Here is a 70,742-nt window from a genome sequence, read left to right on the forward strand (position 1 = left end):
GGCAGCGAGGTTCCCGCCCATAATGTGGAACATGTTCAATGCGAAACTGCAGGGGGGATTTCGCACGAACAATCATGTGGAGGGCTGGCACCGAAGGTTCCAGATCGGCGTCGGTGCCGACCACCCTTCGTTCTGGCAGTTCCTGACCTGCCTAAAACGGGAACATGCCATGAATGAAGTGACGATCGGGCAAGCGCAAGCTGGAATGGCGCCTCCCGCACGTAGGAGAGTGTATTAAGATACCAATCTCCGGCTCATCAGGCTCGTTACTAATTACCATGGGAGATCTTTTGAGGGGCGTGTCCCATAATCTTCATTAACGATCAGTCACCTATGCTATTGTACAGTTTTTGATCAGTCCAGGTGAATTGTTTTAAGATGCAGGACCTCCCATTTACTTACATTATATGGGGTTTTTTGTTTTACATTAAGAGATGTGTTACGTATATACATTGTTGAATACAGAAATATATCATTTGATATCTTCTTTTGTTATACATTTGATTGTTTTCAGGATAAAAGTTTCTAGTTTTTTTTAATTCTCTTTTTTACTGTTTCATGTTTATATGATAAGCATGATTGTGATGATCTTTGCCTCTGATTTTTACCTTGGGATGTCAGAACTCTGTTTTTAGTACATGACTTTGATAAGTCTCCTCCTTTGGTTTCCTTCAAGACAGCAGGAAGGTGTTTTATTTTTAATATTTATTATGTTTATCCTCTTCAAATATGGTTTTGGGCAATACGCGCCAAAATTTGCTGGACAGAGTTTTATTGTTGCAGAAAAAGCTCTTCGTATTAATCGAAACTCTCAGTCGCGTTCCCATACAAATCCTATATTCTTTGAAAATAGCATGTTAATAATTAATGACCTCTATCTGTTCCAGTTAGGCCAGTTTTTGTAAACTAACAGTAATGACATGCTCTCAATTTTATTCATGATGTGTTCCTCCCCCACCCCCCCCCCCCCCGCTACAAAAAAAATTACATTGTGGTGACTTTCATTTACTTCTTCTAAAAACCCTTCTCGCTAAAAAAATAAATTTATCTATGCCGGTCCCAAATTTTGGAACTCTTCACGTAATTGTACTAAACTTGCCCCATCACTCCATTCTTTTAAGCGAAAAGCGAACTCGTTTCTTTTACAATCTTATAAAACATATTAAATCTTCGCGTAGTCAACTCGTGTTTTACTCCCCCCCCCCCCTCACAGCTTTTTTTATGACCTTTCATATAATGTCAGTCTTCGTCCTATGTCTCTGTTGGCTCATGTTTACCCAGACGTAGGAAAAGTATGTTGTTATACATTTTTAAATTATGAATTTATAATTCATAAGTTCTCATTCCACAATTTCAGATTAACCTGTATTTTTTTATGCATTTCATTGTTTTCAGGATAAAAGTTTGTAGTTGTTTTTGTAATTCTCTTTTTTTACTGTTTCGTGTTTATATGATAAGCATGATTGTGATGATATTTGCCTCTGATTTTTACCTTGGGATGTCAGAACTCTGTTTTTAGTACATGACTTTGATAAGTCTCCTCCTTTGGTTTCCTTCAAGACAGCAGGAAGGTGTTTTATTTTTAATATTTATCATGTTTATCCTCTTCAAATATGGTTTTGGGCAATACGCGCCAAAATTAGCTGGACAGAAGTTTTATTGTTGCTGAAAAAGCTCTTCGTATTAATCGCAACTCTCAGTCGCGTTCCCTTACAAATCCTATATTCTTTGAAAATAGCATGTTAATAATTAATGACCTCTATCTGTTCCAGTTAGGCCAGTTTTTGTAAACTAACAGTAATGACATGCTCTCAATGTTATTCATGATGTGTTTCTCCCCCTACCCCCCTACAAAAAATTACATTGTGGTGACTTTCATTTACCTCTTCTAAGAAGCCTTTTCGCTAAACAAAAAATACATTTACAAAATCTAAATTTTGGAACTGTTCACGTAATTGTACTTAACTTGCCCCATCACTCCATTCTTTTAAGCGAAAAGCGAACTCGTTTCTTTTACAATCTTATAAAACATATTAAATCTTCGCGTAGTCAACTCGTGTTTTACTCCCCCCCCCCCCCCTCACAGCTTTTTTTTTATGACCTTTCATATAATGTCAGTCTTCGTCCTATGTCTCTGTTGGCTCATGTTTACCCAGACGTAGGAAAAGTATGTTGTTATACATTTTTAAATTATGAATTTATAATTCATAAGTTCTCATTCCACAATTTCAGATTAACCTGTATTTTTTTATGCATTTCATTGTTTTCAGGATAAAAGTTTGTAGTTGTTTTTGTAATTCTCTTTTTTTTTACTGTTTCATGTTTATATGATAAGCATGATTGTGATGATCTTTGCCTCTGATTTTTACCTTGGGATGTCAGAACTCTGTTTTTAGTACATGACTTTGATAAGTCTCCTCCTTTGGTTTCCTTCAAGACAGCAGGAAGGTGTTTTATTTTTTAATATTTATCATGTTTATCCTCTTCAAATATGGTTTTGGGCAATACGCGCCAAAATTTGCTGGACAGAAGTTTTATTGTTGCTGAAAAAGCTCTTCGTATTAATCGCAACTCTCAGTCGCGTTCCCTTACAAATCCTATATTCTTTGAAAATAGCATGTTAATAATTAATGACCTCTATCTGTTCCAGTTAGGCCAGTTTTTGTAAACTAACAGTAATGACATGCTCTCAATGTTATTCATGATGTGTTTCTCCCCCTACCCCCCTACAAAAAATTACATTGTGGTGACTTTCATTTACCTCTTCTAAGAAGCCTTTTCGCTAAACAAAAAATACATTTACAAAATCTAAATTTTGGAACTGTTCACGTAATTGTACTTAACTTGCCCCATCACTCCATTCTTTTAAGCGAAAAGCGAACTCGTTTCTTTTACAATCTTATAAAACATATTAAATCTTCGCGTAGTCAACTCGTGTTTTACTCCCCCCCCCCCTCACAGCTTTTTTTTTATGACCTTTCATATAATGTCAGTCTTCGTCCTATGTCTCTGTTGGCTCATGTTTACCCAGACGTAGGAAAAGTATGTTGTTATACATTTTTAAATTATGAATTTATAATTCATAAGTTCTCATTCCACAATTTCAGATTAACCTGTATTTTTTTATGCATTTCATTGTTTTCAGGATAAAAGTTTGTAGTTGTTTTTGTAATTCTCTTTTTTTACTGTTTCATGTTTATATGATAAGCATGATTGTGATGATCTTTGCCTCTGATTTTTACCTTGGGATGTCAGAACTCTGTTTTTAGTACATGACTTTGATAAGTCTCCTCCTTTGGTTTCCTTCAAGACAGCAGGAAGGTGTTTTATTTTTAATATTTATCATGTTTATCCTCTTCAAATATGGTTTTGGGCAATACGCGCCAAAATTTGCTGGACAGAAGTTTTATTGTTGCTGAAAAAGCTCTTCGTATTAATCGCAACTCTCAGTCGCGTTCCCTTACAAATCCTATATTCTTTGAAAATAGCATGTTAATAATTAATGACCTCTATCTGTTCCAGTTAGGCCAGTTTTTGTAAACTAACAGTAATGACATGCTCTCAATGTTATTCATGATGTGTTTCTCCCCCTATCCCCCTACAAAAAATTACATTGTGGTGACTTTCATTTACCTCTTCTAAGAAGCCTTTTCGCTAAACAAAAAATACATTTACAAAATCTAAATTTTGGAACTGTTCACGTAATTGTACTTAACTTGCCCCATCACTCCATTCTTTTAAGCGAAAAGCGAACTCGTTTCTTTTACAATCTTATAAAACATATTAAATCTTCGCGTAGTCAACTCGTGTTTTACTCCCCCCCCCCCCCTCACAGCTTTTTTTTTATGACCTTTCATATAATGTCAGTCTTCGTCCTATGTCTCTGTTGGCTCATGTTTACCCAGACGTAGGAAAAGTATGTTGTTATACATTTTTAAATTATGAATTTATAATTCATAAGTTCTCATTCCACAATTTCAGATTAACCTGTATTTTTTTATGCATTTCATTGTTTTCAGGATAAAAGTTTGTAGTTGTTTTTGTAATTCTCTTTTTTTACTGTTTCATGTTTATATGATAAGCATGATTGTGATGATCTTTGCCTCTGATTTTTACCTTGGGATGTCAGAACTCTGTTTTTAGTACATGACTTTGATAAGTCTCCTCCTTCGGTTTCCTTCAAGACAGCAGGAAGGTGTTTTATTTTTAATATTTATCATGTTTATCCTCTTCAAATATGGTTTTGGGCAATACGCGCCAAAATTTGCTGGACAGAAGTTTTATTGTTGCTGAAAAAGCTCTTCGTATTAATCGCAACTCTCAGTCGCGTTCCCTTACAAATCCTATATTCTTTGAAAATAGCATGTTAATAATTAATGACCTCTATCTGTTCCAGTTAGGCCAGTTTTTGTAAACTAACAGTAATGACATGCTCTCAATGTTATTCATGATGTGTTTCTCCCCCTACCCCCCTACAAAAAATTACATTGTGGTGACTTTCATTTACCTCTTCTAAGAAGCCTTTTCGCTAAACAAAAAATACATTTACAAAATCTAAATTTTGGAACTGTTCACGTAATTGTACTTAACTTGCCCCATCACTCCATTCTTTTAAGCGAAAAGCGAACTCGTTTCTTTTACAATCTTATAAAACATATTAAATCTTCGCGTAGTCAACTCGTGTTTTACTCCCCCCCCCCCCTCACAGCTTTTTTTTTATGACCTTTCATATAATGTCAGTCTTCGTCCTATGTCTCTGTTGGCTCATGTTCACCCAGACGTAGGCAAAGCATGTTGTTATACATTTTTAAATTATGAATTTATAATTCATAAGTTCTCATTTCACAATTTCAGATTAATCTGTTTTTTCTCCAAATGTATATGTATTTATTCCATAGGTTTATTACTACCGTCTTTTGAGGGATCCACATTCTACAAATCCCGCTTCTCAGTAGATCCCTCCATTTTCACCTTTTTTTTTACTTTTAAACAAACGAAACATCACTTACAGCACATGTATAATTTGTAATTTAATTAATGATTTTCAAAATTGATTTCTTGTCATAATTGTTTATATTGATAGTTCTGTTGGAAGTGAAAATAAAACTGAAAATTGAAGCACTGTTTGAAATGCTATTAAAGTTATTCACTTGTGATAGAAAATGTAAATAGTTAAAATATTGCATCTTGTATGTCGATTTACCTCCGCAACATTTTAAGTTCAATACCTTTTCCTTTTATATAACGAATGGTGACAAAACAAGAATAGGATTTTCACCACATTAACTCGTACACTAGAGAACCATAAACAACTATACAAAAAATACATTTTAAGCACAGTCTAAGTAGACATATTCCTTTGCTTCCAGAATTCATGAAAAGTCAAAGTTTTAGGAGACTTGGAGGCCACACTGAATAACGTCAAACAAAGCTGGCGAGAAGCGAACATCGTCACTAATGCTTAAGCGTCCCTTCGATTTTTAATCTCTGTTAAACTCGTTAAGAACTACAGCTTGTCAATTTCATACGGTTCATATAATTACCATGACCACGTTTCAGGGGGAAAATAAAGTAAAAATGCCTGCTTTAACCTTTTCTGAGATGGAGGTAGTGGATGTTTCTAGCTTTCATATGGCCTAGAGTTTGAAAAAGTTCCACCAATTAAAAATTAGAAAACTATGATTTGTTGAAGGTGCAAACACAAATATTCAACTCCGTGACGTGTCTTGTGAGCTCCCCGCCTATTTGCCCTGTGCTAGAAAACTTTTTAAAAATCTTTATTCTTCCTTAACAAATTGTCTCACATACATTCACCATAAATATAATTAAATATAATTATTGCAAATATGTTTATACACAACCCCTGTACGAAACAAATCTATGCCGTCATAAATAACTAAGAAAATGAAAGTTCATGACATTTTCTCTAAATAGCAATTTGAAGCGGAGCTCGCATTATACGTCACAGTGTTGCAAATTCCCTGGGTGTAATTGTCCTCGGAGGTAACGGTGTTTCGAGGGAGGGGGGTAATTTTCCAGGGGGTAATTGTCCTTGGGGGGGGTAATTGTCCTCGGGGGGGGGGGGGTAATTCTCCGGGGGGGGTAATTTTCCGGGGGGTAATTTTCCGGGGGGTGATTGTCCATGGGGGGGTAATTGTCCTCGGGGGGTAATTCTCCGGGGGGTAATTTTCCAGGGGGTAATTGTCCTTGGGGGGTAGTTTTCCGGGGGTTAATTTTCCGGGGGTGATTGCCCAGGGGGTAATTGTCCTGATATGGTTTGAAATATGGAGAATCAAAAGCACAGCTTTTAATACACAGCCAGGCTAGCAATGCAGCTAGGCCTACAGTTTGTAATTGTATGTGTGTGTGTACTTACCGAAGTATCAAGAACTCTTTTAAATTGTCATCTCGACGATCTGTGGACCAAAGACGAACACATTCGTCTACTATCCGCTTGCAATTACTTAAAAATGCCACAGACATTATTCAAAGAAGTTTTGAAACTATAGTCTACAACTAAAACAAAATCTAGTAAGTTAAAAAAACTATTGCCGAGCGGGAGATTAGAAAAGACGAACATGTGGTGGATACGGACGTAATGATGCAGCAGTTATATCACACCGATATCTCAGCTCTAGCTTGTAGCCTAGCCTGCATGCTACAGAAATAAAGATCGGTGCGCGCGCGCTGCATGTAATTTCTATGACATGCGACGAGGGGTATAATTGGTCAACATTAAACTAACGGTAATGTGTTTTACTTACGCTACTAAATTACTTAGACAGTTGGGTTAATGAAAACTAAAGAGCTTACGTAGGTAAAATAATCTCTAAAATGAGTATACGTTAGCTTTTCATCATTTGACTACCGTAACTGTTTAGTAACGAAGGCGCTACTCTGTCAAATTATTGGATACTAAGTGTACGTTAGTGTTTCCTTATTGGTTACGTTACTAGTTAAGTTTATGGCGGGGATGGCCTTCCATATGTAACTGGCCACCAGTACCAGTCAGCGACCAATAAAGAGGAGGCTAGCCACCAATAATTTCTTCTTCTTCGTTTTATAGTCAAATTTGACTATTGTTGCCATTTTTTTTCCAATCTCATTTTAATATAATATTAGTCCTAGTCTACCCAGTGTTATATAACAAAAAGGGAATAATATTTCAAATTAAACCACGATCCGCAAACAGTTCCAACTCACGCTGGCATGCTTTGTTACCAGCCCAGCGAGTTACGTTACGCCGTACGCTTCTCGGTTGATAAACTCAACTTAGGTCACTCTGAGTCTGGCATAGACAAGGGGCGTCGTGTACCTTTATGTTTAGAGGGTTTATTTATTTATTTGTTAACGTATAATAGGTGAAAAGCAACAGCAAAATCAGGCAAAAGCAAAACACTTGTGGGCTTTATTAGTGTATATGAATTAGTTCCGGTACATGAGATTATTTATATAGTGCATGACTTTTAATTTCTATTGTTTTTTTATATTTGTTTTATTTTTATTATTTTTTTTTAATTAAAAAAGAAGATAAATTAAAGAAGGCATAAATAATAAGAGATAGGCCTATACAATCCAACCTTCAAATAATCAATATGCTAATAGGCCTATAGAAAGTTATACACGAAATACCTAATTTTCTCTGACTTCGGTTTCTGTTTCTGTTTTCTTTTTTAACTTTTTTTTTTTTTTTTTTTAACTCTTTATATAATCGTTTCGTTCTAGAAACGAAACGAGCAATTGCCATTGTACACGAGAGTCACTTTTTCGTAAACATATCATAATGTCCTCTTCCTTGGATATAATAACTTCTGACATAATCAGGGGCGTCGGTAAAATTGCGCTGCCGTCGGGAAAAAAGAAAAAATAGGGAGGGAAAAAAAGAGAGGGAAAGGGAAAGAAAAGAAGAAAAAAACAGGAAAAGAAAAGAAAGAAATGAAAAGAAAGGAAAGAAAGGAGAAGAAAGGAAAGAAAAGAGAAGAAAGGAAGAGAAAAAAGAAAAAGAGGGAGGAGAGGAAAGAAAAGAAAAAGAAAGAAAAGGAAAAAAAGAAGAAAAAAGAGAAAAGGGAAACAAAAGAAACGGGGGATAAAAGAGAGGAGAGAGAGGGGATGTAAGAACCTGAGAAAGGAGGAGTGGGATTAAAAGAGAGAGAGGGGGGGGGGGGTTGTTGGGTGGAGTCGTCTCGTCGAGGAAGCAAGAAAGACACGGGTAAATATGTTGGTGTGTCGGGTCAGCTGTGTCGGTATTCTTGCTCGATCCTCGTGTACTATATCAATGCAGAAGTTTGAAGTCGGTGAGATGTATATTGACGGTCGGCCGACAAGTTTTTTCCCCTGAGAACTGTGACTTTTTTCCCGCTGTGACGACTTCGAAGTTTCACTTTCCTATAATATCAGCTAAAGAAATCAGAGGTTTAACATTTTCGGGGAAACTAAATTCAAACAAGGATTAAGAGTCAACAACGGTACGACGAAAAGGGGCGAATCGTCTTCCTTTCTCTATATTTTGATGAAACGCCAAAAATTCCGCGCTTCGCGCGGGAGGGGAAAACTTCATTGAAACAAGTCGAGAACGGTACAACGAATCGTCTTATTTCTCTAATAAAAAATAAATTTAAGGAAACGTCTAAGCTTCCGCGATTCGCGCGGGAGGGAGGAAAACTGAATTCAGACAAATTAGGATTAAGAGTCGAGAACAGTACAACAAATCGTCTTCTTTCTCTAATAATTCAAGGAAACGTAAAAGCTTCCGCGCTTCGCGCGGGAGGAGAGAAACTGAATTCAGACAAATTAGGGTTAAGAGTCGCGAACTGTACAACGAATCGTCTGCTTTCTCTAATAATTTAAGGAAACTTCAAAGCTTCCGCGCTTCACGCGATAGGGGGAAACTGAATTCAGACAAGTATTAAGAGTCGAAAACGGTACAACGAATCGTCTGCTTTCTCTAATAATTTAAGGAAACGTCAAAGTTTCCGCGCTTCGCGCTAAAGGGAGAAACTGAATTCAGATAAATAGGGATTAATAAGAGTCGAAAACGGTACAACGAATAGTCTTCTTTCTCTAATAATTTAAGGAAACTTCAAAGCTTCCGCGCTACGCGCGAGAGGGGGAAACTGAATTCAGACAAATATGGCTTATTAAGAGTCGAAAACGGTACAACGATCGTCTGCTTTCTATAATAATTAAATCAAACGTCTAAGCTTTTCGCGCGGGAAGGGGGTAACTGAATTCAGACAAGGATTAAGAGTCGAAAACGGTACAATTACGAATCGTCTGCTTTCTCTAATAATTTAAAGAAACGTCAAAGTTTCCGCGCTTCGCGCTAAAGGAGGAAACTGAATTCAGACAATTGGGGTTAAGAGTCGCAAACGGTACAACGAACCGTATACTTTCTCTGATAATTTAAGAAAACTTCAAAGCTTCCGCGCTTCGCGCTAAAGGGGGAAACTGACTTCAGATAATTAGGGCTTATTAAGAGTCGAAAACGGTACAACTAATCGTCTGCTTTCTCTAATAATTTAATGAAACGTCAAAACTTCCGCGCTTTGAGTGGGAGGGGGAGAACTGAATCCAGATAAGGATTAAGAGTCCAGAACAGTTCAACGAATCGTCTACTCTCTCTAATAATTTAATGAAACGCCAAAACTTCCGCGCTTTGCGCAGGAGGGGGAGAACTGAATTCAGATAAGGATTAAGAGTCGAGAACAGTATACCGAATCGTCTGTTTTTCTCATGATTTAATGAAACGTCAAAGCTTCCGCGCTTTGGGCGGGAGGGGGAGAAACTGAATTCAGACAAGCATTAACAGTCGAGAACGGTACAGCAAATCGTCTTTTTTTTAATAATAATTTAAAGAAACGTCTGAGCTTCCGCGCTTTGCGCGGGAGGCCTATCATATTGCTCCGATTGACTCATTTTCGCTCGCTCGATCACTGCAGCACAAACATAGCTCGTTCGACGTCACTACCAAACTAGCCAATCAGCTGTCAATGACGTCATATTGAATGCGGCTGCAAATATATTTTGTGAAATTATCGAGAAATTGACTATTTTTAATTGCAAACTAGTTTTATTTTTGGATGGAAAAGCAGCCATTGTTATCTTGACATTCATTGAAGTAATCAGAATAGGGTAAGTTACTTCTCAGATGATTCAAGAGGTCCATTTTGTAGATAATTTTTTAATTTCTTTGAATGTTCCACTGTGTTGCAGGGTACCGGGTGTATGCCATTTGGTGTGATGTGTTCGCGCGCTATAAGTACAGGCCACCGCGCCGTCGGGTGTAATCTCGTACTGATGTAGCTGCAAAGCTAGAATGGCTACCACGCCCACTTCCCTCTCTATGCCTTTCTGAACATTCCTTTCCTTCTCAATACAATAACTTCCATTACGTAATCATTAAAAGGATCCGCATATACAACTAAGATGACGAAATAATTCGTATAATTTATGTCGTCGAGGAAAATGACTCTTTGCGCATACGCAAGTACTATAGATAGTCCATAGGGAAAAAAAATTAGCCTTCGACCCCGGGTTTATAGGGTTAAATTTGTAGATATTGGGACATTTAATTTTGTCGGTAATTGGTGGCTAGTTTTGTCGGTAATCGTTGGCCTCTACACCCCCCCACTGAAATACCTTTCCTAACCAAATCGTACAATTGAAAAGGATGAGAAAAGTGTGCACGTATCGGCTGACGGTAACGGCCACAACAGTAAGAGAATAGATCTGGATGTTTAAACAAACAAAAAATCTTATTTAATTATTATAATGGCCTACAACAATGTAAAGCTGAGATCTTACTCTCATATAGGTCACATGCCAAAACTTTTTGACTGGGTCTTATTGTTTCAGATTGAATTTAGAACTCGAATCGGCATATCGGTAAGACTCAGGCGCGTACGCAGGGGGGGGGGGGGGGTGATCCCCCCTCATTTTTAGTGTGTGTGTATGTTTCTAATTTCGGGACAAAAAAAATAAATTAAAAAATGTGCTCTTACCCCTGTTTTTTTCCGGTTTATATATTTTTTTCTTCATCAAACGCTATTCTTTATAATCAATTCAATTCAAAGTTTAATTCAAAGTTTATTCAATACTCTTCATAAAAACATTTAAAACATACGCATAAAGAATGGAGTTATAAAAAAGAAAAAAGAAAGTGATAACAAATACAATGGCAATTTATAAGAGCATTTGGGATAGGCAGAAAGGAGGGAAGTTCCTTATATTAAAAGCCTACCCCTAAAAACACACATACAGGAAAACGAGAACAAAAGAACAGAACAAAACACAAAGAACATATTAAACCTTACTATCATGCAAGATCAGAGTAAAAAAAAAAAATGTCAAAAATTTGCCCATGCTATTGATACTGATTATTATACTTGTTTAACAGAAATTGTTTATATTTAATTTTAAAAAGATTAAGAGTTTTGAATTTTTTAATTTCCTGAGGTATACTATTCCATATTAATGGTCCTTTAAAAAATAGTGAATTTTTCATACAAGTCGTTCTAATCTTGGGGAGGTGATAATTTAGGGCATTTCTAGTATTAAAATTATGCACATCACAATTCAGGTTAAAACATGTTGATAAAAAGGTAGGCAAGTTGCCATTAAAACATGAAAACATGCTAACTGCAATATAAAAATTATGCATATCGATTACATTCAAAATTCCAAGTTTACAAAATAAAGGATTACAGTGAGCATAATATTGGAAATGAGTTATAATGCGTATTGCTTTCTTTTGAAGCTTAAGTAACCTTAACATTTCATTTTTATTAAAATTTGCCCATGCAACTATACAGTTATTAAAATATGGTGTTATTAAGTATGATACAACATTTTCAGAATATGTAAGTGATAAAAATGAACTTTATATAAAATACCAATATTTTTTGCTATTTTATTGCACACCACATTTATATGCTCATGCCACTTCAATTTATGACTAATTACAATACCTAAAAACTTAAGATTATCTACACGTTCAAAATTATGATCAATTACTCGTAAATGAATGTTGTTAAAATCAATATTTCTTTTTGTAAAAACTTAGTTTTATCATAATTTACAACCAAGTTATTATATAAAAACCAATTAGAAAGTTTCAACATTTCTTGCTTAAAAACATTTTGTAAAACCTGGACATCAGATTGAGACATAAAAACACTTGTTTCATCAGCAAATAAAATAAACTTCAGCTTATCAGAAATATTGCACATGTCATTAACATAAATAATAAATAAAAGAGGTTTGATAACATTTTGCATCTCTTAAAACTCGGCCAAAATTCAACTGCATGGAAAATAGGCTCAATGTCCATTTTCGTCTGTTAGTGATGTTACCTTTTTTTATTTTTTTTTTATTAAAAGTCATTTATTTACATAATGATCTTATTCTATAGCTCTAGTTTTGTTTTGCATTTCGCCTTCTATTAGCGTAGAATCACTTGATTTACTGAATGGATCGTGTTCCTTTTGACCAGATTCAACACTGCTGTCCTGTAAGATTTGTTCAAAAAGAAATATATGATTGCATTAATCCAGTGGTTGGAAAACGCCATCCAGACCATCGTGAAATATGCTGCTTCTGGGATAGAACATCCTGTTGCTGCTACTACAAAAGTACCCAGAGTATGAGGGGTCCAAACAAGGTAGAAAGTGCCTACCAGAAAAGCAACCGTAACCGCACCGCGGTAATTTGTCTTTGGAACCTGCGCAACCGATGTGGTGGTAGTGCCCGCGTTGTTGAAATGAGCAGCATGCTCTGCAATGCGGATGCGGTGTCGGCGTGCGATCCTTAGCAGTTGCACATTGAGTGAGGCTGATATGGTTCCAAAGATAAATACGATGGTGGAGTAAAGAGTGATTAGGCGAACGTTTGCATAATGTTGGGCTCCACGATCGAAGTCACAAGAGCCATAGACAGCTATGTGTGTGGTTCTCGTAATGGCGAGGACAAACCCAACTGCCATTGCAACCGTAAGGACAATCTTCATTCTCCTAAAGGTCAAAAGGGTCGTATAATACATCGGCCTTGTCACAGCGATGTATCGGTCAAGGCTGATGGCGAATAAAATCCAAGTCGACTGGCTGACAAAAACCGTGCACGACGCACCTATGACACTACACACAACAATATTTGAAAGAAGAAGAGTTTGCTTAATTTCGAAAACGATGCGACTGCCGAAACACGCCAGGCCACCTAAAATGTCGACAACAGCCAAAGACTGGAGACATAATCTTCCGTTTTCACCGAAATGATTTGGTATTTTTGGAAGAATGATGATATTGAGAATGTTTAGAGTTGTGGCCAGGAAGACTCCAATGCCGCTCGCCACTGCAGCCGCCAAACGATTGTGTATCTCAGAGTTATCATAGTTATCAAAAAAGCAGCTGTCGTTTGCCGCCATTTTCAACTGATTTTATATCTTCCTCAGATGTCACAAAATAAAGGAATCATCTTGACTTAACCAACTAGGATTCCATTAAGATATGAAGGTGTTTTTTCCATACCTGTATCATTTGAAACATTATACTCACTGATAATCAACTTCCCTCTGTAATGTAGATGAAGAAAGATATGGGATTCTATATCAGCTAATTTGGCGTTCACATTGTCTAAAGCGATGCAGTCCTACAAGAAGGCTCAAGGAGGCATCTGTAATGATGAGATGGGGAATAAAAGTATCAAAGGAATAAATAATTCGAAACTTGCCAGAGAAAGTAAAAACTTTTACTCTTTTACTTGAAAGCAAATTTGCACATGGGGCAAACCGCAATATTGGTGTTTTTGAGACATTTCATTTCATTTCATTTCATTTATTTTCATATTTCTCATGTTACATATACATTTCAAAATAAAGTACATGTTTATTTGTTTTTTCAATAATACATAATGAATAACATAAAAATAAGTGGTCAATAAAGAGTACTGATTTAACTGAGAGAAATATAATGGGACATGAAAGCAAGCTTGTAAAGCTGTAGGCCCAGGTGAAATAATTTGTGGACTACCTTGAAAATCATGCTCTGAAAAAAAAAAATTGTGGAGATTTTTGTGGAGATTTTTTCTTTGAAAAGAAAGACATTATTGATACTTGATGATATCACCCTCTCCTGCTACCTGGTCTACACTGTCTCTACCACCTTCAATTATTGTGGTACATGTATTTGGTCATTTAGCGGCTTGATGTTGGCAGCTGTGAAAGTAATCTCAATTAAAATGCTCTCACTTATGTCCCTCTTCCACTTTTCACACTGTGCTTGATGCTTGCCAGTAGCATAGGGTGCGATCAGTTACTGAGGGGGGGGGGGGGTCAGCCTTTAGTCTACTAGATCAACTTTTTCAGCTCTCTTTTTTAGTCACATGACCCTTTTAAAAGTTAAACCGTTTCTCGTCACCCACATCCAACATTCGTCAAAGAGGATTTGTTTTCAATCCCATAGACGTACGGGTTTTCGTGAGGGCCTCTTGTCCAAATATATGCTATTCTGATCTTTTTATTACATAAATAAATATTATTTAGTCATCAATATACACTACATAATATTAACATTCATATATTCGATCATCTCGTTGCCAGAAATCATCCTGATTTATCAATGTGGCTTATCAAGGTAGAAATGAGACACTTTATTTTAGTATGAATTTAAGTTAGATATAACAATACAATAACACTAAGTAATATTTGGGAACGAGGCGCCCGAGTATTGTCATAAAATCCTATGGGAATATTCCTTTTCTAAAGTTAGCGAGCGAGGAAAAAGAGACACTTTTCCCATCAAATCACCCCAAGTGATATAAATGTGGGCATCTTGCGGTGTCTAATACTTTGTTTTCATGAAATTGACGTTATTCCAATGATAGTATCTACGAATCAAGTATGGCATTGGTCAAAAACATTTATACTTTGTTCAAAACCAATTCTTGCAGCTATTGGATTAGGCCAAAATTTTGAAATCGAACAGTGTGGGGGGGGGCGTGGCGACAAGAAGTATAAACCACTGAAAGCTAGTCTCATTATAGTCTACCATGAGATTATGAATGCCGTGTGAAGATGCTTTAATATTTTTTTTTCGTCTGCAATTTACTTTATGATTATTGCTTTGCACTATAGTGCTTTAGTTTCTAAGGAGGAGGAATTCGAAGAAGGGGGGGGGGGGCAAATTCTGAACCCTACTATCCATTATCTTAAAGATTCAGACTGAAAATCATGACTATCACCTGAATCCAGATCTTATCTTATGTATAACTCGACCGATAGCCTCTATCATTTATGAACACATAAACATTTTGAATTTCACTTCAACTAGGCCTATGTATTGAGATTCACGTTAAATAGTTACAATGTTCTTGACTTTAAGTTAATTGATATCTGACATCAGTTGGAAACATCACTACAAGCGAACCAACTTTAATTTTGAACCAAATTAATCGTGACTTGATTAGATTCAACAACAAAAAAACGATACATCGAAACATTAGGTCCCGAAGGGTACAAATTAACTTACCTCGTTTCCTCCGAGCTGATTAACAGATGCTTAGGATCAGTGGATATCGCTCTGAAATTAAATATACCTTGCAACGATTTCTCTCTCTTTGAAACTTCTCTAAGGTGTCGACGCTATATAAGTGGAGAATGAAAACTAATGCATGACCAAACCCGCATCACTTCTGTTACAGTAATAGTCAATCTGATCGATGCGGATGTTCGTTACTAGGCACCGACCAATTGTCTTCGGCATCTCGATTGCACAGCTTTGCTGTGATCAATAGTATGATACGTAATGCACGCTCTGCATCGCCCCGAGAAAGTTAATTCCAAAATCAATTTGGTTAGATTGATAAATGATTTCGTGGGGCGAGCATGGTTTTTCACTGCCAAATACTCGAGATTTGCAGTATGCGTTTTTCATACAAACTTCAAATTTGAATATGATAATACCATACGCCTTGAAATTGTTTTTCTGAATATCTGCGGTTTATTATCCATAGCTTTGCATTTAAGTTACCTGGGATCTGTATTATACATACTGTACATGCTATAGATCTGAATCGTCCAATTAATCGCATATTTATAATTACATGCTGTATTAGGAGCTAAAGTTGAGTTTCTAACAATTCGGATAAATCGCAACATCCTATAATACAGGGAAAGAGAGTAAATTGAGAAAACTAAGAATATTATTTATATTTTACAGAGGCATAAGTATTACTAAGATATCTGCAAAGGTTTTTTTTTTTTTTTTTTTTTTTTTTTTTAATGCAGATTGTCTCCTGTGCCCCATTTATCCGCCACTTGTGTCATATGAATACCAGCACAAAGTTTGTCAGCCTGTAAGAGGAAACATTATACAAGTTAAATCCGCTTGCTAGTCGAAGATATCGCAATTAATATTTTCTCAATTCTTCTTCCTTTCCTGTTCTTTTCAAAGGTTTACGAGGTGTGAAAGCAGCACCCCCTCCCTCGAATGTCAAAATTACCCTTATTCGAAAACCGTCACCTCATATTCGGGTAGCGAGGTGGTGGGTTTTCTAGTTTCAATTCATGTTAAATATGACGGGGTAATTGTAACTACATTAAAGTGTCAATGTTTTAGAAACTGGAAAAACGTTGAAATTACATGCATTAAAGGTACAATGTCCCTTTTGCAGGCCAAAAAAATTAAAAGGGCAAATTCCAACGGCATTTGAAAGACAATTCTAATTTAGAACTTCCCTTAAAAAAAGGGGGGGGGGCTTGAAAATGTCTTTAAGTGGGAAAATAATGACTATCAGTTGTCGATTCGACTTAGGAGCTATAGAGCCAGTAAGTAACAGTCTGATTTTTCAGACCATTGTACCAAATGGCTGTACGTTTTATGCTGCGCAAAGATTCAATCAATTTAATTTTGGCTATTACAAGATGTGGGTTATTGATGTAGACAAATGCTCATGTACCCTTTACACCTCATTTTATGCATACATTACCAAAGATGAAAAAACCCAGTCAGTCACTCAATAGTGTCTGACAGTGAAGTCTAGCAAGTAAACGGGTTTCCTTGCATAATTTGAATATTAGGACATTGCTAACGTTGAACTTTCACAGATAGGACATACATGACATATTCATAATTCCTGCAAAGTTCTACAGAATATGATGTTAGCCGCAGAAGGGACATAGTATCTTTAACTTTGAAAGTACGTGTAAGAATTTTTTTTTTTTTTTTTTTTTGGGGGGGGGGGGATTATAGGAGAGTCTGGAATGTATGTATATGACTCATGAAAACAAGCCACAGCAGCATAACCATCCGAGAACAAAAACAACAACAAACCACTCCCCCCTCCAAACAAAATTTATATATATATATATATATATATATTAGAAAAGTGTAAGCACACAACACCCACGCGCGCCCTCCAACCCACACAATCACAACACAATTCCGAATATCCTAATCCAATGAAGGGTCTATTTTTATCGGTTTATTTTTTAATCAGAGTATACGTTCTGATAACAGTCTACACTTACCAGGAGCGTACGCAGGGGGTGGTTTTTGGGTTAACCCCCCCCCCCCTCGAGTTTTTTTTATGTGTATGTTTTATGTATGTTTTTTTAAACCCCCCCCCCCCTTTTGATTTTAACCCCCCCCCCCCCTTGAAAAAAATCATGCGTACGCCACTGACACTGACGCATAATTATGCATGGAGAGGCTAATTGTTAATTGTATTTACTTTACGACCCCGGGGCCTGCATTTGCCCGCTGTCAAATATTGACTGTTCAAAAGCAACAAGAGCCAACGATGTTATTGTTTAAAAAAAGAATAAATGATGGTGGTGGTTATTTTACCTGACTGCTAAGAAAGCATAAATGCTTGTAAGTAAGCAACCAGACGGCCGACGGATTTAGGTTCTCTCCGCCTTACCAAAGAGCACTAGCGCATCGATTTGGTTTCGAACCCGGGTCACCGGATTACGAGACCACTGCTCTACCGACTTAGCTATCACGCCTCCTCGATTGGCAGGTAGTTCATATAGAATAAAAATCTGTAATACAATAAATGTCATGGTAAAGTATGTTATATTTATGTCAAGTTCGGGGGGGGGGAGCAGTACCAAATTTAGAAAAGATGAATTAGAACAGGATTTTTCATTATAGGATTTGGAAAAGAAAATAGCCATTAGAATGGGAAAGCTGGGATTACATTTTCTAAAGTGGGAGCAATTTAGTATTTATTAAGATTCGTTTTCCTCTCCACCGTGAGCTTGTTAAAGTGTAACTCTATTTTGCGGCCTGGTTAACTTACTTATTTAGTGTGTGTTGGTGTGTTTGAGTGATGGAGGGGGCAGGGAGAAACAGGCATTGTACCGGTAAAATAACCTCCAGATTTGTTTAAGTTCTTTTTGTTTATAAGTGAATAACATTTACAATTGACAAATGAATTACGTTTAGGTACTTATAAGTTTACTTTGTTGCTAAGTTATATATACTGCAAATGAGTTTTTGTTTAATATGTTTAACGTTTATAATAATAATAATAATAATAATAATAATAATAATAGCCTAATAGTATGTTTTTGTTTGTATTACACATTTGGAGAAGAAAAGAATTACTATAAAAAAAGAAGTGCGCTTGTGTGAAGATGTGTGAGAGTGAGTGTATGGATTATGTCCCTGTAAGGGCGGGTAGCGTGTGGCGTTGGTATATTTATTATCGGCAACCGTGTAGTATTGATAATGATAATAATAATAATGATGACGATGATGATTATGATGGTGAATATGGTAATAATAATAATAATAATAACAATATTAACGATAATAACAACAACAACAACAATAATAATACTTTTACTACTGCTACTACTAACAATTTAATGATAATTAAGATAACAATAATGATGGTTATACTAATGAAGACGATCGTGAAAATTGATATCTGACACATGTATCTTTCTTTACATGGAGAACAATGAGAGACTATGTTTAACATGTTTCGTTTCGTTTTTTGCGATCAAAACTGTATCTGAACCTTAATAATCATTTTACCTATTTAATTTGCATAAAGTTGAGTCACGTGCAGCAACATTGGACCATTAAACGTCAAACAAGTTCAACTTATTTTAGATGAATTCAGCTATTTATTATTTAATGCTCAAACGTTTATAGAACAACACTCAAGAAATAGAAACAGCTTACATATTTTGCTATTTCCGGCACATGATTTTTTTTCCATTTTCGATATCGGATTGATGACTTAAATAATCCCAGCATATACATAGTGCCCCAGAAGTTCTAAATTGTTTTAAGGCGCGTCACACTGCAGTTGATACAACAAAGAATGAGCATGATTATAATCACAATTCTAGAAAATTTAAAGCTTAAAAATCTTCATGAAAGACAAATTTACCAATGCTGCTTGAAAGTATCGGCTTGCATGGTGATGTAGATGTACAGTAGGCTTGCGGGAGCACCATGTGTGTGAGAGAGAGAAGGAGGATTGAGGAGTCCTGAAAAGGACTTTCGGTAATCTTTCTTGAGGGCGTGTAGTCCTGAAAAGGACTGTTGGTGTAGTCTTGAGAAAGACTGTTGGTTATCTTTCTTAGCTTACATTTCTAAGGAGAACTATAGCGCTTGGAGAGGATAGGTGGCGGAAGTGGCTCGACGTTTCAAACACGTTGACTATCCGTACTTTTCAGTTCAGGACTACACACCCTCAAGAAAGATTACCGAGAGTCCTTTTCAGGACTCCTCAATCATCCATATCTCTCTCTCACATGGTGCATCCGCAAGTCTACTGTATAAATTTACCAATGTTACAGGTTTCCCTCTACGTATGCATAGTGTATAAGTACATATTAGACATGTAATCATTATGAATATAAAGAGGCAGAAGCGAAACGTTATGCTAAATACAGAAAAGAAAGACTAGATTTGTAAAATCAAGACAAGCTTATTTGACGTTCCCTTTGTACAACGAGTGTCTACGAAGTGTCTATTGCCATTATTTTTTTTCTCTTTCATTCTAAATTTTCTAAAAATCCCTCATTTTGATATAAATACGTGTAAGGTATAGGAATGATGAACTTTAAACTTTATTAAAATAGATAACATGGTTTGAAATGAAAGAGTCCATTATAAACAAAATTTAATACAAGCAAGGTGTAGATACTTATTTTAATTGAGAAGGTATTTCATCTATCAAATCATTAATGACTATGCAACGATAAATTGTCTTTTATATTTGGATCGTAACATGCAGGTCCAGCCATGCAATTAAATCTAAGTATATATATAAAGAAACTTAAAAAACAAGTGCTCAGGGTTACTACATTCTTAAATCTATTGAGTCTGGCCTCACGACGAAAGAGTGTCTACAATTTAGCTCTCTGCTCACTCTGTAAACAAGTGCAAAATAAAAGAAAGACAGATTTAAAGTGGATGAAGATGAAGAAAGAGAGAGAGAGAGAGAGGACAGATTGAAATGACGTAGTGACATTTAAAACCAATCAATTTCCAGTTTATTCTTCATGGACGCTTAATGTTTCAAGGAAATATTGCAAAGTGTAGCAAACGTACACAATAAATCATCAATGTAAATAAATAGTATAAATCAAGAACATATAAATAATTTATGAACAGAAAGTAATCTCAACCATTTTTTGCTTTAATAAGTTAGTAGAACTTTTGCAGTAAAATGTATTTTTGGGAAATTTTTATGGGGTTTTTCCTTTAAAGCAAATGCTATATTACACTTATAATAACTGAAGTAACGATGCCTCACATTTATAGCAAAGTTTTAATTTGCCATGAGCACTATTATTGCATCCTTTACTCTGATTCTGCTAATCAATGTACAATATCTTGTTTTTTTTATTTTTGAGGGCCTGTTTCATGTCCATTATTTGTTTTTTCTTTATTCTGTTCTTTCTTCGTCATGTAATTGTTTACAGTCATTACGTGTTTTAATAAATGTTGTCTCTGTTGGCCACTTATTCTTCTTTGAATGATTATGTATTCCATATTCTCGTCACACTCATTATTATCTGAGGGGTCCACAATTTACAAACCCTGCTTTTCAGTGGACCTCTCCATTTCCTCAAAATATAAATGCAGTTAAATTTAAAATATTCAATTTTTGTCTTCCTCAAATGTAACTATGTTTTGTACACATTTTACATTGTATTCGTTATTATGTATTGTATATTGTTGGAAATTAAAAAAATAAAAAATGAAATGAATTGAATATTATCCTATTCCTTCCTGATTTCATCTGAGCTTGCAAAATACCTTATGACCACATGTTTATTTAACAAGGGGGGGGGGGGCTAATGCTTTTTCCCGAATATGAACATGCAAGCTTTTTACCAATATGTTTTGGTAAGTTCTAATTTCGTCAACAAAATAAACTAGATAAGACAGCTTTTTCGAGCACTCAAAACCAGAATATGGGGTGATGGCTAGCCAAATATTGGTATTTTTCTTCTTGAGGAGCAGCCCCGCGCCTATGCCTATGCTGATGACTGCGAACAATTACTACCCCGAACAGCTTTGATCAGACCCAACGTTAAGATGATACTAGATGTTATTTCATTTAATTTATTCATTTTGTTTGGAAGTGAATTGGAAAATAAAATGACAACCTTAGAAGTGCCATTTATCATGACAATTTTACATACCAATTCTCCTCTACACAACCTGGTAACGTTCTTCCTCATACTGGACCTTTTCAGGGATTGAATCGTTAAGGTTTTTCTGAAAGAAAGTGGGGAAAAGGGACAACTAAATATATATATAATATATATATTATTTGAATAATCACATAGTGATTAAAAAATGAACAAGTCCTACATTTTCTTCAGTTAGGTGAAACCAGAAGTTATAACTTAGGCCGAACCGCGAGGAATCTGATGAAGTGAAATCGAATATCGCTAAGTTCAAGTTCAAGTTCAAGTTCAATTTTATTGATCATGCACAATTACATGGCATAAATAAAAGTAAATGAATAAGCACTAAATTCAGCTTGAAATTAAGAGATACATTTATCAACATGTAGTCACATGATATTGGTAGCAAGTAACAAAATGATATACTGTTTATATTTGTTAATTAAACTAAAATCCTTTGATGGAGAGTATGGGATTTTTTAATTTTGGTTAAAAAATAAATTGAGCCTTCCTTATGAGATTGTTATTATGAGACTAAACCGTAATCCTAAGCTGAAATTTATAATTAAATAAATAAATTCAATGTCAAAGTCCATTCAAGTTTACCACATGTGTCTTTTTTCAAGTTATTTAAAGTCGATATTACCTATAAATACATTACATGGCCTTCTTTACAATGGAAATATATCCATTACAACTAATACAATTGATCAGGAAATTGAGGGAACATGATTGTAATTTACAAAATAAAGCGATTTGAATTGAATAGACAGACCGTTAAGGGTTATTATGAAAGCTTTTTCATTTGCTTAAAGCAGAATGATCTAAATGTAGTTTAAAGAGAGACAACAGATCAGAATGGCGCCCTTATACGACATGGGTGCACTAGTTTACCACCATGTATTACCAGGGGCGGCCGAGCGACTTCCAAAGTGGGGGGGCACCAACAAAAAAGGGCACTTTCTGGAAAAAAAAAGGGCACCTACAGTGGGAAATCTCAAAGCGAAAATATACAATTTTCTAGACATTGGTATATACCCCTACATTGTGATTACATTATCAGGGATGATTTCAATATTTGTTTCTCTTCATACATCATACAAGATATCGCTTAAGCATCATACTTTACAGTTGGGTGTGATGTCTGAATATGCATTTACGAGCGAGCGAAGCGAGCGAGAAAAAATTTAAAGATCTGTGAGGTCGCAGTGCGAAAAATTACATCTTATAAAGAGGAAAAAAGCCAATCGTGATGGGGTTATAAGCACATTCTCATAACGGAAGACTGAAAAGACCTTTGATAAGTAACATAATTATATCATCTTTAAATGCGAGCGAGCGCAGCGAGCGAACTTTGGGGGAAATTGCTCTTAGTCGCTTTAAATAAGGGGCACGTTTAATGATTACATGAAAAGGGGACAATTATCGAAAGGGATAAGACACTTATTAGAAAAAAAAAGGAGCACGTGTCAAAGTACAAAGGATAATTATAAGAGGTGAAAATGAGGCATTTTTTCACCTGAAAAGAGGCACTCACCAGTCATGAAAAAGAGGCGTTTACGAAAATGGGAAATAGGCATTTGTTGACGGAAAAGGGGCACCCATCAGATTTTGATAGGGGCATTTATAAGAGGTGAAAAGGGGATAGGTCCCTTATTAGAAAGGAAAAGGGGTACGTATCATTATTAAAAGGGGAATTATCAGAGTTGAAAAGGGGCACTGACCAGATATGAAAAGGGGCACTTATGAAAATGTAAAAGGGACACTTATAATAAAGGAAAATGTGCATTTGTTGAATAAAAAGGGGGCACCGTTTAGATTTTTAAAAGAGGCAGTTATGAGAAGGGGAAGGAGCCCTTTCTTTTCAATGGGGGCACTTATCATAAGGAAAAGGGGCACTTATTAGAAAGGGAAAGGGGTAGTTATGAGAAAGGGAAGGAGCTCTCTCTTTTTAATGGGGGCACTTATCATAAGGAAAAGGGGCACTTATTAGAAAATAAGAGGGGCACATGTTAAAATGAAAGGTGTGCTCATCCGAGTTTAAAAAAAGGAGTAGTTATTAAAAGGAGAAGGGCCACTTCTTACAAAGGAAAAAAGGGGAAGTTGTCAAAGTAAAAGGAGCACCTCTCAGTTTTGAATAGGGCAATTATCAGAGGTGAAGGGGGCACTTATTAAAAGTGAAAAGGGGCACTTCTCGTACCTGAAAAGAGGCACTTACTAGAGATTAAAAAGGGCACTTATTCAAGATAATTTTAAGATTTATGAGAATGGAAAATGGACACTTATTGCAAAGGAAAATGGGAACATGTCGAAGGAAAAGGAGCACGTGTCAAAAATAAAAAGGGCACTCGTCAGAGGTAAAAAGGGGGAAGGGGCACTTTTACTTAGTAATAGGGCACTTGTCAAAGTAAAAGGGGCACCTTTCCTATGTAAAAGGGGCACTTCTTACAAAATAAAAGGGGCACTTTTCCTATGTAAAAAGGGGCACTTTTGGGGTATCTGAAAAAGTGGGGGGGGGGCACTGTGCCCCCCCTGCCCCCCCGGGAGAACCGCCTCTGTGTATTACCAACTAGACTTAATCCTTGAACATACCTTGCTCTCGGAAGCCGCCGCCGATTTCAAGATATTACCGGTCGAGGTCCTACGACTGAAGACAACGAGGACGAGAACGATCACCAGCATGATAATGACGACGATTACGCCAGAGCTCCCTCCGATCACGATCTTTGCTGTGCTTGACAGAGCGTTGTTGGGTCGACCACCCACTGTAAAATCGATTTTGAAATCAATAGCATTTTTGTTTATTAGGATACACTTCTGCCCCAAAAGCTGGAAAGAACCTTTTCCTACCTCTTTTCATGAAATGATTATGACGATGTGATTTCATTCTTTTTAAATAAATGTATCTTCTAAGAACTTGAGTGATCAATTCATAAGACTCTTTAGATTGATTAATATAGTTTTGAGAAGATGTAACCTTTAACCTTGTTTTTGCAAGATGTTAATCTACATTCGCCACACTCCACCCAGGTGAGGAAAATGGGTATCAGGTAGGGAGAAATTCGTTGAATGCTTGAGCGCCTTTCATGTTAAAACGGCAAAGGCCGAGGTAATAATATGATTGCAGGGTCCTCAGGGAGAACAGTATTAAAACTGACGAGGCCCTGGATAAACAAGACATTATTATTATCATTATTATGATTAAACCACAGTTTTCACAATCACCTCATAGCCCCCCCCCCCCCAAGAGAATAGTTTCTTCATTCAAGAGTTGTAAGGACACCTACCCCCTGGACATCCACCCCATGCAGTCAACTACCCCCTAGGGCAACCGCCCCTAGGACAACTACCCCCAGTCAACTACCCCCTCGAGAAGTACCCCAAACAAGTACCCCCTACTGCAACCATCCTATAGGTCACCTACCCCCGGACAACTATTCTAGGGAATAGTTTTCCGGGGTTAGTTGTCCGGTTGGTAGTTGTCGGGGGTAGTTGTCCTAGGGAATAGTTGTCTGGGGGTAATTATCCGGGGGTAGTTGTCTTAGGGGGTAGTTGTCCTTGGAGAAATTGTTTGGGGTAGTTGTCCGGAGGGGGGGGGGGTAGTTGTCTTGGGGGTAGTTGACTTGGGATGGTTATCCGGGGGTGGATGTCCAGGGGGCAGTGTCCGGATACGGTTGTAAGGAGTGACACATTCTTGTCTTAAAGTGATGTCATTTTCTTACTTTTTCAAATTGTTCATCACAGTATGTGTTTCTAATTTAAGGGAGACACACACATCGAAGAAGGGGGGGGGGGGGGCATATAAGGCCTAACATATGCCTATAATATATAATATATAATATATAATATATAATATATAATATATTATTACCCGTATCAGACATCTGAGCTGGTCATTTACAAAACCGTATTGCCCTAGTTTTCACTAGCAGTGGGAACGGAGGGGTATATTCTTTGTATTTTCCTTGGTCTCCCTGCGCGTATTGACTTTGCGTGTAGAGACGAGTGAAAATATTTAAACGTCTTTGGAAAATATACCTTGGTATTTTCCACGGTCTCGCATTTTCATTGCGCATCTATTAATATTATGCGTACGAGAACCTGCGCACTTTGCGCGCACTGTATTGTGACGTAATAATCAAACCAAATACACACTGTTTGTAGTGTATCGAAAATTTTGTCAAGCACTGGATGCAAAGTGTTGGTTTGACAAAGTTTGTTCAGTTCTTGAGATTGTCATGGTGGATGTCTGTATTTGCTCTAGATGTCTGATTTGGATAACAATAAAAATATTGACTGGCTTTACTTTCGGGGGATATCAGAAATATTGACCGCGATAAGACCATATTGCCCTCGTCTTTCGACTCGGGGCAATATGATCTGAGCTTGGTCAATATTTCTGATATACCCCTCAAGGCCAGTCAATATTATATAAATATAATATATAATATAATATAATATAATATAATATATAATATATAATATATAATATATAATATAATATAAGGCCTAACATATGCCCTCATATTTAAGGAAAACTGAGAACGTTTTCTTGTCACTTTGTTTTGCCCCTCAGAAATTTGCATGTATCATAATTTTTCAAGATTCCCCCCTTGAAATGGGATAATTTTTCTTCTAATTTAATTTCTTACTTCTTTTTGTTGGTTGCTGTTGCACGTCAGCAGTTTTCAAAACAGTATGGCTACCTAACGAAAAAAAAAGTATGGCACAGCTGGTGCAAACCGCTATATCTGATTTGTTAAATCCACTCAAAGAGGAGGGGTATCGGGCAACACAATCATAGGCACCCCTCGTGTGCGCGCGCGCACACACACACACACACACACACTATAAAAAACAATTACACTAACAATAATTACAACAAAACCTTTGAATGAGCTGTGGATTTTAGTTCGAGACATACCTGGCTTGCAGAAATCATTTTCGCATAAACAGATGTAATCTGCAGGGTCGTCAGTTTCAGGTACACCCCTGCAAGTCTCATCTAACCCGCATGGATTAGGAAAGCAAGGAACAGTATCTAATAGAAGCATTAGGTAGAAAGAGTAAAAAAAGAGAAAGAATGAAAAAGAGAGATTTAGAGAGAATGAACGAGAAAACAAAGTAAACGAATAGCGTTAGAGTAAAGAGAGAGAGAGAGAGAGAGGGGGGAATAGAGAAAGATACAAGAAAGAAGAGAGAAAGAAAAAATATAGAGAAGAGATATACGAAAGGATTGAGAAAAAACAGAGAGGGAGAAGAAGAAAAAAATGCTGAATATTTAAAGGTACTATGTCCCTTTTGCAGCCAACTTTAAATGCTGTAGAACTTTGCAGGAATTATGAATATGTCATGTATGTCCTATCTGTGAAATTCAAACGTTAGCAGTGTCCTCATATTCAAATTATGCAAGGAAACCTGTTTACTTGCTAGACTTCACTGTCAGACACTATTGAGTGACTGACTGGCTTTTTTTCTTCTTTGGTAATAACATACATGAAAAGAGTTGTAGAGGGTACATGAGCATTTGTCTACATCAATAACCCACTTCTTGTGATGGCCAAGATTAAACTGGTTGAATCTTTGCGCAGCATAAAACGTATGACCATTCGGTACAATTGTCTGAAAATCAAGACTATTACTTTTAGGCTCTATAGCCCTAAAGTCAATTTGACAACTAATAGTCGTTATTTTCCCACTTGAAGACATTTTCAAGCCCCACCATTTTTAGGGAAGTTCTAAATTAGTATTACCTTTCAAATGCAGTTGGAATTTAACTTTTTCATTTTTTGGCCTGCAAATGGGACATAGTACCTTTAAAGCCTGCACTTATGACTTGTTATTAAAAGCAGCTTTTTTGCTTATTTATTAGTAGGCCTTATTTTGGGCTAGAAGTTATAGAAATATTCATTGATACAATTAATATAACTGGTTGTCAAAGGAAAATGAACGCACCAAAGAATTGTTCGTCTTGTCTAGTTGTACTACTCGTTCTTTTACTGTTAATGAGATGTCGGACTTGTTGTTTTTATCTTAACAAATAGCAGCGTTTGTATGTACGTTTACTTTATTCTTGTTACTGGATTATGCTAAAGCAGGTGCCACGTTTTGAGTAAAATTTTCTAACTAATATACTAAAGAGTGAGCTTACCGATTTCGCATCGAGAGCCTGAGAAACCAGTGGGACAGAAGCATTGATATGTATATGGGTCCGAATCTCTGCACAAACCTCCGTTCATACACGGGCTAGAGGTACAGGCACCATCAGCTTGAAGAAAAAAAACAGAATGAAATGAGAGATTTTAAATTGTGTCGGATACGCTGCAGAAATAATTCATCCTACATGTATAAACTTATGCTACATTACCGCAGGCAAAATGTTGCCACACCTTTAAAGTGAAAGTATACGTTGTCATCGAGATACAAGAATTTACCAAGCTATAGAACACCTCACTGCCTGAATAAGATATGCCCGTAATTCTCAGGTGTATGTTGGGGAGGGGGGAGGGGCTTACTCCGATCACTGGACTTAATACGCTTTTTTTTTCGGGAGCGCCCATGCTAATCCAACCACAATCACGTTCCCATCCTACCGGGTACCCATTTAGAATCTGAGCCGAGAGAAGAAATGTATATAATAATCCTTGCTCAAGGACACAACTGCTTTGCCGAGGCTCGAATTGATGACTTTGCAGTTAAAACCACTTGACTACGCTACCTCTACTACTATTACGCCACCTCTGCTAAATGAACCTTTCATCATATGTTCTTTACCTTCTTGGCAGAGATCACCGGAGTAACCCTCTTTGCAAATACACATCTGAGAGTCATCTACGGCAATACAAGATCCACCATTCAAGCAGTTCCAGCCAGAGCAGGGGTCAAATGTATCTGCTAGGGAATTCAATTAATTCAACTCACTGATTTAAAGGAAAGAATTTTGAAAATGTTAAAGTGTGATTTGGTCTATCTTAGTATCTTTTCTCCAGCTTGGAGGAGGATCAAACATATTTCCACACATCTCATCTCTTGTAGTGTCAATCTACTCCAGGTTTCTATGTTTTCCTCCCAGTTGGTTCTCCGCTTCCCTATCGGTCTAGTACATTCTTCTGGCAAGTAATAATGGCACTCATTCATATAATTTGGCTCATTAAAGTTATCATCCATATTCGTGGTGAAAGACATGTGAGTTCCCTCGGTGCACTACCGGGTGCAATACTGGACACTGGTACAATGTGCTAGCAAAGATAACGATTCTGTCTGATAACAAATTTATCTTGTTTAGTTGATACTATACAGAATGCAAGAAAGAAGAGAAATATTGGAAAGAACGATGTCCATTGTCATACGAGTATCAGTAATATGAATAATATCTTATGGTCACTGGATGCAGACCAATCAAGCACTGCATTAATTGAACTCAGTATTATATGAAATGTCTAATTAAAATGGAATTTCGAAATACACATGATTGTCGAAAAAGAAAAAAACTCCGTAATTTCCGTGTGCTAACAATTGTAAAATTTCAACGGACCAAATTTTGCTTTAGCAATAAGACAACGGGTAAACAAGATCTCTGTGAGGAAAATGACACGAATATATCAATTTCGTCACAAAACGGACTGGTACTGTTTATGTACAACTAAGTATAATAGGTTTACTCGTATGCCTTCCAAAGTTGAGATTTTTGGTTGTTGTTTATTTTGTTGATTTATGTGACCTTTAGTCCCTATAGACATAACACACTAGACCCGTCACTGATAATTGATTTCAGTTTTAACTGGAATCGTTAAGTTATGTCTCATTGAGGTTTTCATTATAATCAATATACTTTGCTTTTATATGCCGTTTTACAGTTCAAAGGATGATAATACTGGTATCTGGTTTGATTTAGCTACCTACTTTACATTTTGTTTGGATGTAATGTGCCTTTTGGGGGAGAATTTGTTGACAATGATACTATATATTTACTTTATGCTTCTATTGTGTTTGGTTTTGTTCATGACAATAGCGATATCCCTAATTGTTGTCAAACGTAATGCGATCATAATGTAAAGTACTAGGTATTTCTTTTGTTTTGTTCTTTAAGCATATCTCTATTTTGTTTTGGTTTGTTTTGGCTTGTTTTGTTTGTTTGTCTGTTTTGATGATAATCTTTTCATTTCAGGATTTGATTTCAATAAAATATTTGAATGTGGTTTTGCATAGAATATTATTTGCTTCCATATAGATATTCACTATTCAATGGGTAGAATGAACAAACGCTGGAATTAAACTCACAGTTCAGACACTGTTCGCCGGTGAAGCCAGGGGCACATTGGCACATGGGGAAGTCTGCTGGAGCAATACACGTCCCATCATTGTAACATTCAACGTCCCGACATTGATCCACATATATATCTGGGAAAGAAAGTTAAAGTCAGCAGTCAGCTAAAAAAAACGCCAAAAATCTTCATAACGACAATCGAGAATGAATGCATAAATTAATAAACTGATTAAATCAAATGTCAACTAAAACCTACTGTGTTAATTTCCGTATTAATACACAGTGTAAGAAAATGGACAAGGGGATTGTATCCCTTTCAAAAGAAACTAATGGTGAATAAATACATCAAAAGCAATATAGAGCAAGTACTGTATAAAGTAAAAATTAAAAGACGCTAAAAAGAAGATTCCAAACAGGAAATTTGTTTTGATCTCTAATTTGGAATTCACTTACGATCATCTTATTAAGGAACTAACTCTGGTATAAGCCGTTAAGCGCTTTATCATTGGATGTCCATGTACATAGTTAATTGAAGTTCCTTAAGATGATCAGAATTAACCCCAAAAAAAATCATTGATGTTTCTAATCAAAATCTATTGCTGTACGTCCGATTTCTCTGTGAAAAACTGAATTCTTAATCGCTTAATGTACAATGTATAGACTACAGCAGAAAAACAGGGCAGTTAAAAGAAAAAACCACCAAACAAACTAACAACTCTGTATTAAATAGACGGGACCACATTCCTAGAGGAGTTGAAAATCAACATTACACTACAGTTAAGCCGATCAGCTCTAAAACAGTTGAACCTCCCTATCAGAATACAGGCCATAGCGGTTTGTAAGTTTTCGATTGATTGGAGGACAATCTGCAACCCTTTACAATTTTCCAGTTTATCAGAACCAACAACTATATACATTTGTAAATTTCGTGTCTTTGTTTCTTGTTTGTATCTGATATACCTCTTCTAACATTGTTCTTCTTGGAGAACATTATGTGTCTCTGATGGAGCTACCCTGTATAAATGAAGCTTAATGATGGTAATAACAATGATAATAATGATACTGATGATAGGACCCAGATATTGAGAATAAAAGTAATGAAATCTCTTTTTACCGATACGACATCGCGGTCCAAAGAACCCCGGCGGACATTGACATGTCGGACCCCAAGACTGCATGTCACATGAGCCACCATTGTAACAGAAATCTGCACATGCTGTCGTGTTTATGCCTATAATAAACAAATAACTATTTGTTAAATAAATAGGTTGATGCTTACATATATTAACAAAAAATTAAACTAGTCAGGGTATATTTACAATAGAATGATTTTTGTTTACATTGATATACTGAGTTCGATCGTTGAGCAATCTCACTTCTAGAAACTTTGCTGACAAGATGTAAAGTGAAGAAAGCTGCAAAGTAGAGGGAAGTAAAAAGGTAAAAGAGATCAATATAAAAAATAAAATGAACAACTTGGTTACAGTGTGTTCCGTAGTATCCTTGGGCACAAACACAGATAGTCCAACCGAAAAGCGACATACAAGATCCTCCATTGTTGCATTCAAAGTCAGTGCATAAATAGTCAAGTGGTCCTACTAATGGGAAAGAAAAAAAACGGCAAAAGAAAAATATTGGAAAAGAGGAAAATTAACTTTAACGAGATTACCCTCTTGAAATACGAATGCATACTGGACAAAAAGGGGAAAAGTTCAATTTAAGGATATAACCTTCTTGAAATACGAATGCATACTGAAGAAAAGGAGAAGAATAGGACTGAAAATTGGGAGGGAGTAAGAGAGAGAGAGAGAGAGAGAGAGAATGGGGGAGAAAGAGAGAGAGAAAGAGAGATGGAGAGAGAGTCCATGGGATGAGATACAAAGATAGGAGTGAGAGAGAGGTGAATAATTTTGATGGGTAAAGAGAGAGAAAAGCAGCAACTATGAGTGTAAACGAGTACAATTTTGCATCGAATATCAACTTTCTCATTTAGAAGAAAAAACATTCTTATGCTTGAAATAATATTCATCATCAAAATACATTGGTCTTATCCATAAGATAACACAGTGTGCCACCACACTGCTCGAATATGACACTACTTGTGAACCTCGCAGTGGAAAATGAAGTGGAGATTGCGCGAATATTGGTATTTAAACATTATCGGAGGAGGGGGAGGGATGGAGGGGTGATGAGATGCATCGCCTGCATCGCCTCATAATAAACCTATGGATGTAGTATATATATGGGAGAATGTGTTGATACAGAAATATGGTTTTGTTCAGTTAGGGCAAAAAAAAATGTTTTACAGTTTCAGCCGTTAGAAAATGGGCTCGGGTCTCCTTTAAGCACGCGATGTGCCATGCTCCTGATGCTCTAGACGAAACTAAACAAGTTAAAGGAAAAATTACAGAGCATTTGTCGATATGCATTTGTTTTCCTCCTTTATCCTTTTGTCCATGAAGCTCAGATAGTATATTTTAGTTGATGTGTATAATTGATATGCATTAAAATATATATAATTCCATATGAATAACAAATATTCAAGTTTCATGAAAATTATAATTTATCAATTTTTCCACATCCATCAATTTTTCCAGTAACGTTGAACGTATAAGTGATATTAAAAATCAGTTTCTGGGAGTCCTTACAAAAGCATTTCGACATTTTGTGAATCAAATGGCCAGAAGCAAAAAATTGGAACATTTGTAAATATTCCCAGTGAATGCTTTATAACACTCCTAATAATAAATTCCCTTGACGAAGGACGATTGAATTCAGAATAGTTTTTAAAAAAATTTAAAAATTACAAACTGCAAAATAACGCTTCATTACTCTTCAAATTTATAATTTTTCATCAATGTGAAGGACCAGCCTTTGTATCAAACCCTGTTAACCTAAGGCTGCATAAAAGATCTGTGGATATTTGGGGTCATTTGTACCATGTGCTATCTGTAAACTCCCTTATAGAACCTGGGCCGAGAGCAGCAAATGTCTCGTCAAAGGGCATGAGTGCCATGACGAGCTCGAATCCACGACCCCTTGGGCCCGTCTTAAAAAGAGTTGAAATTAATCGTAAACTTGCGATTGGTTGGAGGGCTTGCGATTGATTTGGATCAATTGCAACTCTTTATGAGACGGGGTCCTGGTCTTGGGTTAAATCCTCCAGGTGTTCCTTCTTTGTTTTTCTCCACATGACAGGTTGTTCGACCGGCACATCCTCCAAGGAATATCTGTTTTTCTCCAGTAAGGCTAAATTACTTACTATAAAAGGTATCAATACTGTCAATACTATACTTGTAAAAAAATGTTCAAATTATGATTTCCATAGTTGTTCGAATGAAGAATCCTCCAATAAATATAACATGACATGATATCGATCACGCTAAAATAATGAAAACTTACAGTTTTGCGATGCATTTTCAGTGTTAAAGAGAACTCACGTTCCTGACAGAACTCCCCACTAAATCCAGGATGGCAAATACACATCGGGTCGTCTGCTGGAGCAAAACAGCTACCACCATTATAACAAAAGATGTTGTGACAAGGATCTCGAGCTATATGGAAAAAAACATGAAGTTAAAAAACTAAACTGAACGATGACAGATGCAACCGAATGATTACAACATTTAAGAGTAATCAACAAGCTTCCTGATGCATGGACTTGCTGAAAACAGCGTTTGGCTGACGCAATTGTTTCCATGTTGATATAAAATAAATTAAAGAATGTCACTACTTTCATTTAGAAATAATCACCCAAACAGGTAATTTCATTAATTAGTAATTTTATTAATGGGGTAAAAAAAACAAAAAAAAATCTGCACGTCTTAAGCAAAATTGACCCATTTAAAGGTAAAATTAATGTCCATTGATATGGACCATATCAAAAAGTTGTATTCGTATCGCTTTCAAAAATAATCCCGTAAGTGTAGAAATCATTACGAATCAGTAGAGTATTTTCAAAAACACTTATGTCACCACCGGTAGAATTTTGCTTTTTATCATCTACCAGATTTATAGCAACATGTATCTGAAACAAATGTTAAATACTACTTTAAAGAACAATCGTCCAAGAAGGCTCGAGGTGAAAAACATATTCATACCACATTGAAAATAGACTAAATCAATACCAAACTCAAAATAGACAATATCAATATTGCGTTGCCTTCCTGTCATTTCAATAATCATACTGCCCTACTTACAATATTCACACCCGTGTCCGTAGAACCCAGGTCTACATAAACAGGTTGGACCAGTGGGTTGCATTTGACAGGTTCCACCATTGATACAGTGAATGTCACAAGACGTTGCGTTTGATCCTACAGACGAAAAGAAAAGTAAATTATGTATGTGGAGCAAGTAATAAGGTTATTCAAACAGAGTTACTCCCACCGTTTCATGAATTCAATTTTAATAAAAATGCTCAGACACACAGGTGTCCAAACCTAGCTTAAAGTTATGAGATTCACTTTTTTTCCTCTGTCGTGGGAGTATCGAATCGGGGGAGTATCTCACGGTATCAAACTACTCAGCTCAAAGATGTAACAATTCATGGATGAATAATTGGTGAAATTTAGAGTTGCACAAATTATCTTTTATGGGGAATTTGAAAAAATTGCAGCAAAACAGGTACACCAAAAAAGAGGAATTTAACACGTCAGATTTGAACTTACATGTACTTAAACACCTCTCCTAAATTAACATTTTAGGCCAACATAGCCGACTTATATATTTACAGTCGGTCATTCTATAAAGGTCGGACGAATATTCAGACACATTGTGGAGCCTCATCTTGTTTGATTTGAAAAGAGTCATTTTCCAGTGCAGTATGACATCTGGCGTTGGTTATCACTCCATCATAGCAAAGTAGCCAAAAACTTAAAGATGTTTATGCGTGGGTATAAAGTCGTTCGTGAAGTAGGCAACTTGGCGATGCTTACATAACACTGAGCCAATGGGTATTACGCTCCCGTGCGTTCTTCCGCGTGCTGCCCTCTATGTACCCACGCTTAAGCAACTATAAAGTAAAGAAAATATTGACAATATATATATTTTTTTTTGGGGGGGGGGGGGGGCTTGTGAGAAAACTGAGACAAAAAGGAGGAGGAGGAAAGAGACAAAAGAGGTAAAAGGCAACATCGACACACATCATCAGATCAACCTGTACGATGTACATGCCGAGTAGAGGAGAAATATGAAGACTTTCTTCAGTACCAGCACCGGCAGCAGCTAGCTGTATATCGCATGCATCATGTGCATGGATTGCATATGCACTGTACGTACACTACAAATGTTCATGCAGACTTCCTATGACTATTATTATTATTATTAGTAGTAGTAGTATTAATATTATTATTATGGTATTACGCGCGGAATTCCGAAACCGCTCCGATGTACACACTCAGTTTTCGTCGGGAGATTAATGCAGTGTCCGTGTGCTGCCCTCTAGATACCCACGCATGAACTTCTTTTGTATTGTTTAGATGTGAATGTAAAATCATAGTCTATATAATAATATTAACATGCAAATTTTTCAAGTATTGATTTTGTTATTGTTTGTGAAAAGCAATTTAGAAAATGAAATATCATTGGAGAGAGAAAAAAAAGGAAAAAAAAATTGTCAAATATGGTCTAGCGCCATCTTTTGTTTAAAACATTATAGGAATATCTTCAACACTCATTGCCATTGGTCTTTTCTGTTACAATATTTTAAAGTCGCAAACCGATGCAACTTTTAAGTTCTCAAAAGTTTAGTTTAGTTATTGCATAGTATATTGTATGTAATGTTTATACCGTGTATACATGAATTACATAGGTTCACATTTAGTTTATATTGAATAAACTTGTGATCAAATGAGTTTGTATTTCATATCCATTTGAGTTGTCCATAATGCATCCCATGAAAAAAAAAAAGATTACATGGACAAAATATGAGGCAAATAGGTTTTTTTTAAAGTTTTTTTTTTAATGCTTTTTTATGTTCATGCCTTTTTCATGCCTTTTCTTGATGTAAATAGTAAAAGCTCTTTTGTATTATTTAGCTGTGAATGTAAAATCATATTCTAGATAATAACATTAACATGCAGATTATTTTATGTATTGATTTTGTTATTGTTTGTTATTATAATTTTTGTACTTGTTTGTGAAAAGCAATGGAGAAAATAAAATATCATTGAAAAAAAAAAAAAAAAAAATTCTTTGATTTGTTTGAGCGTAGTCTAAAATTACCCCGCCCTCTAGGACATATACCTCATTCCACCTATGGTCAATACCGCCTAACTACCCCGGAAAATAAACACTTTGGGTAATTATTAATGGGGGGCGGTTGACCTAGAGGGTGGTTGTCTTAAGGGGTAGTTAGTGTTGGGGGGGGGGTTATCTTCCTAAATGGGTAATTGTTCCGGGGGGTAGTCGTCCTAGATGGTGGTTGCCCTAGGGGGAAGTTGTCCTAGAGGCTGGTTATTCTAGGGGTGGTTATCAGGAGGTTGGTTGTCCAGGGGTAGGTGCCCTAGAACCAAACATTGTACATCCGACCCCTTTAACCAGAAATTGCACAAAATCTTTGGAGGATCATTCTACTACGGAAATCATAATTGGAAATTCTGATAAGTAGGCCTATAGTGTTGACATTATTGTATATGTAACCTATACTTTATGTTCGGTTTGTAATCTTACCACACACAAAAAAAAATATATTTACGAAAGCTTTTGTTTCAGACTGTGAACTATAGGTGACTAAATTTGGTACTACGTGGATCATTATATAAGAGAGAGAATTAGCCCCCCAAAAATATTTTGGTTGTCCTCGATTGCTTTTTTATGGTAGGGGAGGGCGGGCGGATTTTTTTTCTTCATTTTTTGAGGGTCTTTTTTTTTATCCCCCCCCCCCCCTCATTTACAAAAAATCATTGGGATGTCAAGTATTTAAACAAACGAAGTCAACAAAACACTAGTTAAATGTACAGTGAATATCAAGACCAACACAGAAAGTATTTTTGGCTTTGAAAAACAGCACCTTTTTGTATCCCCACTGTACTACTTAAAACTGCTTGCGCCCTCTATACAGCAAACAATGCCTAATCGGTGACCATTGGTCCCCCATGATCCTCTTTATCTTATGTTAACTGAGAGCTGATTTGATGAGATAACCAGCTGTACAGTGACCTTGCAGGGGGGTGTCTAATCCCTCATGTAAACTAGTACAGATGGGCTTTAAAATGAGTTAAAGAATGCTCAGAACTCAGAATGAACGGCATTTTGACATAGAAAAATAAAAATGGCAATTTTAAGAAGTACAGAATTGCGTACTGAAAAGACTAAACTAGCAACGGGACGGATTTTCATCCTTTCAAAATGCATAAAAACCCAATAAACAACACACTAAAAAGTAACCTCTTTTGGGAGTGTATTTTAAGTGATTTTAAAGTATGGTGCCCTTTGAGCTAAATTTAAACGTTATCGACACGTGCTTTCATTTAAAAAAAAAAGGTACTCCTGTTCACGTTTTCATCTAACCTAAAAACCACCAATTTATCACGCGACTGGAGTAACGTGATTCCACTTACCTCTGTAAATCACGTGTTTATGACCAAATAACCACTTGACCAAGCAATGAGTTCTTTGTCCGTTAACCGATGGTGGTGATAAATAAGTAATTATTCGGTCTTGTAAGCACCTTAATCGATTGGTTTCACAGGTTATCCAGGTTGATGGTAATAATCACGTTACTTTCACCGGCTAATCGTCTTATTGTTCTGTCCGTGAATCTCTGGTTATATTAAATTAGTAATTCTGAGGTGTCTTACACACCTCTTTAAATGGTTTCAAAGTTACCATAACTTTCTTGGTTATGATCACGTAGCTAAAACTGATTTTTTAATCTAAGCTGTGTATCCGTGATATTTAGGTGTGAAAAATTGGTAATTATTAGGTGTCTTAAAACACTTATTTAAATGGTAGTCAAAGTTGCCAGCAGTTCTGCGGTGATGATCTCGTGACTCAAACGGATTATTAATCTAAGCTGGGCATAAGTGACTTTTAGGTATGAAAAATTGGTAATTATTAGGTGTCTTAAAACACCTTTTTAAATGGTTTCAAAGTTACCATAACTTTATTGGTGATGATCACGTAGCTAAAACTGATTACTAATCTAAGCTGTGAATTCGTTATATTTAGGTGTGAAAATATAGTAATTATTAAGTGTCTTAAAACACCTATGTAAATGGTAGTCACAGTTGCCAGCAGTTCCGCGGTGTTGATCTCGTGACTCAAACGGATTATTAATCTAAGCTGGGTATTCCGTGATTTCCAAGTGTGAAAAATGAGTTATTTCTGGGTGTCTTGATGGTTTCACAGTTACCATCTAAGTTCCGTGGTGATAATCCCGTGTCTGTTGGCATATTTCTATTTTCACCAGTTGATAACTGACTGTTGGCATCTTTTCATTGCACCAGTTGATAACCGGTGTGTGTGCATATTTCCAGTTGCACCAGTTGATGACTGCGGGCTGACTGTTGGCATGTTTCCAGTTGAACCAGCTGACACAAATTAATTTGCATATAGAATATGGGGTGCGTGCAGATCTATGTTTTTTAAACAGTTTATCCGAATTTACAGCATATTTCTTAATTACTGATGATTTAGTTATATGCAATTCATTTCGAAAATACTACAAATATAAATTACCAGTTATTAGGACATTTCGCTACTTCGTATAAATTACATTTAATTAAACATGAATAAGGAAAACATTAACTAGAACCAAAAATAATTTCAATAAAATACAAGTATATGACAAATTTTCGATTAATTAAGTTATGTAAGTCTACTTATTACCAATGCCTTTACATTGGAAATACAGACGTACCAGTATTGAAGTGTTGTTGCCGTTCAACTGGTTGGAAGTTTTACCAAATGGTTCTAATGGCTCAGCTAGACCAGTTGAATAACTGGTCTGGACCAACTGGATCATTTAGCCCATTTCAATTTCCGGGGTTACCAGTTGGCATTAACTGGTTCATCAACTGGACCAGTTGCAACTAGCTTTCTCCTCTGGGATGTTTGCAACCACCCCCGACCCCCCCCCCCCCCCAACCCCCTCTAATTCCAAACTGCTTCCGGCGCGCCTGGACGTAATTATGGAAGACGGGATGAGAACGTCATTATTTTGGTTTATTTATTGTGTAACATTTGCGTAATTATTGGGTTGAACGCAGGTATTTTGACTAAAACTATCACTAACGCTTCACGTGTTTCTGTGACGCGATAATTTCGTTTATGAAGATGTAATTTCATAACCAAAAAAACACGGGAGTATTAGGTTTCCAAACCATGGTCTCCAAGGTAGGGATAATCACGTTATTATAATGGTGATATTGCAGTGACAATTGCGTGATTTAGTGTACGTGTGTTTTAAGTGACCTAGTGCAATAAACGTATTAACACATTTACGTAAATGTCCGGTGTTTGAAGAACGTAACTCTCCTCAAGTCGATACCTTGATATTGACGTGATTTTCACGTGATTTTGTTTATTGGGAAGGTATGTTTGGCGTTTAAGATTGCTCCCCCCAAAAAAATAAAAAATGAATTTGGCCTTAGGGTCAAGACGTTACCGTCTCCCTAGGTTAACAAGTGAAAACAAGGGTCCTGATAATTGCTATAATGCCCCTAGTATATGACTTTGAAATTGCATCAAATGTGACTCATATGAATGTATAGAACAGTTTTGGAAATGCCCCCCTCTCAAAAAAATGAAATGGAAGCTCTTATTACCAATCATGTGAAAGAATACGTTTGACTAATACGTGATGCTACAAATTTTACCGGGAAACCGCCTACTAATTGATATATTTGGTAAATTATCATATCGATCCGGCCTGGTTAGCTATCGCAAAATCCCATATACATCTGTGTACAGTGCTTGTAACTTTACCAAGACTGGGCAAAATTTCTTATCATTTTGATGATTCCACAACCTTGCAGTACACACCAATACTTATATGCTAGATGATCAACCTTTTCTGATCGATTCCACAACGTTTCTTTTACAATGCAATCGCATGACCAGAACTGGTATAGCACTGGTATAGACCTTTAAAGACATATGGACTGCCATAATATAATCTCGAAAAGCTAAGGAGACTGTGCATACAATTGCAGCAATATGAGTGCGCTTGACCACCGGAAGTATCTCAATTGCCATTGGTTAACACGCAAAGACAAGTCTTTAAAGTCGCTCATGCGTGTGTATATAAATGGCTGCACAACGTTTTACGCACGGGAACATAATACCCGTTGCCTCAGTGTAATGTTATTTACGTAGTGATCGCCAAATCACCCACGCATGAACATCTTTAAGAATGAACCTCCCCTAGAACCTCTTTGAAAGGATGTGAAATGGGATTTATATGAAATTTGAAAACATGAACTACCATATAACGTTAACTCGAAAAGCTGAGGTGACCTTGCATCAATTTACAGCAATATGCCTCCCTTTTGCCTTCCCAACCACTTGACAAGGCGATTCGTCTTTTGGACAAAGCTGCGCAAGCGCACTCCGTGGAAAGACATAAAGTCAACCTCCATAATTATAGGTTATCACGGGAATGCGCATTCCGTGGAAAGACATATAAGTCAACCTCCATATAGGTTATCACGGGAATGCGCATTCCGTGGAAAGACATATAAGTCAACCTCCATATAGGTTATCACGGGAAAGCGCATTCCGTGGAAAGACATAAAAGTCAACCTCCATATAGGTTATCACGGGAAAGCGCATTCCGTGGAAAGACATATAAGTCAACCTCCATATAGGTTATCACGGGAAAGCAAGATTCTTTTGAAGCCTATCTGCACTAGCTTGGCCAGGAGGGATTAGACCTTCCTGCGTGGTTACTGGCATGGGGACCATGGGGATCAACGGGTACCGCTTAGGTATTGTTGGCTGTATATAGAGGGCGCAAGTAGCTACAAGTAGTGCAGTCTCGCCTTAAGAGGTTATAATTCCACTAGTATAATCTTGAAATCGCGTCAAGTAAGACTCAATTTGTGAATGCATAATGTGTGTGTGTGCATGCGAAGAGAGAGAGAGAGAGAGAGAGAAAGAGAGAGGGGTGGAAGTTTGACATGTTGAACAACTTCTAAAACAAGTCGCCCATACTTAAAGCAACAGGAAAAGTGTATACTTACTTTCGCAGTTCGGACCGACATAATAGTTTGGGCATGCACAGAAATATGAATCTCCTTGGTCCTCACACGATCCTCCATTAAGGCATGGCTCGCTGCTACATGGACGGGGTGTACCTGGATAAAAAAAATTAAAAAAAACAGTGTTAACAATAGCTTTGCTTTACTCCTTGTTGATTGAGATCGACTACACAAATATGAATGAAAAACCAGTAAAGTCAAAAAGGTTATTCTGAGTACATGAACAAATATTCTAAAGACTTTGATGTTATGTTAAAATTATTCCTAACAATAGATATAATACCATTTAGCATGTGGACAGATATCAAAATCATTGATAGCAAAGAAAACTATAATATAATTGTGCTTTACGTTACAATGAACAAGCTTGGCAGCTGCAGGTTAGAGAAAATTTACAGGTGGAAGAAATACAAAGATAAAAAGAGAGAGAGGAAGAAAGAGATAGAAAGAGACAGTGATCGGGTAGAAAGGATGAAAAGTTTGTGAGAATGGAACAGAGAAAGGGAAGAGCTTAAGAGCTAATGAAAGATTTTTTAAATGGGCAGTAGCTTTAGAGAGAACGACGAAAAGAGGAAAACATGAAGAGCTAGTGGGAGAGAGAGAGATAATGTGCAAGTAACTTCTGAAAGGTATCTTATCTTTAATATCTTGAAATCCAAAGCCGACTTAAGACTCAGAACTCGTTCTGTATATATTTTCTGACATGGCAATAGTGAGTGAGTGGCATTACACAGTGCCAATAATACATCGGCTTGTCAGACACTAAATCTAACACCATAGCAAAGACATTCGAGATATAGACCCGAGGCCAATTTCAACACCTCATCGTATATCCCACGAATAACGAAATTTCTCACTATTCACATATTGCAATGTGTGATGGACGACGCTATTGAAATTGCCTCAGGTTATAGTTTTTAAAATGATTGTGTTAACCATACTGTTCGGCTTTGACTATACCTTGTTCGCAGTAAACCCCAGTATAACCGTGTGGACAAGTGCAGTATGGTTCTCCATTCGGCGCGACGCAGGATCCTCCGTTCAGACATGGGAATGATGCGCATGGGTCTGTACCAGAAACTGTCGGAAAGTTCAAAATTTAACGATAAAGAAAAACAATTATCGATATTTGAAGTAAAATCGATAAAGAACCAAAATTTTAACACAAAGTGATGCAATACTTCCAATGTCAGAACATCCTGTATACTTTGGAAGCATTTGTCCCCACCACTGTCTCCCACTCGCCCAACCATATCCCAATCATTCGTATTGAACTTACAATCCATTGTAGTTATTATATAGGGCTACGTCATGATTTCGGATGACTATACACCGTTGCCCATAACGTGGGAATAATGTTTTTCCTATTTTCGTGCAGTAATTGTGAGAGATTATGATTTACTGTTGATAGATAAAGCTCATATCTTGTCAGAACTTCATTTATAAATCTAAAGATTCACAGAGATCGATCAATAAAAAGTTTTGTCAAAAACAAAGACTTCATCTATCAAGAATAAATCATTATCTCACAATCATTTTAGAAAACGAGGTTTTAAAAAAATATTCTAACTTTCTTGGCATCAGTGTATATCGAGTGTACATTCTTAAGATTGAAAAAAAAGCCTGGTAAAACAGGTAGAGTCCTAAAGAATGGGATTTTATTCTCGTTTTCTAGAGGTTTGATCAGGTTCATGATGTAAATGAAGAAATATTACAGAGTGTATATGAAAACTTACATTCACAATGCTCCCCATTAAACAAATATTTGCAGGAGCAAACGTAAGAGTCTCCTTGATTGATACACGTCGCACCATTTTGACAAGGATGGCTTGAACACGGATTAGTAGAGTCTGCAACAAAACCAGCAGAAATCACGTGATTCATATTCACACGTTTCGATATTACAGAACATGTTATTAAGAAGTATAATACTGAAAAAATCTTAGTTTTCTCGGAAAATGGAAGAATAGGCATTGATTATGATAATAATCATAATGATGATTATGATAATAATGATAATTGAAATAATAATAATAATAAAAATAATACTCTGTAATATAATAATCATTATCATTATCATAATAATCATTATCATTATCATAACATTTATCATTAGTGCTATTATCTAATAAGCGCTATATAAAAACTGAGTATTATTATTATTATTATTATTTTTGATATTATTTTCATCATTATTGTTATTATTATTATTCTTATTTTGTGTACAAAAGGAAGCCTCACTATCATCAATGTTGCTCTTTCTCCTTCGACATTTTCCTCAATACAGAGATTTGTGATCTTAGCTTAGAAACGAAATGCAAATTGTTTCTCAATATTTGTCGTCGCCTTTTCTGCTTACAAAGAGATTTTATTAATGTTCGTTAGAACTTACATTCGCAGTTTTCACCATAATATTGGTACGGGCAATCACAATAGTATGATTCTGCATACTGGACACACACTCCATTATTGACGCAAGGCTGTGATAAACATGGGTCCGTAATACTAGCTGGATAAATGAGCAAGGAATGAAATGCGGATTGAACTCAATGTCATATTTGTAAAAATCTACTTATATTCTGGGTGTTTATCGCAATAAATGTATATATAGTTATAAGAAGAGAGTGTGTGAGGGAACCTTGAAGGTTCTGAATGGCCAAAAATCAAGATCGTCCGGGGGCTCTGCCCCTTGTTTTAACAATACTGTTCGACTGTAAATGTACCTTGTTCGCAGTAAACCCCAGTATAACCGTGTGGACAACTGCAGCATGGTTCTCCATTCGGCGCGGCGCAGGATCCTCCGTTCAGACATGAGAAAGATGCGCATGGGTCTGTACCAGCAACTGTCGGAAAATTCAAAGTCAAATAAATAAATGATAGTAATAGTAATAGTTATAATAATAATAATGATAATAACAATAATTATTCTAATAATGAAAATAAAAATCTGTATTGTAATAATCATTTTGTTCGTTTTTACATGAGAAAGATGCGCATGGTCCGTTCCAGAAACTGTCGGAAAGTTCAAAATTTAACGATAAAGAAAAACAATTATCGATATTTGAAAATCGAAATGTTTTCAACATTTAAAGAACCAAAATGTTACCACAAAGTGATGCAATACCTCCAATGTCAGAACATCCTGTATACTTTAGAAGCATTTGTCCCCACCACTGTCTCCCACTCGCCCAACCATATCCCAATCATTCGTATTGAACTTACAATCCATTGTAGTTATTATATAGGGCTATGTCATGATTTCGGATGACTATACACCATTGCTCATATAGTGGGAATAATGTTTTTCCTATTTTCGTGCAGTAATTGTGAGAGATTATGATTTACTGTTGATAGATAAAGCTCATATCTTGTCAAAACTATTTTATAAATCTAAAGAATCACAGAGATCGAGCAATACAAAGTTTTGTCAAAAACTAAGACTTCATCTATCAAGAATAAATTATTATCTCACCAATCATTTTAGAAAACTAGGTTTAAAATAAATATTCTAACTTTCTTGGCATCAGTGTATATCGAGTGTACATTCTTAAGATTGGAAAATTAAAAGCCTGGTAAAACAGGTAGAGTCCTAAAGAATGGGATTTTATTCTCGTTTTCTAGTGGTTTGATCAGGTTCATGATGTAAATGGAGAAATATTACAGAGTGTATATGAAAACTTACATTCACAATGCTCCCCATTAAACAAATATTTGCAGGAGCAAACGTAAGAGTCTCCTTGATTGATACACGTCGCACCATTTTGACAAGGATTGCTTGAACACGGATTAGTAGAGTCTGCAACAAAACCAGCAGAAATCACGTGAATCATATTCACACGTTTCGATATTACAGAACATGTTATTAAGAAGTATAATACTGAAAAAATCTTAGTTTTCTCGGAAAATGGAAGAATAGGCATTGATTATGATAATAATCATAATGATGATTATGATAATAATGATAATTGAAATAATAATAATAATAAAAATAATACTCTGTAATATAATAATCATTATCATTATCATAATAATCATTATCATTATCATAACATTTATCATTAGTGCTATTATCTAATAAGCGCTATATAAAAACTGAGTATTATTATTATTATTTTTGATATTATTTTCATCATTATTGTTATTATTATTATTATCCTTATTTTGTGTACACAAGGAAGCCTCATTATCATCAATGTTGCTCTTCCTCCTTCGACATTTTTCTCAATACAGAGATTTGTGATCTTAGCTTAGAAACGAAATGCAAATTGTTTCTCAATATTTGTCGTCGCCTTTTCTGCTTACAAAGAGATTTTATTAATGTTCATTAGAACTTACATTCGCAGTTTTCACCATAATATTGGTACGGGCAATCACAATAGTATGATTCTGCATACTGGACACACACTCCATTATTGACGCAAGGCTGTGATAAACATGGGTCCGTAATACTAGCTGGATAAATGAGCAAGGAATGAAATGCGGATTGAACTCAATGTCATATTTGTAAAAATCTACTTATATTCTGGGTGTTTATCGCAATAAATGTATATATAGTTATAAGAAGAGAGTGTATGAGGGAACCTTGAAGGTTCTGAATGGCCAAAAATCAAGATCGTCCGGGGGCTCTGCCCCTTGTTTTAACAATACTGTTCGACTGTAACTGTACCTTGTTCGCAGTAAACCCCAGTATAACCGTGTGGACAACTGCAGCATGGTTCTCCATTCGGCGCGGCGCAGGATCCTCCGTTCAGACATGAGAAAGATGCGCATGGGTCTGTACCAGCAACTGTCGGAAATTCAAAGTTAAATAAATAAATGATAGTAATAGTAATAATAATAATAATGATAATAACAATAATTATTCTAATAATGAAAATAAAAATCTGTATTGTAACAATCATTTTGTTCGTTTTTACATGAGAAAGATGCGCATTGGTCCGTTCCAGAAACTGTCGGAAAGTTCAAAATTTAACGATAAAGAAAAACAATTATCGATATTTGAAAATCGAAATGTTTTCAACATTTAAAGAACCAAAATGTTACCACAAAGTGATGCAATACCTCCAATGTCAGAACATCCTGTATACTTTGGAAGCATTTGTCCCCACCACTCTCTCCCACTCGCCCAACCATATCCCAATCATTCGTATTGAACTTACAATCCATTGTAGTTATTATATAGGGCTATGTCATGATTTTGGATGACTATACACCATTGCTCATATAGTGGGAATAATGTTTTTCCTATTTTCGTGCAGTAATTGTGAGAGATTATGATTTACTGTTGATAGATAAAGCTCATATTTTGTCAAAACTACATTTATAAATCTTAAGAGTCACAGAGATCGAGCAATACAAAGTTTTGTCAAAAACTAAGACTTCATCTATCAAGAATAAATTATTATCTCACAATCATTTTAGAAAACTAGGTTTAAAATAAATATTCTAACTTTCTTGGCATCAGTGTATATCGAGTGTACATTCTTAAGATTGGAAAAATTAAAAGCCTGGTAAAACAGGTAGAGTCCTAAAGAATGGGATTTTATTCTCGTTTTCTAGTGGTTTGATCAGGTTCATGATGTAAATGAAGAAATATTACAGAGTGTATATGAAAACTTACATTCACAATGCTCCCCATTAAACAAATATTTGCAGGAGCAAACGTAAGAGTCTCCTTGATTGATACACGTCGCACCATTTTGACAAGGATTGCTTGAACACGGATTAGTAGAGTCTGCAACAAAACCAGCAGAAATCACGTGAATCATATTCACACGTTTCGATATTACAGAACATGTTATTAAGAAGTATAATACTGAAAAAATCTTAGTTTTCTCGGAAAATGGAAGAATAGGCATTGATTATGATAATAATCATAATGATGATTATGATAATAATGATAATTGAAATAAAAATAATAATAAAAATAATACTCTGTAATATAATAATCATTATCATTATCATAATAATCATTATCATTATCATAACATTTATCATTAGTGCTATTATCTAATAAGCGCTATATAAAAACTGAGTATTATTATTATTATTATTATTTTTGATATTATTTTCATCATTATTGTTATTATTATTATCCTTATTTTGTGTACACAAGGAAGCCTCATTATCATCAAAGTTGCTCTTCCTCCTTCGACATTTTTCTCAATACAGAGATTTGTGATCTTAGCTTAGAAACGCAATGCAAATTGTTTCTCAACACTTTGTCGTCGCTTTTTCTGCTTACAAAGAGATTTTAATAATGTTCGTTGGAACTTACATTCGCAGTTTTCACCATAATATTGGTACGGGCAATCACAATAGTATGATTCTGCATACTGGACACACTCTCCATAATTGACGCAAGGCTGTGATAAACATGGGTCCGTAATACTAGCTGGATGAATGAACAAGGAATGAAATGCGGATTGAACTCAATGTCATATTTGTAAAAATCTACTTATATTCCGCATATTCATACATTGCTGATCGTCAACGAAACGGAGTTAAGTCTTTTGTCACTTCTGTTTGTTGCAACGGCAGGCAGCAGGTGAAACGAATTCGTTCAATCAAATTATGGAAATGCAAGCATTACTTTAAACAAACAGAACTTTGTAATTCTGGCTCATTTTTCCTGATTGAGGTGTCATATGAATGGGCAGAAAATGAACTTTCTAGAAATGTGATTTTCTCTTTGAAATTCAGATACCGCCCTAAAAACGATTTTTAGTTTCCTCTCTTCAAATTGTTTTTAATCACTCATGCGTGAAATATGCATCAAATAAATCGCATCAAATGAAAGACAGGGATCTAAGCTTTAAAAATATGTATCATTTATTAATTATAATTGTCAATAAGTAATCATAAAACATCGATAATTCTCGGTATCAATTTTTTCTTGGGCGCACTGTATAGCAATAAGTATATAAATATTATTATTAGGAAAAGTGTGTGAAGGAACCTTGCAGGTTCTGAATGGCTAAAAACTGGAGAGCGGCCGGGGGCTTTGCCTCCTTGTGTTAACCATACTATTCCACTTTGACTGTACCTTGCTCGCAGTAAACCCCAGTATAACCGTGTGGACAAGTGCAGTATGCTTCTCCATTCGGCGCGAGGCAGGATCCTCCGTTAAGACATGAGAAAGATGCGCATGGGTCTGTAGCAGAAACTATCCCAAAGTTCAAAGTTAAATAAATAAAGAATCATAATAAAATAAACTAGAAGGAACTTCGACTGCGCGCAGTCGAAAATGATGCATCCGTGATAGAGCAATTTTACAAACCAAACAGAAGCATTTTTTCAAATTCAAGTTCGATTGTAATCCATTAACAGGTTCTCAGAATATCGTGATTACAAGCTATTTCTCATATACATTTATGACCCTTTGATCTTTGACGTCATGAACCTAAAATCTAATCAGTTCAATGGCTTTGCGAGATATACATGTCCTAAGTTTGATTATAATCCATCCTTCCGTTCTAACGAAAATGCGATCACAAGCTATTTTTGCATACATAATGAGCCCTGTGACCTTTAAACTTTGACCTCATAACCCCCAAATCTAATTAACTCATTGGCTCTGCAAGATACACACAAGACCTAAGTAGGGCAGGAATCCATCAATCAGTTCTTGAGATAACGCGATCACGAGCTATTTTTGCATACATAATGAGCCCTGCGACCTTTGACGTCGTGACCCCAAAATCTAATCAAATCATTAGCTTTGCAAGTCACATACATGACCAAAGTTTTGCAGGAATCCATCCTTCGGTTCTTGAGATAACGCGATCACAAGAACGGGACGTACGGAATAATGATAATTATTATTATCATTATCATTTATATAATTATTATTATTATCATTATCATTTATATAATCATTATTATTATCAACAATATCATAATCATTATGATTGTTATTATCCTCATTTTGTTTATCCATGGAAGCCTCATTAGCATCAATGCACCTCTTCCTCCTTAGCCATTTTGTACATAATTATAGAGATTTGTGATCATAAAGGTGATACAAACATTTGGGAAATTTTGAAAATTTAGTGGATAGTGATTTTTTACAATTTTTATATAGTTGGATGCCCCTGTGGATGTATTCAAAACACTAGAAAATTTAAGTCCCTAAAACACTTCTGCATGCGAGAAAAATTGAATATAACAATTTTCCGAAGCTCCCGGTAAATTTTGATGAATTTCAAATAGCGCCTACGGCCGTATAGTGGTAGCTGCGACCATGAAAATCTCATAATATGTAGTTGTGATATATAATTTTCAATTTTTCTGCTTCCAAAGAGATTTTAATAATGTTCGTTGGAACTTACATTCGCAGTTTTTACCATAATATTGGTACGGGCAGTCACAATAGTATGATTCTGCATACTGGACACACTCTCCATAATTGAGGCAAGGCTGTGATAAACATGGGTCCGTAATAGCTGGAGAAATGAACAATGAACGAAATGCGGATTGAACTCATATTTGTAAAAAAATCTAATATATTCTGGGTGTACATAGCAATAGATATGTATATATAGTTATTAGAAGAGAGTGTGTGAGAGAACCGCGGAGGTTCTGAATGGCTAAACTCAAGACCATACTGTTCCACTTTGACCATACTGTTCCACTTTGACTGTACCTTTTTTTGCAGTAAACCCCAGTATAACCGTGTGGACAAGTGCAGTATGGTTCTCCATTCGGCGCGGCGCAGGATCCTCCGTTCAGACATGAGAAAGATGCGCATGTGTCTGTACCAGCAACTATCCGATAGTTCAAGTTAAATAAATATATGATAATAACAATAATAATAATAATTAAACAAATGGGTCCGTAATATCTTGATCTCCGAACAAGGAACAAAATGCGGATTAAACTCGATCATAAAAACTCGATTAAAATTTATCATATTCTGGATGAGCATAGCGATAAATATTGTTACCGGGAGAGAGTGTGCGGGAGAGAAAATTGAGTTTCAATGAAATACACCAATTGGGCTCTGCAAATTTCAATGAATAGATTAGAGTTTATATCGCTCAAAACTTTGAGGTTCTTAGTGGCTAAACCTCGAGAGCATTCGGGGGCTGTGCATGCCCCTTGTGTTAACAGTACTGTTCGACTGTAACTGTACGTTGTTCGCAGTAAACCCCAGTATAACCGTGTGAACAACTACAGTATGGTTCTCCATTCGGCCTGACGCAGGATCCTTTGTTCAGACATGAGAAAGATGCGCATGGGTCTGTACCAGAAACTATCCGAAAATTAAAAATTTAATGATAGAGAAAAAACTTATCGATATTTGAAATGGTGCACTGCTACCAATGTCAGAAAATCCTGTATACATCGGAAGCTTTTGCCCCACCCCCTTTTCCCCGTTCGCCCAACCATATCCATGGGCTCGTGCTAATACCCGCTACCCGCTTTCATATAAAAGGGGTTGTGTGAATTTGAAGAAGAAAGTTACCGAGGGATCTGGTAATGAGGATTCATGCCTTACCAAAGGGCACTAGCGCATCGATTTGGTTTCGAACCCGGGTCACCGGGTTACGAGACCCCTGCTCTACTGACTGAGCTATCGCGCCTCTCATGAATGGATATTTGTCCATTAAACAAACCTACATCCAAAGTAAATGAGAATTGAGCATAATGCCCCTTTAAAATGAGCTTGCTGTGTAAAGGTGTTTCCGGCAATTTACAAAAACATAAGCGATGCTCACTTTCCAAACGTCTGCACTTAATTTGATAATAGCGTTGAGTTGTATCACAAACTGCTGTGCACAAAATTTGCGGATAGCCGAATATCCTTTTTACTGATATCAGATAATTTTACTTTTATTTCAAGCATGAAGAAATCCGTGAGTGACAATAATTCAATATATATATATATGTCAGATATAATGTATGTGACACATCATTCCACAGCGTTTATGTGTCCATCGAAAATCTTTACCGTCTTACTAATACGGCTAGTAAACTCTGGGGGACAATCACACCATCCCCAATTAGGAGATGGTGTACAAGCATTGCTATTTTGACACATTTTATCCGAGCATTGGTAACTTTTTTAACAAAAATGCCAATTATGATACACTAGTATACATTAGTGATGATAACGACTAAAACAATTACAATGTTTTTCTGAAAAGGGGTTACTGGTGTAAATTTTTACTTTTCTGAGTAGCAGTGTATTTTACCAACTATTTCATTTTGTTCTATATGTTTGTGGAACCTTGTAAGGACAAAGTAAAATTGAGCTAGACATTTGCAGTAGCTTATATTCCGTGCAGATCATCACTTAACATGAAAATCAAATCAAAATTAGTGAGCACATTTTTTTTTGGGCCCTCGAAAATTTAAAAAGATTGCACCCCCCCCCCCCCCCTTGAGAGCCAGGGGGGGCATCTCCCAAAAAAGGGTAGAATTAACGTGTTTTTACACGTTTTTTCCGGGGGGCGGGCCCCCTGGATCCGCCACTATGAGGGGGAAGGGGCGCATATGCCCCTGTGCCTTCGTAGCTGCACCAGTGTGTGTCATTACCGTATTGACAATAGACGCCAAAGGCTTCAGGAGCGCAAAAGCAAACGTAGTCTGAATCATCTAAAGGAAAGCAAGTCGAGTCTCCTTCACAAGAATTATTCCAGCATGCCGTCATGTTCGAATCTGTAGAGACACAAACAAATAAATCACTGGTAAAAGTGACATTTCCTACAAGAGTTCGAACAATGTACATCGACTCTGTATTGGAATTAAAATATCTAACTTATACATTAACTTTTTTTTAAATTTAATAATTTTGTTTTATTCCTCCAATAGTGTAATACAAACATACATTTGAAACGTTTACAACATTGATTGCTTATACATAAACATAAATAAACAAAAACTCATATGCAGTATATATAACAGCAAAAACTGAAGGTCAACTTAGAGTACATAAACATAAGTTATAAGTCAATTGTACATATTATTCACTTATAATAACAAAAACAACAACCCAAAAAAATTATATATTTAAAAAAACCAAAACAAATGGAGGTTATTTTACTGGTACTCCCAGATCTCCCTCCCTCACACAAACACAAACACACACACACACACACACACCACATTCACACACACAAGCATACAAAACACACACACCAAAACACATCCTATCACACACCACAACAAAAGTTGCCACTCTGTGAAAATTTGCACAATCTTATATTCCAAGAGCTCCCACCCCCACCTCCCCCGTCCCAAAGGAAACATAAAACTATACATATAGGCTCCTAGTAACATGAATGCCCCTAGTTACAAGCAACCAAATCACATGAACCTCTCTTAGCCCTCTCAGTACAAAAGTTTGATAGGTCACATTTCCTGATTGTGAACCTAGTATACATATGCCGAAACGGAATGCAGTTGATAGTAAAACTAATAAGAGCACAAAATAAAACACTAACACAAACACATACACGCAAACACACACCCACACCCAAATACGCACACACACGAATAAACAATACCCCACATGCACACGAACGCAAACCTTTTACACATTGTATTTCCCTAGACTTTTGAGAAGAACATATACCATAGCGATGAGAGTTACGGAGAATTGTGGCTAATCAACAAGAGGCAAAGTTACGAAGCTGCATCTAACATCCTTCATTTAGTGACTTGGGTCATGATTGTTAAGGTCGTCAGAGGATTAATTCAAATCGCTACTGATGGAGTATTTGGTGGAGCTTCTTGCCTAAGGGCAGCAGTGATTATATTTATCTTTTAAGCTCCTGCCAAATATTAGGCACGTTATGTAATGTTATTTTACGCTGATATGACTAATAAAATAATATGAAGGTATACTGACCAAGTTCACATCGTAGTCCTTCATACCCAGGAAGACAATAACAGGAGTAGGAACCAGATTCAACATCGCATGTTCCTCCATTTTGACATGGATTGGGTGAGCATGATACATCTGAAATGCAATAAAAACCGAGAACTAGTATGGTACATCATGTTTGATATCAGACCATAACTGAAATTAAAGATAAAATGCGCCTGGATAAAAACTGTTGATGAAATTAATGAGTAAAAAATCACTTGACTTAAACTGAATTTAGTAAATTTTCTTGTTATATTTACCAAAGTTGAAGAATTTTTTTTTTGATTTCAATTAATCCACCGCTTATAGACCTATATATTTAATTCCAAGCCCATCGAAATGATGAAATCTGTGAATTCATATAGTAATGATTATAATAACAGTAATGCTTTATTTAATATATAGCGCTTTTAATAATTAACAATTCTTCCTCTATGCGCTCGAAATAAATTCACATATTAAGTTAGTCTTTAATTTAGACTTGATTTCAGATCTTTCCTTCGCACAGAAGATAGAGACAATCACAAAGAAATCGAAAAATCATCCTTTCCATATTGGGCAATTTCAGTAGCCTTGTCCGTCATTTATTAAAAAGCATGGACATTGCAATGATGTATTACGTAATCCCAACATTGTTTATAAGGGATATACAATCGCGTAGTGAAGTTGCCTTCGTATTGCTTTCTCGAAAGTCTTTGCGATCGTCTTATACAGCAAATCTTTATTGTTTTTGGTTAAGAATTACTCGGAGCCATAATCATCACGCTTACCATGAGCTTGCACGCAGGATGCAGCTACAAAGAGTAGCGCAATTGTCACCAGGTTCCACATTCGTCCCATGTTGCCTCCCAGAGAAATCTCCTCAAAAGTGAATTTCGGATGGCTTTTCTAGGTTGCTAAAGACAGCTTGGAGGAAAGCGGTGGGTGGTGGTCAAGTCGGCAAAGACCTAAATAAAGAAGGACGGGAATGTTCACAATCACGTTTTGATTGGTGTTTGAGGTAGGCACACTGTCAATAATACAAACTATGAAAACATATTTCGGACAAAAGCACTGACGTCATTGACAGGGTTAGGTCTTATTTGTATTGTGTGCACTCGAATAAGTGACAGTACAGACTAGATCTAAATCCAATAGCGCGCTAAATATATCTATACAAAGTTCAAGCTTGAACAGAATGCGACAAAATACATACCAAAAATTTCATGTACAACCATAGCTCAAAAGCAGTCCATATACATTAAGAAGAAGAAAAGTCGACTATTTATTGTACAGTTCACCAAGAATCTAGTGCATGTACACTATTTACTTTGTGATTACTCAAATATTAAAAGATCCTCAAAACAACGTACAAATACAAGTCTTACAATAAAACCAATGAATACTAACTTTTTAATTTGGTAATATAAATAGGAATCCATTTTGTTAACCTTCAAACAAATTATGGTGACTGTTTTCCTGTGAATTCCTGTGTAAGTTTTGAGATCTCACTGATCTGACATGACTCAAAAGGTTTGTTAAATGAAATTCTTAATCTACGTTCCTGACAGAAGCCCATCCTTTATCCTTGAATAAAACTGGTCTAAAATAGTTCAAAATGCAATTTGAACCCGAACGTGTATACTCAATGCACTAATAAAGTCCTAGCTGGGATTGAAAAAATAAAAAACGAACTTGTACAGTCGTCCACATGTCACACATGAAAGAATGGTCAAAAAATCTCTCAACAATAAAATAATTAGGAGTTATAATTGACTCACAACTTACGCGGTCTGAACATATAAAATATTGACTAAGATACCTCGTTCTATTGGATGTATTCGTCGTATTAAAAGCCTAATACCCCATAAAATTCTTGTAAACCTCTATTTTGCATTAATTTTTTTAAACCACATATCGACTATTGTTGTACTGCTTGGGGAAACTGCTCAAAGACTAATTTATCGAAGCTGCAAAAGTTACAAAAAAGATTTGCGAGCATGGGTGTCGATCCCGGGGGGATGGGGGATATATCCCCCCAATCTTTCAGGTGGGGGGGATGGCCTGTACAATCATCCCCCCCCCCCAATAATTCACCATAAAAAATATTTTTTTTAAAAGAGAGAAAAATTAATGATGAGAGCCCGATGAGAGTAGTTAATGGTTATTACTCGCAAGATGACCATCAATATACACATTTTGCTATCTCATTTTCATAATACATACATATATAAATAGAAAACGAAGTAAATGAGACGACCGTATATGAGACAAGTATAAATTTAATTCTCGCTCATACGGCTTCATCAGGAATTGATGAATTTATTCAATTTATTCAATCAACAGCATCACAGAAATGCAGTGCGCCAAATGCAAAGCCGCAGCGTTAAAAAGCAACGAGCTTAGTAAATGTTAAGTGCGAAGCGCAAAAGTGCAAAAAAGCAGAAAAGAGTGGGAGAGAGAGATAATGAGAAACATAGAGGATACAGGCGCGTAGCCAGGGGGTGGTGGGGGCGGTCGCCCCCCCCCCCCAAAAAAAAAGAGAGAGAGAGAGAGAAAGAGGATAGGAAGATGACGTAGGAAGAAAAAGGATTAAGAGTCGAGAACGGTACAACGAATCGTCTTCTTTCTCTAATAATTTAATGAAACGTCAAAGCTTCCGCGCTTTGCACGGGAAGGGGGAACTGAATTCAGCAAGGATTAAGAGTCGAGAATTGTACAACAAATCGTCTTCTTTCTTTAATAATTTAATGAAACGTCAGTGCTTCCGCGCTTTGCGCGGGAAGGGGGAAACTTTCCCTCCCTGCACCCACCCCCTAGGAGGTGCTCACTACCGCCCCCCCCCCCCTAAATTAAAATCCTGCCTATATGCTTGAGAGGATAATAACCTAGGTAGCAAGCCTATGTGGGACTCACATGGGTCCCATATTCTCTAAAATGTTATCTTTATGGAGGGTGACTTGAAAAAGTTAATAACTTGGAAGGGAGGGGGTGCAACCTGCCACACGCCTCTACCTCTTGGTTGCTTTGATCCATTGCCGAAAATATGTTGGCACCTATCATCCCCCCCCCCCCAACCGAGGATACAAATCGACACCCTTGTACAACATGTAGATAGTAGCAAGATCCTTGGTGGTAACACCATTCCTCCGAAGCTTAGTCAGTAGATAAAGTCTTCTGGAAGCGTTAGAGATCAAACGACTGACCTGTCCATCCCATTTGAGATCGTCCTAAAGGAAGACCCTTAGGAGCTTAAGGGATGAGACAGCTTCCAGTGTGGTAGCGTTGCTGTCAAGAACGATGGGTGGCGGGGGTTGGCGAAGAAATGAAATCTGCATAGCTTGCACTTAATTAGCAAGTCGACATACGAGAATCTATCGATGACAGCTCTCAAGAAATCAATACCTAACATCGCATGTCGCAAAAAAGCACAATTATCATATCTAAATGCGTAGCGTATTCTCAGACATTTAGGGGGGACCGGTAACTTTTTGGAGGGGGGGGGGGGTTCCTTTAGGTTGATGAAAGTGAATTGACATAGTAGAAAATAGAAGTGTCGTCTTTTTTCTATCGCCTTCCTTGCATATTCCTTTTTTCCTCTCTCTCTCTTTCTTTGTGTTACCCTCGCCTATTCTTCCCCCTTTTCATATTTAGCATTAAGATTGGGGGTGCGTTCCACCCCTTTATAGCTGCGTCACTGACAATGGCCACATGGCGTTAAAAATAGCATGTATTCTATGGCTATAGCCCTGTATCTCGGTAAGAAGAATGACAGGTATAGTGACACATAGAGGTGACAAATAGTGTAATGTTGACTCAAGGCATAATAAAGAAAATATTGACAAAAGCAGCATGTCCCATTGGAGAATAAGACTTGAGGGGGGGGGGGGGGAGGCATCGGCTAAATGAAACATACGGCTCCTGGGTCTGTATAGTTTTACGGCGTACATAATTGGACCAGACGAATACAGACATGTTGTCAACGCGACATTGGACATAAACGTAATTCCGGTTAAAATAATTCTGAACTGAGTATTCCATTAGTCTTTAGGGGCTTATTTTGAAATATAAATCAAACTTTTTATTTTTGGTCTATTGGCAGAACGTCATGTTTTTCCTTATTTCATGGCTTTATGTAACAACACTGTAAAACGTAAGATTATTGAATTAAAACAGCGTAACTGAATAGTTAGTATTGCTAAATTTTATTTATTATCATTATTATTTATTCAAGTTTTATTTAAAATAGAGGGTAGGTACATTCAGTTAAAAAAACAGCCTACCAAGTACGCCCTCTAGGACGACATAATAAACATGTGACATACAAAAATACAAGCGATACATGAAAATATAACATTCATAAAAACTAAACATTAACATATTTGACATAATATAGAGTACAAACATAATTATATAACATAAGAAATATAATTATACCACGCAGGCGCGCCGGAAGCAGTTTGGAATGGGGGGGGGGCAAACATTCCAGGGGGCTCACCTTCCAGGGGCAGTGACGTAATGAGAAAAAAAAGTTCGGAAGGGGGGGGGGCAGACGAAAAAATCTGCATCACCACCAGTCTTACACGTTACATGCAGGTCCCGCGGAACGTTTTTCAAAATGGAGTATTAACGATCACGTAGAGCGTGAATTTGCGTGGGGTCCAGGGCATGAGCCTCGGCAGGGGGTCAATGGGTTGAGCCCCCGGAAGCTCAGGTTTTTTTTAATGTATTTACCTACGGTTAAATGAGCATCCAAGGGCCCTCTTTAAGGCTATTGACGTGCTCCAGGGAGGGGGAGAGCCCCCAGAAACTCAGAGGTTTTAATATTTAAGTACGGTCGGATGAGCATCCAGGGCCGCCTTAGGGCCCTTGGTGGGGGTCCAGGGGGCACTGAGCCCCCGGAAGCTCATGGGTTTTAGGTATTTAATTACGGTCAGATGAGCATCTAGGGGCCCGCCTAAGAGACCTTGGTGGGGTCCACGGGGCAGAGCCCCCGGAAGCTCAGGGGTTTGGGTTATTTAATTACGGTCAGATGAGCATCCAGCCCGCCTTAGAGCCCTTGATGGGGTCCAGGGGGCATAGCCCCTGCAAGCTCGGGGTTTAAGGTATTTAATTACGGTCAGATGAGTACCAGGAAAACGCCTTAGGGGGCGGAGCCCCCGTAAGCTCTGGGGTTTTAGGCATTTAATTACGGTCAGATGAGCATTTTTTTTAATACCTTATTTGTGACATAGGCAGGTCACTTATTTTTTTCTCTCCGTCTTTCTTTCCTTTTCTCTTTAACATACTTTTTCAGAAAGTGAGGAGGGGAGGGGGGGGGGGGGGGGGGGGCTCGAGCCCAGCCACTTTGCAGACCATGACATAAAGGCTTTTAAATAAGCGTATTTTTCGCCCGACTGTAATTTGGGAATTTCTTATTTTCCAACAAACGCATAAAAAGGTAAGATTTACCAAAAAATTGAGAAAAAATACAGGAAAATCATGTCATAACAGCAACATTTGTAAATCACTGGTATCGAATAAGAAATACAATCCCCCATCAGTACGCCAGCGTTCAGGGGCTCATGTCTTCTCACCCCTATAACAACAAAAAACAGACACGCTTTCTCATTCACGCACAATATGTCCACGATATGCGCGTATCGCTAATATAAAGCCTTCCATTGATAAATACCTTGTAGGTGGCATGCGCAGTGTTTATGAATGTATGTGAACTTTCCTTTTCTTTGTATGGAATTATATATTTGATTTAATTCAGGTTTTTATTATTCTTATGTTCTTTTGGGTTAAAAATACAAAGCATGTTTACTCCTGTACTGCCTTTTTTTTTTTGGAGGGGGCGGGGGACTTTTTTTTTTGGGGGGGGGGGGGGGGGCAAAAATGCGTTTTGCCCCCCCCCCCCCCACTTTTTTGTTTGGGGGGGCAACTGCCCCCCCCCCCCCCCCACTTCCGGCGCCTATAATACCACGGGTACAGAAATTGGCATCCGCGCTTAAATGTTACGATTGATTTGGTTGATTGAATTGAGAAAGGAAGTTTGTTAAACAGGGTGCTTGCTTTATACGAGAACTATCTTTTTTAATTCTGTTTTGGGGTATGGGATGTCAAGAAGAGAATTCAATGAATAGCGGGTACCTCAGTTGAAGGTGCGATAATTGATGAATGATTAAAAAAAAGTTCGGGGCATGACATTTATAATTTTAAAAATTAACAAACAGTAATGACATATTCTAATCTTTGTTCGACCAATTGCCAACTTAAAGTTGTAAGAAGCGTACATTGTGGTGTGTCGTAATCCTTATTTAAAATCAATCTCGCAAATCTATTTTGTAACTTTTGCAGCTTCGATAAATTAGTCTTTGAGCAGTTTCCCCAAGCAGTACAACAATAGTCGATATGTGGTTAAAAAAAATTAATGCAAAATAGAGGTTTACAAGAATTTTATGGGGTATTAGGCTTTTAATACGACGAATACATCCAATAGAACGAGGTATCTTAGTCAATATTTTATATGTTCAGACCACGTAAGTTGTGAGTCAATTATAACTCCTAATTATTTTATTGTTGAGAGATTTTTTGACCATTCTTTCATGTGTGACATGTGGACGACTGTACAAGTTCGTTTTTTATTTTTTCAATCCCAGCTAGGACTTTATTAGTGCATTGAGTATACACGTTCGGGTTCAAATTGCATTTTGAACTATTTTAGACCAGTTTTATTCAAGGATAAAGGATGGGCTTCTGTCAGGAACGTAGATTAAGAATTTCATTTAACAAACCTTTTGAGTCATGTCAGATCAGTGAGATCTCAAAACTTACACAGGAATTCACAGGAAAACAGTCACCATAATTTGTTTGAAGGTTAACAAAATGGATTCCTATTTATATTACCAAATTAAAAAGTTAGTATTCATTGGTTTTATTGTAAGACTTGTATTTGTACGTTGTTTTGAGGATCTTTTAATATTTGAGTAATCACAAAGTAAATAGTGTACATGCACTAGATTCTTGGTGAACTGTACAATAAATAGTCGACTTTTCTTCTGCTTAATGTATATGGACTGCTTTTGAGCTATGGTTGTACATGAAATTTTTGGTATGTATTTTGTCGCATTCTGTTTAAAGGGATCCGGTAGCTTTGTCTCAGATTCTGAAACAAAATTCTGGATTTAGTTCATGATGCAATGATAATTATAAACCCTTAGGTCAGTCAGGAACCCCATGACTTTTACAAGCCGATCGCCTGTCTGATTATCAAGATATTTATGATTGGAATTACAAATTTTGAAAACCGTTCGCCTGACGGTTTTCATAACACTACAGTCTATTGGGGAAAACGAGTATGGTATAACCGGTCACTCAAAGATTTTTACTTTTTTGAGGCACTTCTTGATCATTTTGAAGCGCGATTTTTTTAGGGCTTCAACGTTACACCATATCACAGACACTGATAACATGTAGGACCGTGTATCTAAGATTTAACATTGTTAAACGATCCCTTTAAGCTTGAACTTTGTATAGATATATTTAGCGCGCTATTGGATTTAGATCTAGTCTGTACTGTCACTTATTCGAGTGCACACAATACAAATAAGACCTAACCCTGTCAATGACGTCAGTGCTTTTGTCCGAAATATGTTTTCATAGTTTGTATTATTGACAGTATGCCTACCTCAAACACCAATCAAAACGTGATTGTGAACATTCCCGTCCTTCTTTTGCATGTTGACCCTTTTCCTTACATATATAGTATTTAGGTCTTTGCCGACTTGACCACCACCCACCGCTTTCCTTCTCTTTGAATGGAATTATATATTTGATTTAATTCAGGTTTTTATTATTGTTATGTTCTTTTGGGTTAAAAATACAAAGCATGTTTACTCCTGTACTGCCTTTTTTGTGGAGGGGGCGGGGGGGGGGCTTTTTTTGTTGTTGTTTTTTTTTTTTGGGGGGGGCAACTGCCCTCCCCCCTGCCCCCCCCCCCCCCCACTTCCGGCGCCTATGATACTACGGGTAAAGGGAAATTGGCATCCGCGCTTAAATGTTACGATTGATTTGGTTGATTGAATTGAGAAAGGAGTTTGTTAAACAGGGTGCTTGTTTTATACGAGAATTATCTTTTTTTAATTCTGTTTTGGGGTATGGGATGTCAAGAAGAGAATTCAATGAATAGCGGGTACCTCAGTTGAAGGTGCGATAATTGATGAATGATTTAAAAAAAAGTTCGGGCCATGACATTTATAATTTTAAAAATTAACAAACAGTAGTGATATTCTAATCTTTGTTCCACCAATTGCCAACTTAAAGTTGTAAGAAGCGTACATTGTGGTGTGTCGTAATCCTTATTTAAAATCAATCTCGCAAACAGGTGTGTCGATTTGTATCCGTGGTTGGGGGGATGATAGGTGCCAAAATATTTTCGGCAATGGATCAAAGCAACCAAGAGGGAGAAGCGTGTGGCAGGTTGCACCCCTTACTTCCAAGTTATTAACTTTTTCAAGTCACCCTCAACAAAGATAACATTTCAGAGAATATTGGACCCATGTGGGTCCCACATGGGCTTGCTACATGGGTTATTATCCTCTCAAGCGCTTTTGAGTTGTTGTTGTTGTGATTTTCTGGCGTAGCCAAGATTTTATTTTAGGGGGGCGGTAGTGAGCACGCGAAGCGCGCTCCCTAGGGGGTGGGTGCAGGGAGGGGGGTTTTCTCCCTCCCGTGCGAAGAGCGGAAGCTTTAATGTTTCTTTAAATTATTAGAAAAAGATGATTCGTTTTACCGTTCTCGACTCTTAATCCTTGTTTGAATAAAGTTCCCCTTCCTTCGCGCTAGCGCGGAAGCTCTGACGTTTCATTAAATTATTAAAGAAAGAAGACGATTCGTTGTACCGTTCTCGACTCTTACTCCTTGTTTGAATCAAGTTCCCCATTCTCCGCGCGTAGCGTGGAAGCTCTGACGTTTCATTAAATTATTAAAGAAAGAAGACGATTCGTTGTACCGTTCTCGACTCTTACTCCTTGTTTGAATCAAGTTCCCCTTCCTTCGCGCGTAGCGTGGAAGCTCTGACGTTTCATTAAATTATTAAAGAAAGAAGACGATTCGTTGTACCATTTTTGACTCTTAATCCTTGACTGAATTCAGTTCTTCTTCCTCCACGCGTAGCGCTGAAGCTCTGGCGTTTCATTAAATTATTAAAGAAAGAAGACAATTTGTTGTACCATTCTCGACTCTTAATCATTGTCTGAATTCAGTTCTTCCCCCCCCTTCCCGCGCAAAGCGCGGAAGCTTTGACGTTTCATTGAATTATTAGAGAAAGAAGACGATTCGTTGTAACGTTCTAGACTCTTAATCCTTGTCTAAATCCTTTTGACGTTTCCTTAAATTATTAGAGAAACAAGACGTTTCGTTTTACCGTTCTCGACTCTTAATCCTTTTTCTTCCTACGTCCTCTTCCTTTCTTCTTTCTCTCTCTCTCTCTCTCTCTCTCTCTTTTTGGCCGGCGTTTTTTTTTTTTTTTTAATGGGGGGGGGGGGGCGACCGCCCCCGCCTCCTGGCTACGCGCCTGTATCTACTCTGTCCCTCATTTACCGTGTTTACATAGTGATCCCACTCTCTACTTTTTTTTCACTTTTGCGCTTCGCGCTTAACATTGCGCTTAACATTTAGCTCGTTGCTTTTTAACGCTGCGCTTTGCATTCGGCGCACTGCATTTCTATGATGCTGTTGATTGAATAAATTGAATAAATCCATCAATTCCTGATGAAACCGTATGAGCGAGAAATCAATTGATTCTTGTCTCATATACTGTTGTCTCATTTACTTCGTTTTATATTTATATATGCATGTATTATGAAAATGAGATAGCAAAATGTGTATATTGATGGTCATCTTGCAAGTAATAACCAATAAGTACTCTCATCGGGCTCTCATCATTAATTTTTCTCTTTATTTTTTTTGTTGTGATAGTGAATTATTGGGGGGATGATTGTACAGGCCATCCCCCCACCTGAAATATTGGGGGGGGGGGGGATATATCCCCCCCATCCCCCCCCCCTGATCGACACCCATGCCTTTCATATCTGAAATTTCCCTGAATACCAACTCTGTGCACAAGTTGAACAGAGATGGGGACATTACGCATCCCTGACGTACTCCTCTTTTGATTTTTGTGTAACCTGTAATTTCATTGTTAATTTTGATGGCAGCTGTCTGTTCCCAATAAAGTTTAGATATGAGACGTATGTTCTTACCATCTAGATTAATTTTTTGTAGGCTTTCAATCAATTTGTCGTGGTGAATTTTGTCGAATGCTTTAGAGTAGTCAATAAAGCACACATATATTTCTTTCTTTACTGCAATATGCCTTTCTGTCACCATTCTCATACAGAATATTGCTTCTCTAGTACCACTTTGAGGTCTAAAACCAAACTGTTCCTTACCTACTTCATTGTCAATTTGGATTTTTATTCTGTTGAGAATGATCTTTAAGAGCAACTTAGTTACATGGCTCATAAGGCTAATTGTCCGGAAATCTTCACATACACTTGCCTTAGGCTTCTTTGGAATTGGCACAAATATCGACTTTTTCAGATCTTCAGGAATATGACCTGTATTGTATATCATTTGGAAAATACTAGTCAAATGTTCAATCCCAAATTCTTTTACGGCCACAAGTTCTTCCCGTGTTTTCCTATCTGGGCCTTCAGATTTAGAAGTTCCCAGTGAATGCAGCGCTTGTTTAACTTCTGATTCAAGTATACTTGGACCCTCGTTGTCAGTGATTGGAAGTTCTGGACCTCTATCATCGTCAAATAGGTCTTTGATATATTCTTCCCATCTTTGTTGAATATCATTCTTTTCAAAGAGGGAAGATGTTCCATCCTTGTTCTTGATACATCCGCTTGCTGCCTTGTTTTTCTTCTTCTTAACATGCTTGATTTCTCTGTGCATTTCATTTGTTTGGTTTGTCTTGGAGAAATGCTCAATTCTAACACATTTTTAGTTAGCCATTCTTCTTTTGCTCTTTTACATTATCAATATCCTTATTGATGTCTCTGTATGATTTGGAGTTTCTGACTTGCTTTTGCCTCTCCTGTATCAAGTTCCGAATCTTTTCTGTCATCCACGGTTGTTTGCTGGTTTCTTTTTAGTTGGTAGTGTCTTATTTCCATGCTGAATACTTTTTTTCAAGCATTTCCATTCCACTTCTAGCTTCTCAATGTCATTCACCTCATTATTTGTTTGTTCTATTTCTTCGGTGATTAGACAATTATACCTATTTCTAACTTCCATAAGGTATTTTTCTGCTATGTCTGTTTTATTTAGAGCTGTGACAACCGGAAGAGGGTTTCTTTTTGTTCTGGGGAGTGTATTTTTTAGCTTTATTTCAACTTTTAAAATCACCGGGTTGTGATCAGAATCTATGTCAGCCCCTGGGCATGTCTTTACCTGCTTGATATAATTCTTGAACCTGTTCTTTATTAAAATGTAGTCAATTTGATTTCTATTTACATCTCCTGGGCTTTTCCAGGTGTAGGTTCTTCTTTTATGTTGTTGGTAAAAGGTGTTGGTTATCACTAGATCATGTTTCTTACAGAACTGAACAAGTCGATCACCCAGTTCATTACGATGGCCTAGTCCATATTGTCCAACAATCTTTCCATCTTTACATTCTCCGACTTTAGCATTCCAATCACCTATCACGATAACAACTTCTGTTGATTTACAATGCTTTAGCATTTCATCTATTTGATCGTAATATTTTTCTACTTGTTCATCACTGTTATCACTGGTTGGGGCATACACTTGAATTAATGCTAGGTTAAACGGTTTAGCTTTCAGCTTCATTAACATCATTCTCTCAATTAATAACCAGTAACCTAGAATGTGTTTCTCGAGATTTTTCTTGATTAACATTCCAACACCATGTTGGTGTTTTTCTCCTCCAGAGTATATAAAGGAGTAATCATCTCTCTTCACGCATCCATTATCAGTCCACCTAGTTTCAGCAATACCTATAATATCTAGTTTCATCCTATTAGCCTCTTGAATGAGGTTATCTAATTTACCTGCCTTATTCAACGTCCTAACGTTCCATGTCGCAATGCGCAGTCGCTTTCCTCTTGTTTTCAGGGACAGAGCATCACAACCTAATCTTCCCAAAGGCTTTGAACTAGGTTGGTAATTATAATGTACCTCATTTGCAAAAGGCAGCAACTCTTCCCGAAGGCATGACTAATTGCAGGACTAATTGTTCGGGGACCAGTCAGGCTTGCATCTCGTTTTTCTTTCTGTTTGTACTTGTTCATGATGTTGCAGACAATGGTAATATACATGGTGAGGTACCAAACTCTTCCATGGTAGCTGGCCGTTGGCTCTATGTGAGCTCATCCGCCCTTCGGTTCTATATGTTATAGATCTGTAGGATGGCTACACATCCTATGTTATTCGGACGATGGTTCAGTTGAGCTGTCACGAGCATGAAGAGAATGGCATGATGACACAAAGCAAGCACCTTAAACTACGAACTAGCCCTACCGGAAAAAAATACATAAAAATGCCTGATCTTGCTGCACCGTTCTCCAGCAATTTAAGGTACAAGACCAGCTAGAACATCATTCACAGGTGCTCTAGTAAGTTAAATACCCTACTTACTAGCTACAGCTAGCCATGTATCATCCAACTTGATCTCCCATAACTCTCAAGGTATCTACAACTGCCCATCACCCTGCACGTCGCTGGCTGTACGGTCTACGGCATTACAGTAGCAATTGTGAGACAAGAAGTACTCACAATTGGCCAGACTAACTGTTTAATTTATGAAGGAAAAAAAGAAGAAAGCATTCAGCTATAAAACCGTGACAAAGAATGATACATGTAATAAATACTGTTGATAATGTTGATGATGACGATAATAATTCAATGACTTTGTTATAGATAATGACCTTGACGTTGTTGGTGTATGTGAGACATGGTTGCATCCAGATGATGATGCTGTGATAGCAGCCCTAAATCCAGGTGGTTACAGGTTTTGTCATACACCAAGACTCCATAAAAGAGGTGGTGGAGTTGCACTCCTTTATCGTAGTAACTTGGATGTTAAAGTTGTTCCTTCCTCACTTAATATTAGTACATTTGAAATGACTGAAATCAGTATTGTACATAATTCTGTATCTATGGATGTGTGTGTTATCTATAGGCCCCCGAGTGCTTCATCCTCTCTCAAGCAATTCATAGATGATTTCTCTTGTCTCTTAGACTACCTTCTTTTTAAGAATTCTAGTTTGTTAATTGCTGGGGATTTCAACATTCATGTTAATAATGTTTCGCCAAATACCAGGCTCTTCCTCGAAACTCTAAGTGCCTATGACCTTAAACAACATATTCAGGTCCCAACACACATACATGGCCACACTCTGGACTTGCTAATCACTCGCCAGTCAGATATAAATAATGTGACGGATGTAATGGTGGTGGATGGTCTTTCCGACCATTCTGCCATAATTTGTAAGTTGAACCTAATAAAACCTCCTGCTGCAAAGAGTGTAATACACACACGTAACATTAAGTCCATAAGTATTGTATCATTTATGGAAAAAATCACTGAACTATCTCTCCTAGGAAACTGTTCAAATAGTGATGTTTCAGAATCTGTTGAATGTTATAATTCTCTATTAAGAACTGTCCTTGACGAGTATGCTCCTGTGAAACAGAGATGTGTCACAGTTCGTCCTAACACAAAGTGGTACTGTCAAGATATTGCAAACAAAAAACTCCAACGTAGGAAATTGGAGCGCAAATGGCTTAAATCAGGCCTAGAGTCTGATCGTGAGAAATATCAGAACCAGCGTCAGTTAGTGCAGTTGAGTGTTCGCGCTGCCAAAACATCATATAACTCTATGCTGGTTGAAAGCTGCACAAGTACAAGACAGCTGTTTAGAGTTGCAAACGTTTTACTTAACAGAAGTAAGAAACCTCCCCTTCCTACTTATGTAAATCTTGCAGATCGTTTTAACAATTTCTTTGTGGAAAAAATTCAGAATGTCAGATCAGCTCTTACTAATATCGGAGGGTTTGAAATTCCTTTGATTACAGAGAAGACACTAGATACGCTATCTCCAACAACAACTGATGAGATTAGGTCAATCATAATGAGTTCACCTTCTAAATCCAGTGAACTTGACCCCATACCAACATTGCTTTTGAAACAATGTCTCCCTGCTATTATACCATCAATTGTAACTATAATTAACACAAGTCTTGGTTCAGGGATAGTTCCTGACAGTATGAAGATTGCAGCAGTGCGCCCCACCTTGAAAAAAAATCTAATTTGGACAGTGAGTGTCTTTAGAACTATAGACCTATCTCAAATTTGTCGTATCTGTCCAAACTCACAGAACGAGTGGCTTTCTCACGTCTTCTCACATATCTTATTGAAAATAATTTAATTGATAATTTTCAATCTGCCTACCGCCCTCACCATAGTGTGGAAACGCTACTAACTAATCTTGTGGACAGTGTCCTCTCGGAAATGGATAAAGGTAACATTACTTTTCTTGTGCTACTTGATATGTCAAGTGCTTTTGACACTATTGACCACACAATACTTGTTAAGAGACTACAGTCTCTTGGGGTAACAGGCACTGCGTTGCAGTGGTTTTCATCATACATTCATAAAAGAACCCAGTATGTCTCTGTAAATAACTCTCAATCTGACAAAACTTATCTCTCATATGGTGTGCCACAAGGGTCTGTTGGTGGCCCGTTAATGTTTTCAGTTTACCTTGAGCCAATTAGTACAATAATTAGAAAGCATAATATAAAATATCATTGTTATGCTGATGACATTCAGCTTTTCATTTCTGTTCATCCTTCCTCAGATGCAATTGCCGATGTTAGAGAACTTTAGAAGCCTGTATCCATGACATGAAAGACTGAATGGATTCCAACGGTCTTAAAATAAATGAAAATAAAACTGAGTTTATCATTTTGGGCTCTAAGAACTCTTTACTGAGAGCAAATCATACTCATTTAAGCTTGCATGTAGGTGACAAAGTTCTAAAGCCCGCCTCAAAGATCCGTAACCTCGGTGTGATATTTGACAATAATATGTCATTTATTGAACATGTATCTAGCATATCAAAGTCTGTGAGATATCAACTGCGGAACCTTGGGTTCATACGAAAATCTCTGACTCAAAAAGCATGCGAACAATTAATCCATGCATTAATCTTATCCCGCTTAGACTTTTGTAATTCTATTCTATTTGGACTCACAAAACAGCAGCAAGGCAGACTGCAATCCCTCCAAAATTCCAGAGCGAGACTCCTTACTTTCACACCAAGAATGTCTTCTATTACGCCTATATTACGCTCTCTTCACTGGCTACCTGTCCAGAAAAGGGTCCACTTCAAAATTATGTTATTTGTTTATCGGGCTCTCTGTGGAATTTCGCCACAATACATTAAAGACTCACTACACCCCTACAATCCAGCTCGTACCTTAAGATCTGGAAGTGATAATTTGCTGCAAATTCCCCGTACCCGTCATTCATGGGGAGACCATGCTTTTTCGCATGCAGCAGCCAAATTATGGAATAAGCTTCCCTCATCACTTCGCTGTATTGCAACATACTCCACCTTTAAAACTCGTCTTAAGACCTACCTATTCCATCTGTAACCCAGTATTTCCTTAAGTTGAATAAGTTTATTTTACTAAATCCATAATTGACATGTTATTTGTATATATGAAATTAATTAGTTGTCGCCCTTTAGTCTCATTGGCTGCCCGTGTGGGGCCTGTTGGCCTAGATGCTAGAGCTTCTGTGAATAATGTGCTGACTGGGCTAGTCCCTTAAATTGTCAGTGAACGGAGCAGCTGGAGGGCACCGGGCCCCATCGGGCAGAGCTGAGGATCGAAATGGGTCATAACAAAAAAATATTGCAAAAAAAAAAAAAAAAAAAAAAAATGTAAAATTATTTACTTTTCCTGTATCAAAGAGAACTGTTGCTGAGCTAGCGCCATGAGCGTCCCTGGACGGTGTGTGCGCTCTATAAGTTTACACTATTATTATTATTATTATTGATAAAAATAGTAAAAATAATAATTATGATAACGATAATAATGATGATGATGATAATGATAAAAATAATAATAATAAAAAATAATAACAATACTATTTCCGAATTCTACGCAATCGTACATTTTCAATAGTGTTTGAAGTCCATTTATTTATTCTATTTTCTTATATCCTTCCACTATGTAAAAACGATTTATATCCGTGTTTCCATATGAATATGTCATTGTACATTTGCTACTGTGTATTATCTATTTGTGTATATTATTTTCTATTGTATATTGTTCATGTGCTTATGTAATGCCAACAACTGAATTTCCAAATGGACCAATAAAATTAATCTGAATGAATCTGAATCTGAAAACTTAACGTCTTTCAGTGTATATTACACTAATGCACTCAGAAACATGAATTATTTGGTGATTCGTCGCGTAGCGATCCAACGGATCACCTCTGGCGTCAAGTTTCTTCTGTCTTCTTAATTCTTAATATTATTAGGTGATCCGTCGCGAAGCGATCCAACGAACCACCTTTTAATGTCGTCAAGTTTCTTCTGTTTGGAAATAGTACATCTTTGCTAACCTTTTTTGCAACCGCATAGCATTATTTGGTTTATAAAAATAATGCACCTTCATTAAATTGTATTATCTCTTTTGAGGTGTAACACATACAATTTTATCTAAATTCGAAGAAATCAACACCGAAGTAGGAATGAAAGTATGCAACTCTAAAAAGTACATATTCTCATCACTTTTGTAACTGAGTTTCAGTTAACATTGTTATATATTAAGGTACTTTTTTATCACGTTATATTTTCTCTTAAAATCTCAAATGCTTACCTTTGTTTTCTTCTTCAATTAAGCATTGCGTTTAGATTGTTTTTGTTATTTTTTTAAAGTGTAAGAGGCAGGTGTTAAGTCTGGCATTGAATATGAAGTACTATCAAACAAGGAAATATAGCTTTAAAAAGTTCTAAATGGTTAACAGAAAAGAGAGGGAGATGAGAGAGAGGTGACCAAAATAAAGATCTAATAATAAATATTTAAGTATGACAGAGAAGAGGGGGACAACATTTTTTATTTAAATTTGATACACAATACATACATTCAAAAGAGGCTAATCTAGAAGTCAGTTATTAACGAATTGTAGAAAAGCAAATCACTATCTGGTATAATAGGAAAACAAGATTTTAGTTTTTGGCTGTGAATCGTATATACAGTCTTCAATGATCACTTCATGATATGCAAAAACTTTGTTATATGAAGATAAAATAGGAGAGAGAGGGAGAGAGGGAGAGAGATAGAGAAGGAAGGGGAGAGGAGGTGAGGTACTCAACTTCTGGGCGGGCTCATGAAACCAACAATGTTATTCTCATGCAGATGCCGAAGAACCAGGGAGGGAGAAGGGGAGGGGGAGGGGGTGTACGAGGAAAGAGGGAAGGACTGCAGCCACACCCTTACCTTATTTTAGTTGGTGCATATAACTACTACAGCACTGTATGCAGCGTGATTAGGAACGACCCTCAAAAAAACAAAAAATATATAAATAAACAAATAAAAATAAATAAATAAATAAATATAAGTGTTAATGCAGATTATTTTGTAATAGTTTATTAATACAATGACAAAATATAAAATGTCTGCATTATTCCTATGTAAAAATTATGATTTAAACAAGTTTCTATTCACTCTATA

The 70,742-nt window shown here is 36.7% G+C and overlaps 1 protein-coding gene across 1 annotated transcript; it reads right to left on the minus strand.

The window, feature by feature from the left end:
• Positions 1-19,607: 19,607 nt before the first annotated feature.
• Positions 19,608-49,107, minus strand: LOC105437260 (sushi, nidogen and EGF-like domain-containing protein 1). Its single transcript, XM_030976102.1, has 16 exons — positions 49,090-49,107; positions 48,152-48,290; positions 47,403-47,519; positions 46,746-46,859; positions 42,086-42,205; positions 41,108-41,221; positions 34,121-34,237; positions 33,362-33,475; positions 31,036-31,152; positions 29,936-30,055; positions 28,430-28,549; positions 27,807-27,923; positions 26,580-26,696; positions 24,248-24,420; positions 21,668-21,743; positions 19,608-20,386 (listed from the first exon to the last, which is right to left on the minus strand). Exons 1-15 carry the CDS (start codon positions 49,105-49,107, stop codon positions 21,678-21,680), a joined length of 1,683 nt encoding a protein of 560 aa, XP_030831962.1. The 3' UTR covers positions 19,608-20,386; positions 21,668-21,677.
• Positions 49,108-70,742: the final 21,635 nt, after the last annotated feature.

This window comes from Strongylocentrotus purpuratus, unplaced genomic scaffold (assembly GCF_000002235.5).
Source record: "Strongylocentrotus purpuratus isolate Spur 01 unplaced genomic scaffold, Spur_5.0 spur5_scaffold_8, whole genome shotgun sequence".
NCBI lineage: Eukaryota > Metazoa > Echinodermata > Echinoidea > Camarodonta > Strongylocentrotidae > Strongylocentrotus > Strongylocentrotus purpuratus.

Excerpts from the sequence above, each read along its gene's own strand:
- LOC105437260 (XM_030976102.1), bottom strand. Across the intron at positions 46,860-47,402 it reads TTATGGTGAAAACTGCGAAT|ACTCTACTAATCCGTGTTCA; the intron begins GTAAGTTCCAAC and ends GTTTTGTTGCAG. Across the intron at positions 33,476-34,120 it reads CGGACACGGGTGTGAATATT|CTCGAGATCCTTGTCACAAC; the intron begins GTAAGTAGGGCA and ends TTTTCCATATAG.